At 32.3% G+C, this 72,089-nt stretch overlaps 3 protein-coding genes across 7 annotated transcripts; 1 reads left to right on the top strand and 2 right to left on the bottom strand.

Annotated features, from left to right (window-relative positions):
- Positions 1–2,004: 2,004 nt before the first annotated feature.
- LOC100256665 (pentatricopeptide repeat-containing protein At3g09040, mitochondrial) lies at positions 2,005–6,990 on the bottom strand. Of its 4 annotated transcripts, XM_059740480.1 has the most exons (4): positions 4,226–6,990; positions 4,065–4,139; positions 3,825–3,950; positions 2,005–2,452 (listed from the first exon to the last, which is right to left on the bottom strand). In XM_059740480.1, the coding sequence occupies exon 1, from the start codon at positions 6,772–6,774 to the stop codon at positions 4,378–4,380; it is 2,397 nt and encodes a 798-aa protein (XP_059596463.1). In that variant the 5' UTR covers positions 6,775–6,990; the 3' UTR covers positions 2,005–2,452; positions 3,825–3,950; positions 4,065–4,139; positions 4,226–4,377. The 4 variants fall into 4 exon arrangements, with proteins under 4 accessions (XP_059596463.1, XP_059596462.1, XP_010655895.1 ...); XM_059740479.1 differs by having other exon boundaries at positions 2,984–4,139; XM_010657593.3 differs by lacking the exon at positions 3,825–3,950.
- Positions 6,991–33,160: 26,170 nt separating this feature from the next.
- Positions 33,161–62,471, bottom strand: LOC100258316 (dihydroorotate dehydrogenase (quinone), mitochondrial). The gene is made up of 11 exons (XM_002267707.5): positions 61,832–62,471; positions 59,694–59,776; positions 57,630–57,953; positions 57,147–57,402; positions 47,616–47,696; positions 47,420–47,527; positions 47,287–47,316; positions 46,889–47,026; positions 38,842–38,879; positions 38,623–38,722; positions 33,161–33,523 (listed from the first exon to the last, which is right to left on the bottom strand). The coding sequence occupies exons 1-11, from the start codon at positions 61,979–61,981 to the stop codon at positions 33,449–33,451; spliced, it is 1,383 nt and encodes a 460-aa protein (XP_002267743.1). The 5' UTR covers positions 61,982–62,471; the 3' UTR covers positions 33,161–33,448.
- LOC104880586 (uncharacterized) lies at positions 40,460–43,463 on the top strand. 2 transcript variants are annotated; one of them, XM_059740477.1, is made up of 4 exons: positions 40,464–41,593; positions 41,691–42,500; positions 42,596–42,714; positions 42,824–43,463. In XM_059740477.1, the coding sequence occupies exons 2-4, from the start codon at positions 41,972–41,974 to the stop codon at positions 43,307–43,309; spliced, it is 1,134 nt and encodes a 377-aa protein (XP_059596460.1). In that variant the 5' UTR covers positions 40,464–41,593; positions 41,691–41,971; the 3' UTR covers positions 43,310–43,463. The 2 variants fall into 2 exon arrangements, with proteins under 2 accessions (XP_010655898.1, XP_059596460.1); XM_010657596.3 differs by lacking the exons at positions 42,596–42,714; positions 42,824–43,463 and having other exon boundaries at positions 40,460–41,593; positions 41,691–41,976.
- Positions 62,472–72,089: the final 9,618 nt, after the last annotated feature.

The following is a 72,089-nucleotide window of genomic DNA, read 5'->3' as shown; positions in this document are numbered from 1 at the left end:
TATATATATATATGAGACAATGATAAATTTTTAAATAATTTATCATTTTAAAATTTTTAAACAATTTTTTAAATAATTAATTTCAATTTTTTAAAAATTTTTAAATAATTTTCTATTTTATTAAAATAATTTTTAAAAACTATATATATATTTTTAAGGCAAGTTTCTAAGAGCCAATTAAAATATTGTTCATCAAAACAGTTTTGTGCTCTTATAAAACATGATAAATTTTTTCATTAAAAATAGTTTGTTTTGAAATTTGTTCAAAAATAAGTTGATTTTTAAAAATAATTTTATCAATTTTAAGGATATTTTAAAGTACCCTACCCTAAGAAATGACCGAAAATATGTCTTATACTTTGAAAACTTTTATATTATACATATGCGGATAAAGAAGGAGAATAAATTAAGAAAACTAATTTTTAATATTTGAATTATCAAATATAATTTTATTCCTAAAACTAATTAAAAACTATTTTTAATTATTATTTTCAAAAACTATTTTTTAAAATATTGTCTAATAAACCCCAAGATTTTCTGTATTTTACATGTTGAATGTTATTTTCTACTTTTGAAACACAAATGGAAATTGTAGCCAAAGAATACCTTAATGACATGAGGTGTCACTACTAAAAAAACAGTTCACTTATGTTTATGTAATTTATTTTCTAATTATTTTAAAAATAATTTATCTTCTCTCATGTTTCCACCTTTTAATTTCTCCAATATAATAATAGGAAATTGGAATAAAATTATTTAAGAAATAAAAAAATAATTATATAAACTACCGAATTTTTAGCCTAGACTAATCTTATAATGAATCATCACTAGTCATGTAAATATACAAAAAATGATGAACAAAAATAGTATATATTCCAAAAATTTCATTGTCAAATTCCCAAAATTTATTTATTTATTTATTCTTTTTTCTTTTGTTTTTTTTTTTGTTTTTGTTTTTTTTTTATCTTTTGCTTTTGCCTCTATTTTAAGATTGGATGCAAATTGGAAAAAAAAAAAAAAGGGAAAAAGAATGTATCTTATTGCTAAAAACTTGCAAAATTTTCATTTAACCTTTCTAATATTGAATTGAAATTTCTGATAAAACCTCATTCAGCAGCAATTTCCTTCTTCTTTTTTCTTTCCTTTTTCATTTTCTTTTTTATACAGAGAAAAAAAAAAACATAAACCCACCAAAACCCTAAATAGAGGTTTGGGAAAGTCATGGATATATGTAACATCTTATTTAATTTATGTAAATATATTTTAAAGTCGATACATGATTTATAATATTTTATTTGACTAGTATAGATATGTTTTAAAGTTATGAGAGCGGAATAAGTCCAAATTAAACAATATTTGTACAAGTCATTACAACTAATGCCCACAGAGTTGTACATTATGTAATTCCAAATGACAACTAAGCTGGTTGTGGGTGATGAAAAACCATAAGTTCATCCTTTCATTAACAACTCAAATAATTCTTCGTTAGAAAATAAATATAACAACCCAAATTTTTACTCTTGAAAATAATTTTTTGTTTTTTTAAAACAAAAAACAGTTTTCTAAAACAAGAAACATGTTTAACAACCTTTTTTATTGAAAACAATTTTTTTGAGAATTTGTTAAGAAAATATGTTGTTTTTAGAACAAATATTAGGTGTTTTCGGTTGTTTTCAATAGAGTGTTTTAAAAAATAATTAAAAATATAATGAATACTTTAAAAACTTTTGCATCATATATAAGAGTATAGTATTTGAATCAAGAATAGGTTGAGAAAACTGTTTTTCATATTTGAGATCCCAAACAAAATTTTATTCTTAAAAACAATTGAGAACTATTTTTCAGAATCGCTCAGAAAAAACTATTTTTTTGAAAACGTTCTAAAAACAAACCTTCATTTTTCCCCTTAAAACACACCTCTAAACAAGAGAAAAGCTGGTGAAAGCATTTGAAAAATCATTGCATAATAGAAATGGGAATAGAAATGGAAATATGATGGGAATAGAGGTAAATCACAATACCATATCAAAGAGAGAAATCAAACTCCTGGCAAAAGTGAAATATAATTTCCATGAAAATGAACTTTTAATTCTTATTCTTATTCTAAAAAACAATCCAAATATAACAATACATCGGAAATGAAATTGATTTTTCATTCTCATTCTCTATTCCAACAATCTGAACATGCCTTACCAGCTGAAGTCAGCCAACAAAAGGGCTCTCAAACTTGAGAAAATCACCTTCCAGATGTGTCCTAGTCTCATACGGCTGCAGATCCCACTTGAAACATGGGCGGTAAGGATCCTGTTATTGATTACATTCTTCATTTCTTCCTCTTATTTCCCCTCTAAACAAAACTTCACCAAAAGGGAGCTTAGGACGGCCTTTGGCTTCAACATCTTTTTTGAGAAGAATCTCTCTTTGGAGAGCCCAGTATGATGGAAGTCGGGACCTGTAGGAATGAGATTTTTAATGTTCATAAAGGTAGGAGGTCATGCAACTCATGGGATGAATTTTTTTTGGAGCAATGAAATATTCTCATTGCATCCAAATTAATCAATTTGAGGTGAACTCAGAATTGTTTGATTTGTGTAATCATCAATTATTGACATTGGTAAACAAGCCAGAGCAATTGGATTATAATTCACTTCAATCATAAGTACAGTCATATATAATCACACTTCGTGTTACAACAAAACATACATATTTGAAATCAATACTGTAACTAAGCAATCATTATAAAGCAATAAACAAATGACTGCAACCACATTCCATAATATAAGTAGAAGAGGAAATACATGTCATGCAGTGCAGTAATAATATAAGGATATCATCACAGATTAGTGGTTGAAAGAATGCAACTCTAGACATGACTTTTTGCAGAGAAAGGCTAAAGAACAAAGGTAAAGATGCCATACTACTAGTTGCTCAAATATGAATTACTACTCTTGTTGGTAGCTGATATGGTAAGAATTATACTAACCAAACCAGTGAAGGGATAGCAGACAACAGATCAAATTTATAGCTGGAATCTACAACATTTGTAACCATGACCTACTCATCTTGTTTTGCCTTAAATGATAGAAGTCATGTTAGAAATGGCAACAGCACATAGTTCAAATGAATATTTACACTAACAAGAGAAGTAAATAAATCGAGTTCAAGAGGCATTCTAATAAGCACCAATTCCACTTTTTTTCTTTTTTTCTTTTTTTTCTTTTTTCAAATTTTCCATAAAGAAGACTAGTTTCTCAGTGTACAAAATTCCAAATGCATTTGAGACTCCCCTTAGTACCACAACCAACCTCATGTATTACATTTCAAGAATGCCTTCAAAGAATACAAACAGCCAATGCAATGATCCTACTAAATCAAGTCAGGGCAGTTGGCTAAATCTCCATTTGCCCATACACATCATAGACACCATAGAAGGGTTTGCTCGGCTATGAGGCAGATAAGACAATCGCTTAAGGCTTAGTTTTCAAAAGATGCCTACTTAAAATTTTTCCATCTCAATTTTTTTAACCATCAGAAAAACTGTCATGATCAATAAACCTGCTGAGTTTTATTATGCCAGAACTAATATTATACACAAATATGATCAAGCTCAAGAGAAAACAATGACAAAAAACAGATCATGAGAAGAAATGTGCCCGGTTTGGAAGATGCAGCACCGTCATGACTATAAGATTCACAAGCCATACTTTGAAGGATAGCATAATAGGAGATGAAAGAGGCTGGTATATCCAGCCTATCCATTGGAAATAGAAAAGGAAGCATCTTTCATCACATTCAACAAGTGCGAAATTGTTATGAACAAACACCTTTATTCTTCTGCTGTACCAAAACAGTACTCAGGTTTTTTCAACACCCATTTCCAAGAGCTGGTACCCAAAAGGGCTCAAATACCAAAGGAGTTTATAGGAAAAGGAAATACATGCAGTTGTTATCTGCCATGTGATAAAAGAGGATCACACAGAAACAATATAAGAAAAAAGAGAAGGTGAAAAGAATAGAGATATGACGGCACCACAAACATAAAAATTATTGTATGAAGTGCATACTTTGGTTTCTTGTGTTTCCCCAGGGAAATGCAATTATTGCTTTTGGAAGGCTAGTCCTTGGAGAACCAGGATGTGCTGTAGGTAAGAAAAAAAAAGAGCGGGTGAAAAGAAGAGAAAATGATGGTGCTGTAAACATAAAGATCATCGCACAAAGAGCATACCTTGTTTCCATGTGTTAGGGACAGAACTTTCCTCCAGAAAAAGCAATCTTGATTTTGAAAAATTACTGGTCAAGAACCAGAATCAAATTCATTCAAACAGCCCAGTGAAACTTAGTTTAGAGTTTTCTCATCCAAAGAGTATGGATATTTTATTATATCTCAATCCAACTACAACCTGGATCTTTCCATAATCCTCTTTCTATCATCCCCTTCCTCACCTTTGCAGCATCACTCCAACTACCCTCTTCAGAATAAACCTTTGACAGTAAAACATATGCTGCATCATTCTCAGGAACCAACTGAAGTAGTTTCTTAGCAGCCCATTCTCCCAATTCTTTATTTCCATGTATCCTACAGCCATTCAACAAGGATCTCCAAATAGCTGGCCAGGGAGGAAAAGGCATTGTTTCAATTATATGTTTAGCATCTTCAAGAAATCCATTTCGTGAAAACAAGTCAACTAAGCAGCCGTAATTATCTGGAGAAGGGTCCATCCCATAATCCAAGTTCATCGATTTGAAGAAAATATCACCTTGTTCAACAAGACCAAGATGACTACAAGCAGATATAACTGAAACAAAAGTGGCTTGGCTAGGCTCTAGGGTAGCCAACTTCATCTTTTCAAACGTTTCCACAGCTTCCCTTACAAGACCATGATGTGCATATGCCATGACCATAGTATTAAAAAGAATAACATCACGAAATCTGGATGTTTGATCAAAAACTCTCCTTGCATTTTCAATGTCCCCACATTTTGCATACGCATCTATTACTGCACTCGCTACAAATACATGTGCCTCATATCCCATTTTGACAACAAGGGAATGGACAGATTTAGTTTGGCGATAAGCTGCAATACCAGCACAACAATTAAAAATGCTGCCAAAGATAAACTCGTCAGGCTTCCCACCAGCTTCCTTCAGACGGTTAAGAAGACCAATAGCTTCTGAGCTATAACCTTTATGCACCAATGCAGAAATCATGGCCCCCCAAGATACCAAATCTAATCTCTCAACCCCATTAAAAAACTCAAAAGAATCATCTAGCAGTCCAAATCCAACATAACACTTAAGTAATGAACTACAGACATATCCTTGAGATGCAAAACCAGACTTAACTATAGTGCCATGCATTTGTCTACCTAATTTTTGGTTTTCAGTTCTGAAACAAGCTTCCAAGGCGCTTGAGAAGGTACACTCGTCTGCTTCAAGTCCCAGGCCGTTTAAGTTACAGAAAAGGTTCAGGGCTTCTGCATTATGACAATTTAAATTATAACCAGAAATCATTTCATTGCAAGTATGTATGCTTTTGAAAGGTGCACTGTCAAACACTAAACATGCCATCCTCATTGCCCCACATCTAGAGAACATATTGATGAGTGAGCTGGTGACACTTGCTTCATCAGAGATTCCAAACCGAAAAGCAAGACAATGAAACTGAAGCCCAGAAACAAGATCAAGAGCCTCTCCACAAAATCTAAACAAGATTGAGAAAGTCACACAGTTGGGCTTTAAGCCTGTTAACATTAATTTATGGAAGAATCTTCCTATTTCTCTTGCATCATCACCTTGTGATAAGCCTGCAAACACAGTATTCCAAGATATAATATCTTTATCTTGCAACCTATCAAAAACCTTCAAAGCATACAACCCTCCACCATTTTTAAAGTACATGTCCATAAGAGAATTCATTACTGCAGTACTAAATCCCACCTCACTCTGAATGATCAATCCATGAATCTGTCTTCCAAAATTCAAATTACCCACAACCAAGCACCCTTTGAGAGCATTAATGAAGGTGAAAGCATCCATACTTATTCCTTTATATTGCATCACAGACACAATCTTGAGACTTTCAAAGCCATAACTACATTGTGCATAGCCTCCAATCATAGCATTCCAACAACCAACAACAAGATTGTCCATACACTCAAACACCCGCTCAGCATCTTCAATATCCCCCAACTTAGCATACATGTTCAAAATGGAACTACCCACAAATGGATTCTTCTCCATTCCAACTTTCAGAGCAAAACAATGTACGCACAAACCCAATTCTTTACCCCCCAAAGCAGCACACGCCTTCGTAACACAGCCAAGAGCAAACTCATTAGGGACCAACCCAGTTCTTATCATCTCCAAATACACTCCCAGACCCATCTCAAACTCACCATTTTGTACAGCACCAGAGACCACCAAAGTCCAAGAAACAAGGTTTTTCATAGGCATTTCACCAAACACCTTAAGCCCACCAGCCAAGAACCCACATTTGGTGTACATCCTGATGAGATTATTTTGTGAGAAAATGTCATTGCAGAATCCCAACTTGATGATCTGGGCGTGTATTTGACTTCCGAGAAGAATACATTTTGAATTTGCAGAGTGAGTAAGTGCAGTGGAGAGGGCAGTTGGGTCATTTCTAAATGAGAGAGAAGAGGAACAATTGCAGGATTTGGATGTATAGACATGGTGTTGATTTCTTAGCATTTTATTAGTAAATAGAGAAAGATGATTGAGCTTTGAAACAAAAGGAACCGTTGAGCCTCTCATCTCATCGAAAGTTGGATCGTGTCAACTCTTACATTCTCATGTGTTTTAAGAAAATAATTTCAGAGTAGAAGGATTTTAAAATATGTTTAGAAAGCCTTTTACTTGTGTGCTTGGAGGAAAATAAAATCATGTTGGAAGGCTATTCTTAAAAACTTATTTAGGACAGCCAATTCTAGTTTTGATATATATTAGACTTGTTTCATAGCTTTCAATTAAGCTGCAGACTAAAAATACTTTTTTAACCTAAAAATAATTTTCTAACTTAAAAAATATGTTTGATAAATTGTTGATGTAAAATGGTTTTTTTTTTTTATAATTTTGTTTTGAAAAAACAAATTTTTAAGTGTTTGAGTTATTTTTTAATTTTTAGTCTTAATTAATTTGAAGTTTATTTGTCTAATGAAAAGAAAATCAAAATAAATGTTGTTTAATGACTTTCTAATGTTAATTGGATCTCTTTTGAATTTGATGATTTTCTAGTACTAATTTAATAAATTTTATTTATTTTGTGTCACTTAAATATAGAATTTATTTGACTAATAAAAAAATTAGATAAGTTAGGAAGTTTAGAAAAACACTTGTAATTCAAAAGAATATCATATTTGAAATTTTCGTTATTAGGTGTAAAGGGTAAATAAATATCATGTTCTACTTTATTTACCTTTCATAGTTTTTACCTTTTTATTTTTTCACATTTTTTCTTTTATTTTTCAAGATAGATGAAAAAAATTCTAAATATTTTCTAAAAATTATTTTGTATTTCATTTTGTTTTTAAAAACTATGTTCAAATAACAAGTTTTTAGTGTTTTTAAAAATAATTTTCTTCCAAAAAAAAAAAGAAGTTTTTAAATCACATAGTGAAACAAGCTTTTAGTGTTTTTTTTCTCTCTTTCTATGGTCATGCTTGCCTTGGTTTTTGAGAAGTTAAAAATTCTTGGGAAACTTAGGTTTCAGGCTATCAATATCAAAATAATAGTATATTCAAACCCCAGGTTTGCCAATTTCAAGTTTACGATGCTAACCCCAAAAATATTTTGGGTCTCATGCACTTTGGGCTGAGTTGTTTTTTAATTCCCAAAATGCCCCCCTCATTCGGTCAGGTCAGCTTCCACATGTTTAAAAAAAATAAATGACTAAAAATAAAAAACAACTTAATAGCAGGAACCTTCCTTCTTCGTTTATTTTTGTGTGTAAACCCTCAGTTCACTTTTCCTTCTTATCTTCTTTATTTCCCCCTTTCCTTTATACATATCTAACTAGTATAAACCCTAACGGAAAACCATAGTTATTTTCTTCATTTTTCCTTCTAGTGTGTGGTCTACAATAGAGACGCAACAACTTGGTGTGTGATCTGGCAAAAGTTGTGCATCCTTGGGTGCCTTTACCTACCACCACCGCCACCCACCACCATCTCCTCACATCCCATCCTTTTCACCTCTCTCACTCGACTTCCTCTTTCTTTACGCCTCTATCATTCTCATCCCAGGTACTCTCTCTCACTCTTTGTTTCTATATGTATATGATTTGAACAATAGTAATCTAGGGCTTCAATCTACAATTTTTCTTTTAAATTTTTTATTGCTTGAGAATGATTCCGTAATTCATTGTAATTCTAGGGTTTTCTTATTGATTCTTGCTTTTTTCTTTCTTTTTTTCTTTTTTTCCATGGCAACATGCTTCAACTTGATTGGGCTTATCTGAAATTTTTAGCTTTCGTGTGTTCAATTGCTGAGAAATTTGTTGAAATTGAAAGGAAATATAAAGTTTTGACATTTTCAAGGATTGAGTTGGGTGAAAGTGAATGACTGAGTTTATCTCTACCGAATAGTTGTCCATACATCACTAAACTAATATTTTGATCAGAATCATTTAGCTAATTGTTATTATGTTAATTAAATGAGGGATTAAGCTATTTTTCAACAGATGTTAAGCTTGTAGGAAAATTTTACAAAAAAGAAAACATATATTTTTTCTTTTCTTTTTTTTCTTTTTTGTCTTATGTGATGTTTTGTCTTGCAGGAGGAAATTTTAGGGATATGATTTTCTACAAGTGAATGAGAATCAATGGAAAATACACTTTTCACTTATCTAATCAATCAAATATAACTGAAGGTTTTAGATTTTATTTTATTTTCTATTCTTTTCCTTGGTATCTTAGCAAATAAATAGAGAATTAGGAAGATAATTTTGATAGATTTGTTTTTCCCATGACTAAGGTGTGGTTTGATGCACTTCCAATTTTTCATTTTTAAAAATATAGAATAATAGCAACTTTATATAAAATTTAGGAACTCTAATACATAAAAAAAAAAAAAATATTTATTTTATATTTTAGGTTCCTTAAACTCATTATTTGTTTTAATGTTTCTTAATCTAAATTATTGTTCCTGAATTTTAAATAAGAAAGGTATACAAGTTGATTTTTTTTTTTTTTTTATGGAATTAAGATTTGAAATAGATCAATGTTGCAGTTACCAAAAAAATGAGCATTACATGTCCAACTGCGGTCCTTATTTTATGCATGCATTCCCCTAAAGGAGAAATTTCTTTCACTTATACCTTTCAAGTTAGCAAATAGATTGTCATTGCTTAAGCAAGGAACAAATGGAGTTGTCTTCTCCAATCACTGGGGTTTTTTTCTATTGTGGATTGAGTTCCTTTTCCCAAATTCTTATTCTTGATAATGGTAATGAAGTTTATAACTGTAGAAAATAAGTAGAGTTATTCAGTGCTCTTCTTTACCAACGTGTCTTGCTAGGTCCTTTAGTTGCATTTTTTTTAATGCACATTTGTTCTTAAAACTAAAAACAAAAGAAAAATATTATGGTACAGTTAAGTTTTTGGAAACCAAAAATGTTGAAGGCTAGTAAAATAAAATAGAAATCACAAAATCAAAATATAGAACACCATCAGCTAGGCCTTTACTTTTTATGGACTCTATTTTAAAGCCTGAAATGTAGCCTTGGGGATTTATAGATCAATGGGTCATTTATCTAGTTTTAGAACTTCACATTTGAACACAATTGTATTCTTTCTATTAATATATGAAACAGTTCTACTAAGTGAAGAATGTGGCTTTAGTAATTCCATAGCAATTATAATATTACTTTATACGCTTGTCTAGAAACTAATATTGGCAGTTTTGTACCATAAAAGAAGCTTGCAAACAAAGTTGCCAAGTTAACCCTAGAATTTCATTCATTTTTAAAAAAAAAAATTTAGGGATTTCATTATATGTTTTCATTTTTTAAAATTGGGAATTATTGCAGAATTACTAGATTATGAAAAAAAAAAAATTTGTGCTTGACTACATTATAATTGAGGTGAAAAATGATGAATTGATTAAGGCAATAAGTGAAAAGAACAAAAAATGATTTCACAAGATGGGAATTTAATATACTGTTATAATTTTTGTTCTTAATTATTTTGCTTAACTATCCATTCTTGTTGAAACTAACTTTCTTAAGATATGGCCACCCTTAGGTACTTACTTTTTCAACCTTAGGTACTACCTTACTAAACCTTGGGTACTACCTTAGTGAAACTTAAGTACTACCTTAATGCACCTTGGGCACTACCTTAGTGAACCTTGGGTACTACTTTAGTAAACTTTAAGTACTACCTTAATGCTCCTTAGGTACTACCTTAATGCTCCTTAGGTACTACCTTAATACTCATTAGGTACTACCATAGTGAACATTGGGTACTACCTTTGTGAACCTTAGGTACTTCATTCACTTCCATCTTAGTTTAAAGATGAATTGATAAATGTCGAACTTCTCTACTCAGTACACGATTTCCTTAATTAAGCATGAGATTATTATGCTCTAATAGGTTATTCGAGAGGTTCTTCTTAGGTACTACCTTAATGCACTTTAGGTATTACCTTAATGCATCTTAGGTACTACCTTAGTGCATCTTAGGTACTACCTTACTGCATCTTAGGTACTACCTTACTGCACCTTAGATACTACCTTAATGTACCTAAGGTACTACCTTAGTGAACCTTAGGTACTACCTTAATGCACCTTAGGTACTACCTTAAAGCACCTTAGGTACTACCTTTGTGAACCTTAGGTATTACCTTAATGAAGCTTAGGGTAGTTTGTTCGTGAACCTTGGGTACTAAGTTTATCGATCCTAGGTAGCTTCTTCCTCAACCATAGCACAATTTGTTTAGAAAAGCATGGATTGGGATTTAGGAATACGTAACTTTGACAAATTATTTTCTATTTTTGTTTTAATTAAGTGTATATAATATTCATGTAATCCCTAAGATTAATCAGAAATTTTTATATCCTTTTTTTTATATTCTTTTCAACATATATTAGAGCATCTTATAAAATATGTGTGAACCTTACCTAATTATTGTTGTTTGTGCAAAGAAAAAGAATAATCAGATGATAACCAAAAAATCCAATATCATTGGTTTTTTTATTTATGAAGTTTAGTCTCCCCTCTATTTGAGGTGGCTTAGTTTCTTCCCTTGCAAATAAGGTAGGTCAAATGTTTAAGAGATGTGAGTTTTCTCCTTTTACACTTATTTGCTTTAGGGTTGGTTTTATTCATTGTGCCTAGCATATAGTTTTCTTTTATTTTAGCTTTCATGAAACTTATGTGCTTTATATGACTTAGATCATACACTCCTTGTTAGCCACTTTATCTAACATATATCCTCTTAATTTTCCCATACATATCAATGTTTGTAATGATGACCCTCATTTTGTTTCTCACTATGCAGCCTATAGATCAAAGGCAACATCTTTCTATGTGCTTTGACAAACTTATGACAGACATAAATCAAAGCTTGGACTCAAAAAATAGGGACGGTTTACTAGAATCTAACCAGATTCAAGAATGAATTCTGCAACAAATAAATTGTGACATCTTTCACACAACAACAACAATTTTATGCTAGCAAGAGGAATTCATGTGTTTGTCCCTCTAATCTTTGAGCAAAAAACAAAACCAAAAAAGAGATGGAGGAAAAGAATAGGAAACCAACTTCCTATGTTGTGAAAAGTGTTGCAAATTCCTTGATTACTTTGTACAGGAAGTGATTTACATGTAGCTTTCTCAGGTGGTATCATAAATCATACTGGGAACTGGAAGAAAAAGATAGAAAATACAGAGTGGCTATCAGGCTTGTATGGGTTCACCGAGGTGGGATTAGAAGATTGTATTTTTTTTTTTCAATTCTTTTTTAGGAGAAAAAGAAAAAAAAAATTATGATTAGTTATTTTTTAAACAAAGATAAGTGGTGGAAACTTAATTTTCTGAATTAGATAATATAAGTGTATTTTTCTTCCACAAAGTTCATGCTCTTATTGGATTATTATATGGTACATTCTCTCTCTGATCTCTTTAAACCTAGAAAGAACACTTAAAACTTTACAACTATTATACTACCTGGATAGAAACCAAAAGGTCTTCTTCCTTTTTAGGTTTCAAACTTTATTGCCTTATAGTGGCAAACTATAAGGTTCAAGGCTCAATTCAATTACTATAATAGCAAATCTGATCAAGTTAGATTCTCTCTGCTTATTGTAAACCGTTTGTACAAGACATTTTTTCAATGAGTTATATGGACTATAAGAAGCCTATTGCCAAATGGTAACCATGAGCTCCAATATCCTATCCTCACTTTAGACTAGCATTTACTTAGAATATTTAGTTTGGAGAATAGACAATGGGTAATGTTTTTGTTTAAGCATGTCATCATTATCTGCTTTCTTGTTTCTACATTCTAACATTTACATAATGCCAAAATTTGGGTCCTAAGCATCTTGTGGTAAGAGTGTCCCTCAAATATCTATGTTAATCGAACAAGAACTAATTGACACAATGGAAATTATAAACAATGGAGACAACCCTTGAAGTGACATTTGACTCTCTTAGGGGAACATCCTGATTCATGTGTCTTGAGGTGCCTCTTGATGTTCTTTTTCAGCTGCTTAGTGCCACATATCTCACAAATAATGTGTTGGTCGCAAGATTGGTGATGAGCCTTGAGGCATTGTTCATTACTAAAGTGCTTAAAACAAGCTAGTTCTAAACAAACTGCCTCCACTGAGTCCAATTTAGCTACAACGGGAAGAGCATTCATAAGAGGTCGCAAACAGAAATTGGAAAAATTCTAAGGAGTAGATATGTTTCCAAATTTTAAAGAAAAATGCAACTAGATTATGTTAATTTACATTATCCACTAAGAAGATATGTAAGAAGGATTTTTAATACATAAATAAAAAGAAATTGATAAATAAAAGAAACTTGTCATGAGAATCCTCATGCTCTGACAACTTTGAAGCAAATGTGAACACTTCTTTCATAAATTAAGTAACTAAGATTCACAAATGAAGTTTTGAAAGTTTACATAGGTAGTACCTAAGTTTCACTAAGGTAGTACCTAAGGTTAAGTAAGCTAGTACCTAAGGTTTCTAAAATACTAAGATAATGTCCAATAAGGTAAAAACATCTCTTTTAATGTCCATTATGGGGGTCTTAATTGGCCTAATGGAGTCCAATACAGTAGGGCCCCCTACTTGTGAAAGGGAATCCAATCACAGTTGTTCAATATGTTAATTAGAATTTGAAAAGGGCACATCAGTTTCCAAAACCTGGGCCTAAATGGTTTGTCCAGACTAAAACTAGACCATCTTAGTCGAATCCTATCTTAATTGCTCACCATATAGTTGGTAAAAGATACACGTTTCCATGCTGATCAAGCCTTGAAAAAAAATATTTCCTTCAATTTTATTCAAGAAATAAGGTACTAGGAATTTTTAGTAATACATGCAACAAGTATTCTTCAAAATGAAACTTGTCTTTATTGTTGTGAAACATACAACTAAACAAGATATATATATATATATATATATATATATATATATAAAATCTCCTTAGAATAAAAGCTTTCTCCATACATACACTCCCTATACAGGACAAACATGTACATGCTCAACTCACTTCACTCTTATAAAAATTCAGTACTGCTTCTTTTCAATATAGAAAAATGTGATTCAAGAAAATACCTACTCAAAGCTTCAAAAATATAAAGTCATAGAGAAGAAAAAAAAAAACCAAATTCTTGACAAAATTATTGACTTTTACCCGTCCAAAAATTCTACCATTCCTTGTCTTCCAAATTTTCCAAATTATCCAAATCAAAGCGAGGCTCACCAATTACCAAAGAATTCTACCTCTAGGGAGTCTCCCAAACTCCTTAAAAGAGATAGTCATCCTATTTTTCAAAATTCTGAGAAGCCTACCCTATCACAGCTATGCAAACAACTTCTACCAAAGCCCTAAAGAAAATAGGCAGTGAAGAAAGTTATAACCAATTGATTCACCATGCCACAAGCACATAAAACACAATTTGAACATAAAACTTTATAAGGCCTGCTCACCTATAGCTTCTTGTTGGTGTTTCTTATTTGCCATTGACCATACAAAAGGCTTTTGCTTTAGATGGGGATGTAGGTTTCCAAATGAAACTAGTTGGAAAAAAAAAGTGAGTTCAAGGTTTCAAAAAAGAGCTAAGAAAAATGAACCATTAGAAAACAAGCTTGAAGAGGCCAAAAACTAAACCTTAAGAGAGGTGATCCTAGCAGCCCATGATATTGATCACATAATCTCAAATGTGCCATACATCATATATCATTGAATTTTACAAAACAAGACTATAAATAATTAGTAAAATGCAAGAGGATGTAAGTCTTTAAAGCAAACAGGAGCAACAATTATAACATGCTAAGAGAATAACAAAAAAAATAGATGAACTTTGATAACTTAATGTGTACTTTTTCGTAAGATTTAGAAGTCACAAGTTTGACTCTTGGACATATAGTAAGAGTACTAGCATCATGAAGCACATATTTTCTCATTGTTAATCTAAAACAAAAGCAACCACATCAAAAATTCAACAGAAGTTAAAAAGTTCTCAATATATATACCTAAGATTTATTGTGATCGTAATATATATCTCTAAATATATATGCACACACATCTATTTCCTTGTATGGAAGACATACATCTATCAATTCATAGATAACATATCCAAAGGCAGACTCTTTTTATTAGCCAAATCTATGATCTTAAAATTCAAGATCTAGAAGAATCTAGTGAAACAACGTAATGATAAAGTGAAGGAAATGGTTTGCATAGAGCAAGGAAGGTTTTCTCATCTACTGAAACAATAGGATTATGTCTTGTGAGGCTTAAGCTTCCTATTCATAATTATTTAAATAAATAGACTCACAAGTAACAATCATAAGAGTCGAATGTGTTTTCTTTGCTAATCATTTCACAAATGCAAAAGCTAAACATCTTATTCAAAACCACATGCATCAGGTTATTGTTATATTTATGGAAATGACTAATGAGTAGTAAAAGCACCCATCTCCAAGTGCTCAAGGTGTTTTCACCATTACTAGGTAAAGTAGAAGAGAAACTAGCTCAACATGTGAGAACATAGAAAGACCCAACAAAAAATAAAAATGAAAAACACAAGTTGAAGATCAGCCAATAAACATAACTTTTTTTAGAGCTACTAAATTTTGACCATTTGATTATAAAAAAAAAAAAGATATGAATTATATACCAGCTATGTGGGCAACTTAGAAATCTTTGATATAATGAAAATGGTATAGATAGACTCCATGTGAACAAGAAATTGCAGAATTATTGTGACAATAATGAAAATTCCTTCTAACTCCAACCTCCACCCTCATTCTGATTGCCAAGCAAATGTGGGAAAATAAAAGCAAATAAAAAACTCCGAATCTTAGAACTTTATTTTCCCGTAGAAATATTTAGAATGAAAAGTTTCCACTCAACTTGACCAAATTCAAGTATATATTCATAACAATTGTAAAATTGGAAATTTATTTTCCTTAAATTTTGATAGGAGTCGCAATAAAAAGAAGAATTTTAACAAAAATATACAGAAAAAATTGTAAAATTGAAAATTTATTTTCCTTAAATTTCGATAGAAACAACAAAATATAAATAAGGATTTCTTAACAAAAATATATAAAAAATACATAAAAAGACGACATTCTCTAAAACATACATACATATATGTGCTAAAATAGACATGAACAAAGAAAACCTAACCTTAATCAAACACCAAAATCTCGTGATTGACATCCAAATCCTAATACCAAAACCCTAATTTTGAACCTCAATATTGTGATTTCCACAATAATGGAAGAAAAATAAACATACAAACCCCTCCCCCCCACCCAAGAAAAAAAAACTTAAAAGAAAACAACACAAATAGCTTGAAGAATTGAAGAAAACCAAAAACCCAAATGGGAACCCCAGATTTGGAAATGAACATTGTTGATAGTGGTAAAAGACAAAAGACAACAAAATCATACATGTGGACAAACAAAGAAAAATAAAAAACAAAAAAGACAAATTCAGATGTCCTTCAATGAGAATGATTAAATTGAAAATGTTGGCGGTGCTACTACTCCATCACAATTCCGAGATAGAGAGGACGGGGGAAGATGGAAATGAAAGAGCTTGGAAAGTGCAGTGCAACTGAAACACATGTAAAGAAATCGATAATGATGGGTATCCTATGCCCTCCGATCTATGTCGTCCACTTCTGACAAGAAGAGGTTAGGGTTAGGCTTCACCATATTCTTGGGATTTCGGGAATATTGGGTAAAATAAGAGGTTCGTTTTTTTTTTTTTTTACGAGATTTGGGTTTTTCATATTCAAATCAACTCGAGATTAGGGTTTCTGGATTTTTGGGTTTCAAGAAGGAGAGAAGCGGATAGAGGATGAAGTTTTCTATTCAATCTTAGTATCGACCAGGGTAGAGAGAAAAATGTAGGCTATTTTTTAGTTTTTAGTTTTTTTTTTTTAATCTGATGTGGAAGATGAGCTGGAGGAAAGGAGAAGGCAATTTGGGTATAAAACAACAACTAGCCTCAAAGTGCATGAAGCTCAAATTATTTTTGGGATTAGAATAGTTGTATTGAAAAATCAAAAGTTGGGTTTCCAATTTCCTATATTTTTCATATTACCAACCCATAACACAAGTTTCCCAAAATTCTTTCATTTAAAAGTGTGTTAATAATTCTATTAAAAGATTTTTTTATCTTAAAACAAATAAAAACGAAAAATAAAAAAATAATAAAAATTAATATGAATTTTATAATGATGTTTGTCATTATTCTTTGTTCTTAGTTCCTGAAAAAGTGAAATTGAAAGAATAAGTAAAAGTTCTTTTCATTAGTTATATATATATTTTAAAAAATAAAAAGTAAAAAATTGAATGTAGTATATTTATTCTTTTCCCTTTATGACCCAGCAATAGTGTAGAAAATTTTCAAATATAATATTAATATTTATTTGAATTACACGTTGTTTAATTTCCTTAATTTTATAAAGGAATTAACTTCAAATTTGTGGAGAATATATTAAGAAGTTTAATAAATTTAAAAATAATTTCAAAATAAAAAGTAGATATAATTACAATAAAAAATAATATATTAAAACTAGTACTTCATGAGTCGTGTCTTTATTGTTTCATCTATACACATAATTATATTTTCTAAATTTTCTCATTAGGTAAATAGATTCTAAACTAAGACATAATTAATGATGTAAATTATTTAATTAATCTTTGAATTTTAAGAATAATTTGAAGTTCGAAAAATCAATCAAATTAATTGTAAGTCAAATTAAAAAATTCTAGAATATTATGTCCGTAATTGAAAACTAAATGTGTGTTGTAGACCTCAAAAATTTTAGTGAATTAAATTATCACTAAATTGGTCTTTAAAATTGTAACTTCTCAATTCAACAAAATTTGGATTTGACAAGTGGGGAGTCATACACACATTTGACATGACATATATTTAAAAGGTGACACGAGGCAAAATTGAGAAGAACACAAAATTTGATCTTACAAATAAAATTGAATTTTCCAATTGAAGTCTATATATATATTCTCTTATTGACGATTTTCCTTAATGGATAAGGCAAATTACTAAAAATCAAGGAACAAAATTCTTTGAATTAAGCAAATCAAATCTCAAGGATTTCAAATTTAATTCCCAATTTCACCTATAAATAATGGTGACTTCCTTCAATAAGAAGGATTCAAGATCAACAAAACAGTTCCACGCAAGAAAAGAGGTTTCATAAATAAAAAAGGACTTCACAAAATCTCCTTACAAGTCCAAGAAATTGTAGAAGAACTTTACACGTGTTTTTCGCCTTTCAACAAAGTAACTTGAGAATAAGCCACGTTAAGCCCTTGATTGATTTTCAAAACAAATAAAGTATCTTCATCATCTACACACGCGATCTTTGTTGTTCAACGAGTTCATTCGAAAACAAGCCACTTGTGACCTTTGATTGACCTTTGAAATTAACAAAATGTTTTCATCATTTTTCAAATTGTGATCAAGGTGGAAGAATTATAGGAAAATATTCTTTTGTAAAAGAATATTATCATAAATCTTCAGCAAAGATAGCAAGCGAGCACACTTGTTTGTTGAAAACAGCGGAAACATGCAATAATTACTAGCTAGTCATTACCTTGGCTTCTTTGGGGGCAAAAGGTCAAAGTTTTATGGTAGGGAAAAACAATTTTCCATAATAAAGGACTCTAAGAATAAGTTCCCCTCCTCTATTGTCGATGCCAACTCCAGCACTGACTCACACTTTAGGTCACCAATTAGAATGTAGAAAGAGAACAACTCCTTCAACCATTCTGACTCTTTTACTTCTTCCTTCACAATGACTATGCTAGTAATGACAATGTACATTACATCCATAGAAGAACAATTCGTTGAGATGACCCATGCCATTGCCAAACTCACCAAGACTATCAAGGAGAAAGATCTGTAAATAGCATCCCTCATGAGCAAGATTGAGGCATAGACACAAAATACAATTAAATCAAGCTAAGGACTTACTCTCCGAAGATTATGTCTCTAGGCGATGCACCAAATGCATTTAAGTTAGTGCAAATCGAGGGGTAAAACCTTGAATCTATCTTGGTAGCGTCACTATCTATCTAATAACTCCAAGACATGATAACTAATACCATCAAAGTGCAATATGGTAGACCTCATGAAGTACACTCATGTACTCTAAGCCTTACACCAAGAGGATTGATAATCTATATATACCTATGGATTATCAACCTCCAAAGTTCAAGTCATTCAATGGAAACGGAAATCTGAAGCAACATGCGGCCCATTTCGTCAAAACTTGCAACGATATAGGTATAGAGGGTAACTTATTGGTCAAACAATTTATTCAATCCCTCTAAAGGAATGCCTTTGATTGGTACACTAATCTTGCACCCTAGTGTATTGACAGTTGAGATCAAATGAAACACAAATTCCTTAACTACTTTTATAGTACCCGAAAAACTGTAAGCATGATGGAGCTTACTAATACCAAACAATGGAAAGACGAGCCAGTTGTTGACTACATCAATCATTGGTGTTCCTTAAGCCTTGATTGCAAAGATAGATTATTTGAGGTGTCTATTATGGGGATGTGCATACAAGGCATGTATTGGGGTCTTTTGTACATTCTCCAAGGGATACAACCTCGCACCTTTGAAGAGTTGGCTACACGAGCAAATGACATAGTGTTTGTTATAAAAACAAATATAAGTGAAAACATGTCTATTAAAAAGCTTGAAAATGATATTATTGGAGGTCAAAAACTTCACCAATGACTTTTATCCTTTGTGCAACTCCTAATGCATCCAATTCATGTACAATGTAAGAAATATGGTTGAATGCCTAAATCAATATCAATACATAAAAAAGATTACAAGGGGATGACTTTGTGACATCATGTCTTACTTTTAAGGGCTCAATCCCAGCAAAATCCTACTAAGCCCAAAAACAAACTAGGTGTTGTAGAAAGAATCTACTCCACAGTCACATCACCTTTCTTAACTATCTCACAAAGCAAGTGGTACTTCCTCTTTATGTGTTTTTTCTTCAAGTTTGGCTCTTTAGGTTGTGCCACTATCCCATGGTTATTAAAATAATAATAATAATATTAGACAATATAACCAAGGAACTATCCTTAACCCAAATGACTTCCTTTATTGCTTCAAAAGTAACAAAAACCACTTAGAGAATTCACATACCCAAAGGTAAACCTACGAGAGTCCTTATCAAATTGAAAGTCTAATTCCCGGTACCTAACGAGTATCAACTCATCGCAAAGACTCACAAACATATAATCCTTCATTCTCCAAAGATACTTGACTATATGTTTGACATCCACCCAAAACTCTAATCCTAGATTAAACTAATATCTACTCTCCATCCTACAAGAAAGCAAATATCTAGTCTAGCACATAGCATCACATATATAAGGCTACCCATTGTAAAAGTAGAGGATGCTAACTTAATATGATTTCTCTCCTTAAATCTTCAAAGACATTGATGCTGAGAAAGACAATTCCAAACCTAAAGGATAACAAACCCTTTTTAGAGTTCTGTATCTTGCACTTAATTAAATGTTTATCAGTGTATGTCACATAGGGCAATTTTCCTATTCTTGTAGTTCCAAAGAATCTTAAACCCAAGAATATATTGTATCACTTCTAAATTTTCATCTAGAATTGAGTAGACAAATAGATCTTAACTTATGACAATATGCTTATGTCATTCAAAATGAGTATATCGTCATATGTTTACAAGATCTAAGAGCACTACCATGCTTCCCAATGCCTTCTTGTACATCCAAGGTCCTTTGCTATGAAAATGTCTTGTTTTTGTATCTCATTCATGAGATGCACCGCAATAAAAAGGAGTACTTTGATGGATTTGAGTGTGGCTATTGTTGAAAAGGTTTTCTATAGTTGAAACAAAGTTTCAAACTAGAAACTTTAGCTACAAACTAGCCACATAACCTTCATCTAGTTTTTTAACAAGGCAATCTTGATAATCAAATTATTTAAAAAATATTGTACTTTTTTTCTTTACTAGGTTTTCTCCAACTAGGTGATTTTTTTTCTTAATAAGGTTTTAATGAAGCATATTTTTGTGATCATCTTATTATGAAATAAGAAACTTGTTACGAAAATCTATTAAAATGGTTGATCATTTGATTTTTGATACATCTCAAATGCTATTGTAAACCTTCTTTAAACTTTCTATAAAAGGGAAACCTACTAATGGAATAAATATGTTATTCCCGCCATTTCTTCCTATTTTACAATAAAAAATAATTTTATAAAATAAGCATTAGAAAACATGGCTAAATGGGTCCATTTTTATATTAAAAAAAATATTGCAAAAGAAAAAAAAATTTGTGAAACAAGGCTAATTTGATTAAGCAAAACAATCAAGAAGGGAAGTGAATTGGGTTATAATTTTTTTTTCAAAAAACCTTTAATTAAACAAGTAATATTTTAATAAATGTAAAGGGATAGAGTTAAAGAGATGCAAACTTGGTTTTGTAATGGTTTGACAAATTCCACCTATATTCGCTTCTCCTCAACATCTTTCCTAGTGAGGGTTCCACTATATCAAGGCTTCAATCCAAACCTTGAAGTTTACACTTAGATTCAATGGCTCCAATGGGCACGTGCCCAATTCCTTCAAGTTCAATACCAACTTGTAGTTCCACACCAACCTTACTTAAAAACAAGAGTTTAAGAACACTTAACCTAGCACAATAAATGTTTGAATATAAGAGAAGATAGAATGAACATAAGGATGCACTAAGAATGAATTTACAAATGAGAGTTTAATGCACCAAAGAGAAAAGAGAATTTTGAATGATCGAAATAAGTAGTTAGAGAGTTTAATACAGATGCTCTCATAGCAATAAAAGAAATGAAGCTCTCCATTTATAGGTTTGCAACCTTGAACACCAAAAAATGCACGAACTAGTCTTTCCCAATTGAGTTTTGGTTTGATTGGTTGACTGGCCATAATGACAATTAATGCATAGTAGGTGACTGTTTGTCCTTTTTAAGGTTCAATTGGACCTCGACCAAGAAAGGGATTACCTCAATTGGGAAAGATTTTACCTTGACTAGGAATACAAGCTCTTTAGAATAGAGAGAAAATTTTTTGCACCCTTGATCAGTCCTCAATAGAGAAAGGATAACTTGTTGAACCGATTCCCAATCAATTGAGCTGGTTCAGTCCACCCTTGATTGATTGGACCTAAAAAGGCTCAAAACCTATCTTTTTTAAATCAAAAACCTTCTAACAGTTGGGCAACACCTTTAAGTACCTCTGTTGGTCATTAAGGATCAACTTACCTAAGGTTTTTGAAAATATACTCAAGTTTATATAAAATATGATCTTTAAAGCTTAGTTTCAAGAAAACCGAGTATGGAAAAAATGCAAGAAAATGTAAAAAACCTAGGGTGCACCTAAGTATTCATTTTACATTGAGTTCTTAAACTTGAATCATTTTCATGCACTTTTGACTTTGCTTTCCTTGATTACTTTTTAAGTAACACGTGTCTTTTCTTGTGATTTTCTCAATTAATACCTGACATTTGTCTTAATTTAAAATTATTAGCACACTTAACCATGATTTGTTATCATTAGAACATACATAGGAGAACCCTTAAGCTAACAGTCTTTTCCTTTTTTATGATGACAACTTAGTTATCTAGGAGGAAATGAAATCTCCCCCTCAAACCATGCATACATAAATCAAGTATCTTAAGCTCAAATGATGTATATAACAAGTATAATATAGAATGATCAAAGATTCATATAGGATAGAAATAAGAGCATGATCATACTATGATATCAAGAAAAAGATAATGACAATTCACTATCAAAAGATCATATCAACGAATAACACGTAATCCAAGAATGATAATCAAAACATCCATCGTATAAAAATTCAAAGCAAGCGATGATCATCCATAACAAAATAAGAATATCTCATGCTATCCAAATGATAAGTAGCAAGTCAAGTAACTAAACCATCTAAAATTAAATCAATACGACCAAAACAAGTAGAATATTCAAGATGTATATGACACATATGACTTATGAAGTGTATATTCCTATAAACCTCCTAGATATGCAAAATGTCTCCCATTTTGGCAACATAAAAAAGGAACTAGAGGGCACCACAACCAACCATCAAGGCTATCGAGGAGGTAAAAGAAACACCAATCGAAGAAAAGCCTCAATACTGATAAGACCACCCTAATCTAATCATACTATGTTGCTACCTAATCCTCAAGTTGATTTATACAAGTCCCAGGATGCTCGAGTTGAGAAATGAACCCTACCTATTATTGATCCATACAATCTTCGATTAAGTAGAATAAAAAATCACTACTTTATACGCATGCCCAATGAATTGATCTAGGCTTACAAGTCCATCCAAGGATCATAAGTTGCAAGAGGGGCATGAGGATGTTGGATTTCAATATAAGCATACTCAATATAGGTAGGCCCAATTTACAATGCCTCACTGTAGACAAGCTCAGTACATATCTACTTAGTAAATACCCCCTCAACAAACTAATCTACCTTAGCTTGAGTGGTCTATGAAGAGGATGTTTTGTCTACAATGAAGCCTTAAGACTTAGTGTCAGCACCCTGATCACCCTACTTGTCACCACCACCCCCGATTGTTTATATCTCATCATCATCCTCAACTCTCGAAGGTGGAGTGGTGCCAATCTTACGAACCCAAGAGCCATCAACAAGCTTCTTAAACTTCATCCTATTTTTAAAAATTATCCTCAAAAATTGATTTTTGAAAAAATGTTTGCTCAACAAACCAAAAGGTCCTATTTGTGTAGATTATTTTCTATTTTAATTTTCAAAGAAAACAAAAACTAGAAAAAAATGTTTGGATGTTATAAAATATGAGATTTTATCTGATTATGAGAACTTGTGGGGGATCATCTATATTGATGCATATCGCTTTGTGACTTCCTATAAAAGGGGAGACTTCTAATGTAAATTGATTCAGTTGTCTTCCATTCTACTTTTTTTTTTTTTAAGGATTTTTGTTTATTCTCTCTTCTTCTTCTTTTTTCATTCTTTTATTTTATAACACATTATCAATTTAACACTTTTGAGTATGTAGAAAAAGCGAAGAATGTTCAAGATAGAGAAATAGAAGAAACCATCTATAAAATTTCTTATAGGTATATAGCCTTATTTTCTTCAAATGAAATATGAAAAGTAGTATGCATTGTATTCTATTATTATAATTTTTTATTTATTTTATCTCAATCTAAAAACTTGTAATTGTAGATATTTTAATTATTTAATAACTAGAAGTTATATAGAAAAATTTTCATAACTAGAAATTATGAAAAATATGTACAATCCTCATAACCAGAAGTTATAGGGTAAATTACAAGATTATAAATACATAGCCAAAAGTTATGCATATGATCTTCAATTACTTTTTAATTATATTATATAACTAGAAGTTATATAAAACAATATTATATGACCAGAAGCTATGTAATGAATAGTTTATAACTTGAAGCTATGTACAAATCTATGCAATGAATAATTCATAACCTGGAGCTATGTACAGATTCAAAATTACAAATACATAATCAAAAGTTATGTATATAACTCCTAATTATTTTTTTTAATTATACGGTATAACTGGAAGTTATATAAAATAATACTATATAGCCAGAAACTATAAAATGAATAGTTCATAAAAAAATAGTTCATAGACTGAAGCTATGTACAAATTTGCATATTTTCTTGTTTTAATTATTCATAGCCTGAAGTTATGAAGAAAAAGGTAATAAATTAATAATCGTTAAAACTCGTATAGCCAAAGGCTATATGAAAAGAAAATAATTCATTATTAACTTATATTATATAGCCAGAAGTTATATAAATATTATTATTCTTAACCTGAAATTATGAAAATGAGAAAATTAATATTCTTTTTACTAATCAAAGGTTATGCCAAAGTTGTTAATATGTACTTTCTTATAGCTAGATGTTATAGAGAACAAAATTATTAATTAACAATTTTGTACAACTTTATAAAATTCATATAACCAAATGTTATAATGAAATATACTATAATCTAAAGCTATGATAACAACTATATAGATAATATTTACATATTATCAAACGATTAATATTTTGTATATCAAGCTAGACAAATAGGTGAGTGCTTGATAATTTTTTTTATGAACTATTATTTGAAGTCATATTGTCATTAGTAAAAATTTTTACACATAAATGTGGAATTTTGGATTGCATGAAAGTATAATATTTATTCTTATGTTAGAGGTGATATTTTGAAATAATTTTTTTATTCTAGTTGTTTAATACACAATAATCTTTTGATATAATAGTTGAGACTAATCTTAATCTTTATTTTCTAATATCTAATGTAAAAATATGCTTGTTTTATATAAAAAGTTGAGATTTTTGGATAATATATGTACTTATATCTTGAAAATTCTAGATAGCATCTTTTATTTGGATTTACTTGTTGAGAATATAATAATGAAATTATGTCTTAAAAATTTTGATTATTTGTTTTGGATACATGTGAAATATATGACTTGGTCATATGATTAATAATTTGATTTTTCATGTCAATTTTCTTTAAGACATGTTTTTATGATTGAAAAATTTTGAGTTGTATAAAATAATATATATTATTGTATGTTGTCACATATGGTATTTCTATTAATGCAATAATTTCATTATTTAAGATTAATTTTGAATTTACAATAGGTTGAACTATTGTTTTTAATGTATTTTGTTATATCTTTGGCTTCCTAAGAAACGTTGCAATTGTTTCTTATCCTTAATCTCATCAGGAAACTTATCAGCAAACTCTATTGACCTTTGAATTGGGATAATGGTTCCTTGGTAGATATGATGACCAAGGAATCTAATCTTGGTTCCTAAAGTATACCTAACCAACTTCTCTTGGTTATCATCTCTTTGCTTAAGAATCCCACCATAACCTATGTCTAAAGCATCAGTCTCAACAATCTTAAAGACTTCTGGATTAGCTAAGGCTAAACATGGTAGGGTCTTGACTCTAGACTTGACAGTTTTGACAATCTTGATGTGTTCCTCATTCCAGGGTACTGGATTCTTCTTAAGTCTTTGTCTTAAAGGGGCACAAAGTTGGCTTAGATCCTGAATAAAGTCTGACACATAATATATATATATATATATATAAAAGGATTTGTAGTGTTTGAATTAAAGTTTTGAGACATGGTTTAAATCATGATATATTCTCTTCAAATTTTGATCTATGAATTAATTTTTGCGCATTGATTTAGATCATAATAATATTTGAATAAAATTATTGATATATCACTACAATTAGTTTGATTATTGAAATACTTCCTAATTATTTCATGTATAAATTGCTCCACACTCATAAAATCAAATGTGTAAGATATTTAACAAATGTATAACTTTAAATTATCTTTTCTATATTTTTTGTGATGTTATATATGTTCTTGTTGCTTTTACAAAACTTTTTGAGGTAAGTCATCATTGACAACTAGTATTTTTATGTTGATTTTAACTCTACTTCTATAATAATATTTCTTCAACTCTATAAGTGTGAGGTCTTTATGATATGTTTTATGACTTGTTGTTTTGATGAAAATCCGTTCTCATTAATTGTACAACATTGATGACAAACAATGTTAATACTATATCAGGTGATAGAAACCTAATTAAAGGCTCTAGAATAGTTTATATTATGTCACTAGTAGTATTTGATTTTATGTGAATGACATTTTATACTATACTAGCTCTAAAAAAATCTTGTAAGGCCAACTTGGTCCCCCGGGGTAAATGATGATGCATTAATTCATTGTAAAGTCATATGAACATATAGTACAAAAACCAAAAGTTTTTATCTAGTGACTAGTCTACTTATACACTTGAAATGTAGAATGACATGTTGTGCAAATTATCATTTTAATGAGACAATTTTACTGTTGTTAGGAGTAAAAGAGTCGATTCCAGAAGAATGATATGAAATTATTTGGAATGCATTGACTTTGACTCTTCTTGATTCTCATACGAATCAATGTGAACTAAAAGTTCAAAAGATTATTCATTTGCAAGGACTTGCAAATCAACTACCAAATGCTTTCATTAAAGCAAAAAAAGTGACAAAATCATTTTCATTGATCGAGAATATTTTAGTACGAATTGATGTCCCTGAAAGACGATTAAATAATGAGTTGACATCCCTTAAGGACAATTAAATAATGAGTCTAAGGCACGTTTGAAGCGTGGTAGACCCTGAAGAGGCAAACACATTCCCTAGACGAGGAAAACACAAGGAAAGATATATGAAAGGTGGCACTCTTGAAGAAGTTGCATATAAAATGGGTTATTAAAATGATTAATCAATCTCAAGCAGCCCCTGAAGAGGCACAGTTTAAACAAGTAGCTCTAGGAGAGGCATATATTTTCCAATTAGTTCTTGAAAATGTACAAGTACTTGATAATGATGAGATCTCAATTATCTACTTATATATGGAGAAAAATGGGATTGAAATACTCTTATCATTGGCAATATATTTTCTTTCCAAGTGACTATTGACATCATAAGAAATGATGAGGATCCCAAACCAAAAACTATGGATGAATGCCAATATAGAAAAAATTGGCCAAAATGGAAAGAACATAACTCGACAAAATTAAACTCATTAGAAAAATAAGAAGTATTTGAACTTGTAGTCCAAACACCTGAAGTTGTCAAGCTTGTTGAATATTAATGAGAAAAAGGAAATCACGAGACATAAAGCATATATGACTCATAGCTCAAGGTTTTCTCCAAAGTCCTGATATTGATTATGAGGAAACATATTCTCCTATGATGGACGCAACCATATTTAGATATCTAATTTGTTTAGCAATCTTATAAGGACTAGATTTGCATCTCATGGATGTCATTACTACATATTTATATGGATCTTTAGATAATGACATATATATGAAAATCCTTGAAGGATTTCAAATCCCTAAAGCAACTAATTCAAAATACTATAAGATATACTCAATTAAGATACAAAGATCCTCGTATCGATTAAGCAACCCAAAGGCATGTGGTACAATCACTTCAATGAATATTTGAAACGAGAAATATGTATGTATTAACTTATTTGTCTTTGCATATTCATTATGTTGAACATTTGCAATTATTATAGTATATGTGGAACATTTGAATTTTGTTGGAACTTCTAAAGAGCTTACAATAATAGTTGACTATTTGAAATGAAAGATCCTGAAAAATAAATTTTTTTTCTATATTATTATTTTAAAATAATTTAGAAAAATATTCTAATATAATTATTATTAATCAAATAAAGGATTCTAATAATATCCACTTATAATAATCCATAGTTTAATAAATAAACAAAATATTTATACCCAAATTTTAAAATAATGTTTGATTTTAAATAGATAAGAGATAATGCTTTATTCATATTAATATTTTTATATTATAAATCTCATATTATTTTATATGGTGTGCTCCATGATCCATTTGATCTTTTGCGATTTTATTCCTATTTCATTTTTTAGAAAACAATTTTCACTTTTATTTATAAAAATAAAATAAAATTGTAAAGACCAAATTAGTGTCACTTTTTCCATTTCTTGAGCTTAGTTTTTTGAAAAAAAAATATTGTGAAATCGGTATAATTGATGTTCAAAAGATTTGATCATATGATAATCTAGTAAATCTATTCACAAAAATATTTTCATCTACTAGATTGAAAAAGTTAAGATATAACATGGAATTTGGTGATTAAGAGATCTACTATTGAAGTTTAAAAAAAAAAAAAAAAGCATCATTATGCCTACATAAAGGGGAGCATATTGATATGAATACATTATACTCTTTTTTCTTTCCTCCAAATTGTGTATGCCCTAACATGTTTTACTAGCAAAGTTTTTTTAAGGAACACAACTATAATAATTAGATCATTTAAAAAATATTATACTCTTTTGCCCTTACTAGAGTTTTTTCTACTAGGTTTTTCCTAACAAGGTTTTAATGAAATATCAAAGGAGAAATGTTTTAAAATAAGAAATTTGTGCCCAATGAATTGATCTAGGCTGACAAGTCCATCCAAGGAGTGTGAATAGAAAAAGGGACCTGAGGATGTGGGATTTTGATATAAGCAGACACAATATAGGTAAACTTGATGTATAGTGCCTCAGTATAGACAAGCTCAATACACATCGACTTAAAGTGCGTTTGGCAGTGATTTTAAAAAGTGTTTTTAATCTTTTTTAACACTTAAAAAATTTTATCTTTCAAGCATAAAAAAAAAACTAAAAATACTTTTTAAAATCACTACCAAATGCACTCTTAGTAAATACCCCCTCAAAACTTAGTGTCAGCACTCTAATCACCTTGCTTGTCATCACCACCCTCGATCGCTTATATCTCATCCTCCTCAACTCTTGGAGGTGGAGTGGTGCCAATCTTACAAACCCAAGAACCATCAACAAGCTTCTTGAACTTCATCCTATTTCTAAAAATAATCCTCAAAAATTAATTGTTGAAAAAATGTTATTCAACAAACTGTAAAAAATTATAGGAGGTGTAGATTATTTTCTACTTTAATTTTCAAAGAAAACAAAAACTGGAAAAATATGTTTGGACGATATTTTTTTCATTTTTATTTTTCAAAAAACTGAGCTCAAGAAATGGAAAAAGTGAAACACTAATTTGGTTTTTAAAAAATTTTCTTAATAAAAGTGAAAATTGTTTTCTAAAGAATCAAAAATGAAATAGAAATAAAATCATACCCCGCACCCCATATAAAATAATACAAGATTAAAAAAAATAAAACATTATCTCTTATATATTAAAATCAAATGTTATTTTAAAATTTGGGTATAAATATTTTGTTTATTTATTAAACTATGGATTATTATAAGTGGATATTATTAGAATCATTTATTTGATTAACAATAATTATATTAGAATATTTTTCTAAACTATTTTAAAATACAAATATAGTAAAAATAAAAAAGAATAATACACAAATACTATATAATTATATCACCTAATAAAATATCATAGTATATCATCCTAAAAAAATAGCAATATTATTCCTTTTTAATAATACATCTCAAATATTGACATGTGTGTTGTATAGAATTTTTTTATTATGTACTTTTTTTTATGAAAACTTGAAGCCAAACAAGATTTGACAAATTTTATTTTTTAAAAACAGATCAGTTTTTCTTGAATAAAAAATGTAGTAAATAAAAACTGTTTTTAATAAATAAATAAAAAATGAAAAAACAGAAAAGAAACGAAACTAAATGTTAACTAAGTGTTTTTTTTTTTTTTTTGGCTCTTCTTATGGTTATGCTTGACTTCATTTTTGAGAAATTAAAAAATTTCGTTTAAACTTATTAGTATGTGTAAATTTTATTAGAAGTGTTTACAATTTAAAGAAAAAAGAAAATAATAAAATTTAATATAAAGATCAAAATAATGTTACTTCTTATAAGAAAATTTAAATTTATATAAAGGGCTATTTCATGTTAAACTTTTACTATAAAAAAAAATTTAAATACCATTCAAATAGATCCAAACTCAATAAGATAATTTTAATAAAAATATTTTTTTAACTTTAAATACAATACTTAGTAAAAAAAAATAGAGAGGAAAAAAGCACCTCCTATCAAATTTAAAATAAACATACTTAACCACTATTAATTTGAAATTTTGTCATATCTCTAGTACTCTTATCATTTATTAAATTTCATTCAAACTTAAAGTAAAAAAAAGTATTTGATGAAATTTGAAATTAATAGAGATCAAATATATTTAACCCAAACATCAGAAGATGTAATTAAAATCAACCCAAAAGAATCTTGTAAGTGTGATTATTTAATTATTTTAAAAATAAAAATAATTTTTTTTCATAGAAAACCAAAATTTTTAGTTTCAACCTCTACTCAATGAAGGTTATGGCTGCTAATGTTCTTACTTCTTAGAAGATTTAGAATTCATATGAAGTGCAAAACAACTTCATTACCTTGATTGGAAGATTAAAGAAAAAAAAAAAAGATAAAATTGACCTTCTTTAGCAGGCTAATGATCATCAACAAGTAAGCCCCAATATTCTTTTTATGTAGAAATGCTCTTGGATACATTACATAATCTCCATTGCTAATCCTTTTATGTAGGATGGAAATATGGGAACTTATTTCTTAAAATTCTTTTTGGCAGTTTGATATTATGCCATGAAAACATTTTTGAGAATAGTTTCTAAAATCAATTTCTAGGAACATTCTTCAAAATTGTTGGCAATTATTAATAATAAAAACAAAATTGTAGGACCTTTTTAAAACTATCCTTGAAAATTAGGGATGTAATTTGAACTCAATCTTATTTGGAACATATTTAGGCAACCCTTTTCACAATTTGGATTAAGAGAAACACTAACCCAAATTTAATTTTGTTGAACTTGGATTGAACTTATATTAGAAATTGGGTTGGATTGAGGTTCAAGTTGAACTTTACAATCCTATTGAAAACAATTTTCTAACTTAAAATATATATATATATATATATATATATATATATATATATATATATATATATACACATTTAATAATAATATATCTATGTTATAAAGAAAAAAAACTTTTTTTCATTCTAAAGACATAACAAATAAATACTTTGTCTATAAATACTTTATCTCGGTGTTATTGATACCCTCATATATCTTACAAATTGTGCATGACCAAATATAATATTTTTTATCAACTTAGAAGATACAATTCTATAATAACTTGAAGACAATGGAATGGAGTCAAATATATATAATATCTTCATGGAATAAACGACATGATTATTTTATTTGAAATAAGCAAAATCTCAATTGTTTGGATATGTGAATATTGATTGTAAAGCTTGATCTCAAACAAGATATATAACAAATCATAGAGATTTATCAAACAAATAATGGTAGTTACCTTTTCAAATTATTTAAAAATACTCCGCAATTCATGAAGCAAGTCATGAATATGGCTAAGGTTAGTGATCCAATATATTCAATGGATCATATGGGCTACCCTCCAGTACAAATAATTTGACCAAACTATATAAAGATAATGTTGTTTGTGTGGCACAAATCAAAGGAGGCAACAAAATTAAGTTTATCCCCATTCTTTTATGCTCATGAGCTCCAAGAAAACGGTAAAACTAGTATTCAAAAGATCTGATCATATGATAATCTAGCAAATCTATTCACAAAAGCATTTCCATTTACTAGATCTAAAAAGTTAAGATATAACATGGAATTCGATGATTAAGAGATCTAAGTGTAAAAAAAAATAGCATCATTATGCCTACATGAAGGGGAGCATATTGATATGGATACATTATACTCTTTTTTCTTTCGTCCAGATTATGTATGTCTTACCATGTTTTACTAGCAAAGTTTTTTAAGAAACATAATTATAAAATTAGATCATTTAAAAAATATTACAATCTTTTGCCTTTACTAGAGTTTTTTCTACTAGTTTTTTCCTAAGGTTTTAATGAAATATCAAAGGAGGAATGTTATGAAATAAGAAATTTGTTATGACATATCTCCTCCTGCTTTTCTATTAAAAAAAGGACAACTAGCAATGGAATGAAATATGATTCACACCCTTTTAATTTATTTCTTCCCCCCTTTCTTCTTCCCATACAACAATTTCATTTTTTTTTTTTTAGACAATTTGTTGGCAATGCTTATTTGGAATACAAATTGTCTTTTTAGAATAATCTAATTAAAAAGTGAAAACAGATGCATAAAAGTACACATTATCTTTATGAAAAATAAATAAAAATACATATTTTCCATATTTAAATTTACAAAGAATTCTATTTTTGGGACAATTAAAATTGTTCTGAAAACAATTAAAAATCATTTTTAAAATCAATTGTCAAAAACTATTTTTAAAAACCCATTTTAAAAAATACTACCAAACTGCCTTTTAAAAACTATCTTAAAAAATATTACTAATAAATCTTATTTTTTGTTTTATAGGACATGACAACATGAAAAATAAGTAAAAACCGTTCCTAAAGGTACCTACCGTCTTTGTTTCTCTTTGTTTCTCATTGTTTCTCAAGTTTCAGAGTTTGTTAGCGATTTTAGAAAATATTTCTAACATTTTTAACATTTAAAAAATTTTATCTTTCAAGTATTAGAAAGATCATAAACGCTTCCAAGAATCGATCTGAATCAAAAGGACGAGAACACCTTAAATATATATATATATATATAAAAGTCACCTTAATTTGGGAACAAATCTTCAAAAAACCGTTCAGTCGAAATGTGTCGATGCTTTGAAGTCAGAACCTGTTTTCTGTACTAAAAAGCAGAAAACTACTTACAAAACCAATTTCCAAGCAAACTCCAAGCTTTCCTCATTTCCTCCTTCCTTCAAACATGGTTTCTATGATCAATTCAACAAAACACAGTTCACTACTAGAATTTCATGGCAAAAATTCCCAAAATGCCAGTCAAATTCAGAACTTCAAAATTTTCTGCTCTTATTCATTCCAAAAAATGGCTGAAGGAAGAGATGGAAGAAGTAAAAGGAAAAAAAGAAACCGTATATGATGGGAAAATCACCCAACAAATCAAATAAATACACCCCCAAATCTTTTTGGGAGCCCTGGAACCAAAATCATCTACAATCAGCACCAACTGCCTCATGGATGGACTTGAAACCATCCCTTTCCAAGTATTCGGCCAGTTCAGCCTACAAAACAAATGAAGACCATAACGTGTTAAGAACACTAGGCAGAAAAAAGAATCACCTAACACTGAGGAATGCATTTGAAATATTGTCTTAAAAGTTTAATCACCTATGCTCATCATGGGTGTTAGAACATGATATACTTGTGAGTCGAAATCATAATAGCTTAAACTTTCAAGTAAATTAGTAACTCAACATGGTATCAGGCATCTGGTTAATTGGAAGTCTCAGGATCAAGTCCTCCACAATTTATTTCTTTGTTTAATCATCTCTAAATTACAAATTTGTGATTTGTTTGTTGTCAGTGCCTCCCACATGCAGGTAAAGGCCTAAGGTGAATGTGAACCAAATCCTATTAACTTAGGCTTTTAACTAAATTGGCAGATTTTGAAATTAACTGATGAATTTCACAAAGAAAGCTGCGTCTAAGCTTCTGTTCAAATCAATTCTTCGTAAGGTATCTGAAATTCAGAACAAATTTTAAAATGTTGTCTGTATACTAACTGCCTCAGGATAGATAAGGTCTAAAACTTAATATTTCTAATTATTTAGTTTCCTTGATTGAAATATTAATATTTTAGCTCATTATAGTTTGGCTTTCCTGGCTAGTAGAAGAACCTTAGCTGACCTCACTCTTGTGTTAGGTATCATCCAACTGATGTCTATATGACAGTGGTAAAGAGTTTCCAATTCCCAACTCAACAAAGCTAAGTTTCTGGATGTAAAAGAATATCCCGAGAATCCCACCTTGGACAGAGAAGATTCCATTGCCACTGGTTATTTTCTCATCACCAGACTCAGCTTTTTTTTTTCTTTTTTTTTTCTTCTGATCAATAAGCAGAAAATTGTATTGCAAAGAAGCGCTAAAATAGCGACCCACCGAATTACAGTATAGAGAAACTCACCCCCTTACAAAAGGACCCAAACAACAAGGAAAAAAACAAAAAACCTTTTCCCTCATCGCAAACACACCCAATCTATAAAAACCTCCTCCTCCGAGAAAGGCTTCTCCAGCCCCTCCACATCCATCTCTTCTAGCCTCTCAAAATTCAAACCATCTATACCGGGCTTCCAATCACCAGGATCTGCCAACGGACCTTGGAATGCTCTACTCACCTCCTCTTTGATTTCACTTTCCTCAGTGAACCACCTCCCATTCACTTTTACTCTAGTTAGATGACTCCTTCTATGAGCACTAGTCATCTAATGAAAAAACCTTGTGTTTCTATCCCCCTCCTTCAGCCAAATTTCCCTAGACTTATGCCTCCACGACACTTCTTCTAAAAGAACCCACTTTTTATACATCTCTCTTACCTCCTTCCTAGCTTCTTCTTCTTCCAAAGACAAAGAGCGAACACTCTCTTCCTTATCCCAAAAATCCATTAAATGCCATGCCTTATGCTTCTTAGAATCAATCTGACCAAAAACCTATTGATTCCAACTTCTCAGAATCAGTTTTAATGCCTTCAATTTTTCTGACAAAATGAAGTTGGCCGACCCACTAACTTGAATCCCCTCCCACCACTTTCTCAACACCTCTTCAAAGCCCTCCTCCTTCAGCCACATATTCTCAAATCTAAAAGGTGTGGGCCCTCTCCTCATTCCTCCCCCATCAAGAAGAATCGGAGAGTGATCAAAAACCAGCCTAGCTAGAACAACTTGAATGGCCCCCTGAAAATGAACTTCCCAATCTTCAGAAATGAGGAACCGATCAATTCTCGACTTTAACCAATTATTAAGACCTTCACTCCACGTGAACAGCCCCCCTTGAAGAGACAAGTCCCTTAGTTCTAAATCCTCAACCACCTCTGAGAATCTCCTCATTGTCGGGGACAAACGGCCTCCTCTACTACGCTCAAAAGGGAATCTTATCATGTTGAAGTCTCCTGCTACACACCACGGCTCATTCCACAAACCTCTAATGGCCCCTAGCTCACTCAAAAAATCTTCTCTCTCCACCTTCACAGTGGGCCCATACACTCCTGAAAAAATCCAGCAAAAACCATCCTCACAATTCTTAAAGCGACAAGAGAATGAATATTTACCCACCTCCATCTTCTACAGCACCCTATTATCCCAGAACACCACAACCGCCCCGCCGCACCCCTTGAATTCAAAGCCCCCCACTCCAAACATCTTCCTACCCCGAGACTTCTCACAACTCCACTAGTCATCTCCTGAGTTTTTGTTTCCTAGAGACACACTAAGTCCACCTTCTAGGTTTTAATCACATCCTTTATCAATTTTCTCGTCTCTATCATTTAGCCCCCTTACATTCCACGAAAGGATTCGAAGCCTCATCTAACACATTGTTGATGACCCCAATCCCCTCCTGACCCACTGTAATTTACCGACCATTCAAGTTTCTTCAGCTTGCGGTCAAATCTCGATGGTCTCTGTCCTTTCCTCTTTTTTCCGCTTACCCTCTCAAAACGGTCTCTTCTTTCCCTCATTCTATTAAGAAGTGTTTAAAATCTCACTTTCAAAACCCTTAGTGGGCATTCCCAAACAAAGACAAAACTTCGCCAAACAATTGTACCTCCACAACTCCACATCCTCTCCCTCTTTTTCAACCCTGTCATCTCTCCCCTCTTTTAATGGGAAAGATCCGCCAACAACCTTCTCACCGAGCCTTTCTTCCGCCAAACACACATTCAGAGGACTTACCGTCAACTCCCCTTCGGTTTCCTTCAAAAAGGCATCAACACCTCAGCTCTCCTCTACCTCAATCAAAGCCCCCTCCACCCCAGAGAAAGAAGAAGAAGAAGAGACTCGTCCCCCCCAAACGCAAACAAAAGAAGGCTCAAACAGGGAATACCTGGAAACTTCCTCCAAAAGGCATGCGTCCGCTAGGGAAAACCTTCCTGACGCCCCTTTCTCTACTTCAGAACAATCCCGCCGGCCAGAAGCTCTTCTGCAAACCACCCTTCTAATCGCAGTCGACAAAACAAAGCCCTAGCCTCTTTTAAAGGTTCATCCAAAAAGGCCCTCTGAGGATTCGAAGCCCAAATAGCTCCAACACTAGTCTGCCCCTCTTTCCAAACCGACTTGGGCCTGCTGTCCACACAGCTCAGCCCATCCCATAGAATGTTTGAAGGGTCGTCACAAGAAGCCCGCTCCACACCTATGCTGGGTTGCCCCTCCTCCCAACATGCCTTGGGCCCGCTTGTCTCCCTTTCTTTCAAAGCCCAACCCATTCTAGAACTAGAAATGATTGCAGGGCCTTCATACTCCAGGCCTAAGTTTCCTTGGGCTTGAACAACCTCACAAACGAGCTTGCAACCAACAAGCCTAGCAGACCCCTCCTTCTCACTTAAGCCCACCCCTCCACTCCCCTTTTCTCCAGCCTCACCACTGCAGAGATCCATGGCAGCACCTCCCAGCACAACTGGATTGCATAACAATAAGAATTCACCACTAAATGCATTGTTCCCGGAAAAAATTTCCCCCCATTCTTCACCAAAATTCTGGCCCATTGAAGCTGAGAACAACTTTTTGTTTCATCCACCTCAACAAAACCTCCACAGCAGTCATCAATTCTTTTAAACATCTCTCCACTCCAACAGTGAAGCAGAAGTCCCACCACCCTCACCCAAAATTCTTTTGCTTGGCTTCCTACCTGCAAGCACCCCGCCTCCTCACTCCATCTCTCTAAGTGCAGCACTTTATCCTTAAAGCATCACGTCCCCCTCTTTAACACTCTCTCTGCCTCCTCTTCATCTTCAAACACCAGAAAAAAGAAAGGTCCTCCCAGCTTCAACACTTTCACACTTTTTTTAAGATTCCAGCTGCGCTCCCCCCATTTTCTAAACGAAACCATCTCCGTCTCCACCACCGACCCAGCTTATTAGGTGAGCCAATTCACAAGATGAAACTTATATTATACCAGAGCTGTAAGACAAAGTTCAGAACAAACTACTAGTGGCCCCAAAGGAATTTGATTTAGAATTTCACCCTATGGATCCTAAGATTGGTTCAAGGAGAATCAGAAGAACGAAAATTTCCAAGTTCATAATGGATCTGTCCGTATTTCCATGTCAAAAGTTAACCCAATTAGTTCACCCCTGCAAAGCCACACATCCTCAACAGATAGATTTTGATAACCTACATCCTTAACTCATAGATAATGCACAAAGCTGAAAGTCATCTGCACATAAAAAATAATCAATTATAGAATGACATTTAGGATTACTCACCTTGATCTTATTCATAAGTTAGAAATATGATGCAGATGACTGTAATTGAATTAAATTTCTGGCTTTGCCAACACCAACTACATATGATGCTCGGATTCTCCAACTTCACCTTATGTACCCATGTCGACATAATTTGCCATAGGTGTGGGCATGGGATCCTAGTCAGATACTTCTAATTTGCTTAAGTTATGGCTGTTTGATTTTGATGTGTATTATTTTTTTTAACTTTCCTAGTGGATTATTACATTGAAAAAAGAGAGAGTTTAAGAATATTAATGGATAAGAAGAAAGATAAAAGATAAAAGAAAAAATAAAGGAAATTCCTCGCAAAGATATCTTACTTTTAATTGGGTTTTCCTTATTCCATTTATAACATCCTGTCCCCATGTCCATATCTAAATTCTGGATCCATTTTATCTGATTCCATGTATCCTAAATTTGGGAGTTCAAAGAATTTGACTCCAAGATATGCACCTGCCCTCAAGTCCAAGCAACATAGCCAACCACTAATAGGGATGGGAGTTGTGAAACTGAAATCAACCCTACAAGATCTAATGAGTACACCCAAGTCCAAACAACATAGCCAACTGCTAATAGGGGTAGGAGTTGTGAAACTGAAATCAACCCTACAAGATCTGATGAGTAGAAACCAGCTTTTTATGTTATTCTTATCATGCATGGCAATGAAGGAAAGTCATGGCTGAGAGAGCTGTCTTTCATTCAAGTGATTTTGTGTGGCCATATATGATGGAATGAATCCCATATAAAGATTTTTCACCAGGGAACATAACCAAAAAGTTTCTTCACACAAACCCCGCAAAGGCAACATGTATACACATATAATAATTAAGTTCTCATAGATTTCCTTGAAACCCCAAAAATTTAGAAAAGCATCAGAGTAAATACCTTTATTTGAGGAATAAGGGCAGGACCCTCATAAGCAAACTGTGTATAAAGCTGAACAAGAGTTGCTCCTGCTCGTATTTTTTTATATGCATCTTCACCACTGAACCAAACATATCAAACAAAGTTCAAAAAAAAAAAAGACTTCAGAAAAGGTGAATATATATATATACACATATGACCCACAGCTGTCATGATGACAAGGTTGTGCCGATATTTTACCTGCTAATGCCCCCACAGCCTATTAAAGGTATTCTTCCCTGGTAAAAATAATTAAAATTTTGCATCAGGGATTTATGCATGACAATTTAAATTCACTGGAAAAGGAAAGGAACACAAAGATCGAACAATGAGCAATTCTTCAAGCTGATCCAAAGGAAAATGATAAACTAACATCATCACTACAAATACGAACACAACAGCATCTACGTTTAAGGTGACCCTTTGTCACCTTATTTGTCCTGGCATTGAAGACACTCAGTTGTATTTTAAAAAGAGTAGAGGAAGGCAGTTTCATTTCAAGCTTTAAGGTGGGAGGGAGGGGTGGTAAGGGGATAGAGGTACCCCACCTCTTGTTTGCAGACAACACTCTATTTTTTGTGATACCTGTGAGGAGCAATTGAAGTACTTGAGCTGGTCATTCATATGGTTTGAAGCAGCATGATGTAAGACAACCCTAGGATGGTTGCCTACACTCAAATAGGTCGGCTAGAGTTTTTATTTTTACAGTGTAAGGTGAGGAACAAGGAATAAAGTTTATGATAGAGAAAGAAAAAAACAAAAAAACAAAATAGAGAAAAAGACGAAATGACAAAGATGAGATGGAAACCTTGAGTCTTACCAAGGCCTTCTAGGAGTCTCATCTAGAAGAAAATCAATGGAATCTCACCATTGAGGATTACAACACTTGCAATAAAACAACATAATATTATTAACATTAATCAATTCATTCATTTGATTTACATTGATTAGCCTTATTTATAAAATTATCTAAAAAATTCAAAGTCTACTAGGATTCTAATAACTCATTATGATTCTAATTCTAATTGTCTTATAACCTAGTTAGCTAATCCTAATTTAACTCCAACAGATATTAACATAGTTCTGAAAGGCGCGCCTAGGCTCGGGGCGGCGCGACGCCACCCTCCGGCGCCTCGCCTGAAGAGAGGCGACGCCCCTTCACGAAGGCGCCGCTTAGGCGCGCAAGGCGCTCACCTCCAGCAAGGCGCGAGGCGGTCGCCCGAGTCGCCTCCGACGGCCTGACCAGGTACGCGCTCCTCCTTCTCCTTCTCCTTCTGCTTCTTCTTCTTTTTTTTTTTTTTTTTTTTTTTTTTTTTGATCAGAAACGAATTCTTCTTCTTCTTCTTCTTCTTCTTCTTCTTCCTCCTCCAGTCGGGTTGCAGAGACGGGGCAGCAGCCCTAGTTTTTATTTTTATTTTCTGGGCCCAAAACGACGCCGTTTTGGACACTATGCACTTAAGTGAACAGGGACCAAAACGACGTCGTTTTGGACCCTGTTCTTTAAAAAAAAAAAACTCCTTCCATCCAACCCCCTTTTCTGGTCTTTCTCAACTCGAGACCACTGCCATTTTTTGCCCTAGCCTCTTCCGTGCTGGAGAAGTGAAGAAGAAGAAGAAAAAGAAGAAGAAAAATAGGGGAAAAATAGGACAAAATAAAGGGGAAATAGTCACGTACCTTCCGGACCTCGGTATTTTTCTTTTTTCTTCACTTTTCTGTATTTTTTTCCATTCTTACCTCATAACTCTCATTGGTAATTTTTTTTTTTAAATATAAATATTATATTTTGAGTTTTTGACATGAAAATTTTACAAAATAAAAATAAATAAATAAAAAGCACTCATGCATATTTGTTGTTAATGTGATATTTGATAATGTGATATGCATTTTTTTTTCAATTTTTTTTCTTAATTTAATTATAATTATTTTATTGTGGAGTATAGATAATTTGTTTGCAAGATGGATAATGAGAGTGAAACTCAAGTGGACTCTAGTGCAAGTGGAAGAAGAGATCCGGGGTGGAAATATGGTCGTTTGGTTAATGAAAAAAATTTGAACACCATCATATGCATTTTTTGTGATAAAGTAACCAAAGGAGGCATCTATAGACACAAACAACATCTTGTTGGTGGATATAGAAATGCTAAAAAGTGTAGAAAATGTCCGGAACATGTTAGAGAAGAAATGGAAGAGTATATGAGTTCCAAGAAAAATCAAAAAGAGCAAATGAATATGGGGTGCGAATATGTTAATGAAGATTTGTTTGGTTTGGAAGATGAAGATATTGGTGAGGAGATTAATAGTAGAACGAATGTCACCAACATTTCTAGTGGAGGTAGTAACCGAGGAGGAAGTGGTGGTAGGACGTTTTCTTCAAAAAAACCAAGACAAAAAGGTCCTATGGATCATTTTTTCACTCCTAATGCAGAGATGGTTGTTCAAAATCAAAGGAGTGGAAAGATGAATCAAACTACCATCAATGATGCCTACAAAAAGGAAGCAAGAGAAAGAGCTTGCACGCTTATCACAAGATGGATGTATGAGGCTGCTATTCCATTTAATGCAGTCACATATCCAAGTTTCCAACCAATGATTGAGGCTATTGGCCAATATGGTGTGGGTATGAAGGGACCAACTTTTCATGAGGTAAGAGTTACTAACCTTAAGAAAGAATTGGCTCTCACAAAAGATTTGATGAAAGATCATATGGTGGAATGGGGGAAAAATGGATGTTCAATTATGTCGGATGGATGGACCGATAGGAAAGAGAGAACTTTGGTGAACTTTTTGGTTAATTGTTCAAAGGGAACCATGTTCATGCAATCCATTGATGCTTCTTCAATGATTAAGACGGGAGAAAAGATGTTTGAGTTACTTGACAAATGGGTAGAGCAAGTTGGTGAAGAGAATGTTATTCAAGTTATAACAGATAATCACTCAAGTTATGTGATGGCAGGTAATAAATACTATTTCTTGAATTTTTATTTACTTTTAAAATTTGAATTATTTATCTTGAGAACTTATGTAAATTTATTATCTACAATTTCATATAGGGAGGTTGTTAGAATTAAAGCGTCCACATTTGTATTGGACACCATGTGCTGCACATTGCCTTGACTTGATGTTGGAAGATATTGGAAAGCTACCAAACATCAAGAGGACATTGGAGAGGGCTATATCACTAAATGGGTATATTTATAATCGCTCAGGGCTACTCAACATGATGAGGCGGTTTACTGGATAAAGGGAATTGCTTAGGCCTGCTAAGACTCGGTTTGCAACTGCTTTCATCACATTATCGCGATTGCATGAACAAAAAAACAATTTGAGGAAGATGTTTACAAGCTCAGATTGGTCAGATAGTAAATGGGCAAAAGAGCAGAAGAGGAAAACTATAGCCAACATAGTTCTAATGCCTTCATTTTGGAACACTATTGTGTTTTGCTTAAAGGTTTCGAGTCCCCTAGTTCGTGTGCTTCGTTTGGTTGATGGTGAAAAAAAAGCTCCTATGGGATACATCTATGAGGCCATGAATAGAGCTAAGGATGCAATTGTGAGAAGTTTTAATGGAAATGAAGAGAAGTACAAAGAAATCTTCAACATCATTGATAAGAGGTGGGAGATTCAACTTCATCGGCCTTTGCATGCAGCAGGGTACTTTTTGAACCCAGAATTCTTCTATGATAAGCCAGAAATAGAGCATGATGCCGAGATTATGAGTGATTTGTATAAATGCATCTTAAGGCTAACAAGAGACCCTGCTAAGCAAGAAAAAGTTGTGGCCGAAGTGAGTTTGTTCACAAATGCCCAAGGACTATTCGGGAATGAGTTAGCTGTTAGGACAAGAAAGACTAGAGCACCAGGTTAGTTATTTAGTTTTGTTTATTTAAATGATTAGATTGTATTTTTGCTAAAATAGGTGAATTGTTTCACTAAATTGTTAATATCTATACTACAGCTGAATGGTGGGCTGCATATGGAGCTTCAGCTCCAAATTTGCAAAAGTTTGCAATGAAAGTCCTCAACTTAACATGCAGTGCATCAGGTTGTGAACGGAATTGGAGCATCTTTGAAAATGTGAGTGACCAAATCCAAAATAATTACAAGTAATAGTCTAATAGAGTCTTGAATGTAACTTAAAAATTAAAATTTTAAAATATATTTATGAGCTTATGAATTTTTGCAGATTCATAGCAAGAGGAGAAATAGGTTAGATCATCAACGCTTGAATGATTTGGTGTACATCAAGTATAATCGAGCCTTGAAGAGAAGATACAATGAACGTAACACCATTGACCCAATTTCCTTGAAAGATATAGATGATAGCAATGAATGGTTGATAGGGAGAATGGAAGATGAGGATTCTCATGGAGGTGCACAAGATGATTTTGTATTTGATGATGACAATTTGACATGGGGTGATGTTGCTAGAGCTGCTGGAGCTGAGGAGGCCAGGTTTGATACTAGAGCTAGAGCTAGAGCAAGCTCAAGCATAATACCACCAACAAGGGGGATAGCTTCAAGTTCTAGAACTTTGCCTTCTTATTCACTAATAGATGAAGATGAAGATGGAGACATGGTTGATTCAGCAGATGAAGAAGATGGGGAAGGCTACAAATGTGGTGATGGAAATGATGATGATGATGATTTTGTTGATTTAGAGGAGGAGTGATGATTGCTTGTTGTGGACAAATTTGTGATTTAAGTGTTTTTTAATGATGTTTTTGAATTGTGGACAAATTTCATGTTTTGGACCTTTAGGTTTGGAAACTTTGGATTTGGATATGTATTAGGCAATTAGCAATATGGATTTGGATTTGTTTTTATGCTTGGAGTTCTTTATTTTTATGTTTTTTGTTTATTAAATTGAAGTTTTGGATGATATTTGATAATTTATGTGTTTAGGACAAATAAATGATTGTTAAATTTGATTATATTATATAAAAATATATATGTAAATTAGGGTGCGCCTCACTTCACTAAAGCCCGCGCCTTAGATGCGCCTTGCGCCTCAGGCTCCAGGACTACTTTGCGCCTTGGTACGCCTTGAGCCTTTTAAAACTATGGATATTAATAGTAATTTAATTCTAACTAATACTAATACTAATCCTAATTTAATTTCAAGTAATATTAATCCTACTTTAATTGCAACTAATACAAATTCTCTTTCTTGATGTATATCTTAGAGATCCATCCTCATCACAACATCTGGTTGAAGATTATTTTGGAGAAGAGCGTGTTAATTCTTGTAGGGAAAGTGCCTACTATAAAGGGATTGGCAGCTTTTTTGGGATGTAGGGTGGGGAAACTCCCAACAACCTAACTTAGACTTCTACTGAGGGCCTCTTTTAAGTTAGTGGCAACTTAGGATGTGGTAGAAAAAAGGTTCCACAAAAGGCTCACTATCAGGATGCGTCAATACCTTTCCAAGGTAGGAGGCTTAAATTGATCAAAAGTAATTTCCCAAGCTTACTAAATTTACTTTGTCTTTTTCCTCCTTCCAAAAAAGTCGATTTTGAGGCTTGAAAGATCCAAAGAGACTTATTTTGGAAGGGGGGAGCCCTTGCGAAAAAGCCCCACTTGGTGAAGGTCAATTGTCTACATGGAAAAGAAGAAAGGAGGGTTCGGTATTGGGGACTTATCCATGCTCAATAAATTGTTGCTAGGTAAATGGAAGTGGAGGTTTGCTACTGAAAGGGAGTACTTGTGGAGGCAGGTTATAGGACAGTATAGGGAAGAAGTGGCGCTTGGTGTTGCAGTGTTGTGTGGGAAGACTACATGGTAGGCTTGTTGAAGGCTATTAGTAGTAGGTGATGGAAAAAAAAAAGTCAAGTTTTGAAAGGATTTTTGGTGCGGGGACTTTGCCTTGAATGATGCATTCCCCACTTCGTATGCCTTGACCAATTCAAAGGACACTTGGGCGGCAGAGGTACAAGAGGACTTTGAGGGGGATGATCATTAGGGTCCTTGTTTCTAAAGAGAGTTCCATGATTTGGAGTTAGAGGTGGTTGGAGATTTCTTAAGGATCCAAAAGCATCCAGTGATGCAAAACAGTGAGGAAAGGTTGATTTGAAATAACTCAAAAGGAAGGAAAATTTTGTGAAAATTTTCTACACTTTTCTTAAGCCAGAGGAAGAAGGTGATTTCCTTATGGAAGTGGTCTGGAATTCTAGGGTTCCTATGAAAATGGCATTCTTTGCATGGGAGGCTGTGTGAAGGAGTATTTTGACCTTAGATAGGTTGAAAAGGAGAGAATGGTCTTTGGCAAATCGTTGATCTCCACAAATGGAAGAAGAAACAACTAATCACACCCTCCTTCATTGCGTCAAAGGTCTTGTGGAACCTGCTATTTTTGCCTTTTGAAGTGGAATGGGTATTACCAAGGAAGGTTTGTGGGGAAAAACCCAGAGGGAAGTGTGGAGGCAGCCCCACTGTGCTTATTTTGGTCCTTATGGGAAGATGGGAATAGCACGTCTTTTAAAAATCAGGGACAGTTCAATCAAGCCCTCAAAATGTTGTTTTCATATGCTCCTCTATTGTTCACTGAGAAGTCCATGGATGCAAGCTCCATTTCTATTCTAGATCTAGTTGACTAGTTAGGATCCATATAAAGGAGGGAAGATTTTTTGTTTCTTTCTTCTTTTTTCGCCGTTTTGATGTCCTTGTATACCTCATGTCCCCTGTATTTTGTTGTGCCTTTATTTTATCAGTGTTGTTGATATAATTTTGTTTTCCTGTCAAAAAAGGATTACAAATACAAACAAGACTAATAGAGCCATCCTCTATAGAAACAAAAAACTCAAAAAGGAGAAGTGAATTAACCTGCTCATATATGTACAAAGAACCTCTAAAAGGGCATTAAAATCAACTCATAAGCGTAAACAATACAAGAACTCACAGTATCAGTCCAAGAAAAAAAAGCAACATTTTGGGTACTTAATGTGCGAATGAATGTTGCTGATAAACAAGCCTATGGGTACTTGATGTTAAAATGACTGATGCTATAAACAAGCCACTTTTCAAAGCTGTGTATACTCAATGATAAATGCGCCGACCTTGGTGAAAAATCCATGCATTCAGATGACTAATGTCAATAGGCTATCCGCCATGTGGCAATAACTGACACGCGGCAATAAAGAAAATGAGAAGCGACATAGAAATATGAGCTTGCAGTTCAATTAGCAAAGCTATTAAAGTGGGGCCTATCAGACACCATGCATGGAATAAGTGTGCCCACTAGGTACAAGGTATACAATGTGGCCAACAACCTCTTTATCCTTACACCACTGCTTGATGCCTGCCCAGATCTACTGCAATGACTGAGAAGTCCTAAAATCTTCTAGACATGATAGCAAGTTTTCTTGGTTGTGGTTCTGTGACAGACAACCTCAATCCATTGAGATTGGCTTCAGGTTGTTGGCGTGATAGCAAAAGCAAGGACTGACTGGACTGGCTAAGTGTCCCATCTCATAGCCAAGGTAGGCCACCTTATTGCTTCAGTCTTTTAAGGGGAGTCCAGGAGCAACTTGGATATAACTCAAAAGTAGAACCAAGGCCACATGTCCAAACTCAAACTCAGTTCTGTTATTTTTCATTTTTTATGTACTTTTTGTGATAATTAAAAAAAAAGAGTAAATTTCACTCACTTACTTGAGGTTTAAGCGAAATATACTTAACAACCATAAGTTTAAAATTTCATCAAATACCTCTGTTATTTTAAATAAAAGGGATGGTGAGTGAAAATAACAATGAAAAGGGGAGGGGAGATATTTGATCAGATTTCAAACTCATGGTGGCTAGGTGTATTTAGCCCCAACTTCAGGGGATTTGAATGAAATAAACCCTTGAAAAAAATTAAAATTAAAATCAAATTCTGATAATAGTATTGCATGTAGTCATTATTATAAGGTACATTATATGTTACTAAAACAACACAAAAACATCAATATCTAAAAAAAAAAGGGGAAAGAAAAAAATTCAAGGCATATCTATTCAAGTCCTGAAATGACACAACTCATCAAAATTCTAAATCATGAAGCAGCCTTTTGAAAGGAATAAAAATTATAGAGAATGAACAAAGAAAACAAATTATGACAATTCATTTACTGACAGATAATGCTTGTGAGAATTTTGGGAAAACCTTTTATAATGCAGGCATCCAATCCTAACCAAAAAAAAAGTAGCCTATGTTTATTACAGGACAATTGATGAATAGGAGAAGTGCTGTAGCTGAAAAGAATAGCCAACATACCCGCGTCAAAACATACATCTCCTTCAACATATTGGTTGAGAGATTAAAGAGAGGCTTTCCACTTAAGCCACCTGATTCCTCAGCCACAGGGTTTTGCCTGACAGAATCTGGTCTTGAAATGGTGGTATTGGATATGATCTAGACAAAAAAAAAATGTAAAAACACAAATAAATTGCATTTTAATAATACTTCTGTGGAACAACTGGAATCTGTACAAGCTGATAAAATCTTTGCTGGACAAAAATGGACCAAGGTTACTTCTCACACTGGTAAAAATGCCATGAACAGATTTAGAATATAGAGTGTACATCTAACAAGATATCAAGAATCCTAAGCACCAAATGGTTCTAATCAAAGCTACAGAGCGTAAATAGTCTAGGTTTGTGGAAAAAAAATACCAATCCATCCAAGCGAAGAGCAAGAGAAACCTACAAACACAGCAAAGAAAGTATAACTACTTTGTATGCGGAAGTGAATGTGTGTATGTATGTGTGAGTGTGTGTGTGTGACGAAGCACAAGGTTATGCATACCGCCGCAATATCTTCAAGGTCCTCTTTAGACAAGTCTGGAGCAATTTTCACAAGCAATGGAGGTGGGCCCTCCTCACCCCATTGCATTTCATCACGAGCACCTTGAACCTTGATGGAAACAAAAGATCTAAATTCAATATCAGAATATGATCAAATGGATAAACAGAACATTAATTTTCTGCCTGCGGCAAAATACCTTCTTAACCAGGTCCTTCAATTGTTTTCTTCCCTGAAGCTTCCGCAATCCAGGGGTATTGGGTGATGAAACATTGATAACCTACGAAAAAGTACCACATAAAATTGTAAGATTAGTAGAAAAAGAATTACTATACATCAGGCATAATTTGTACTAAAAATATTAAGATCATGCAAATGGTAGGAGAAATTGTTCAGAGAAATAACATATAAAAGAGATGCAAGAATATGGACAATCCACTTCATGATTAGTGGCTCTAGCAACTAGACAGCACTCAACCTCCATCACAGACAAATAAATGGAAATTTCTCAAAAGAGATGGGAAATCTTCCAAAATCCTGAAAAAGTTGGATCTATTAATAGTAGTTAAAGAATCTCCCTCCAACTGTAATCTATTCCAACACAAAATGACAAACTTCTCTGATGCCTTTAAGATGGACTAAGATCCGAAGTCATAAAAATCATAAACAACCAGCATACAAAAAAACCCACAATATAGCCTCATGGTCTGATGTAGGACAACCCTAGGATTGTTGCTTGCAATCAAATAGTTGGGCTATGGTTCTTACTTTTTAGGGTTTAAGGAAAGGAACGAGGGATAAATTTTATAGTAAAGAAAAATAAAAATAAAAAATATAGAAAAAGACAATACGAAGAAGAAGAGATAGAAACCTTTAAGTCTCACTAAAGCCTTCTAAAATCAATGGCGTCTCACTATTGAGAATTAAAACACCTAAAAAAAACAGTAATAATATTAATAATAATAATATTTAATCACCAATCAATTACTTTGGTTTACATCAACTAGCCTTATTTATAAGTTTCTCTAAGAAATTCAAAGTCTATTAGGATTCTAATAACCTATTATGACCATAATTCTAATTCTCCGATAAATTAATTAGCTACTCTTAATTTTACTCAAATAAACACTAATTTTAATTTAATTCCAACTAAAACTAATGTCCATCCTCATCAACCCCCCCAAATTGAAAAAAAATTTGACCTTAAGTCTTAGTGATTTTCCATGATCAAAATTGAAATCCTAAGCAATATCTTCCAACCTTTTTCCCACCCTTTTTTTCTTCATCAACTCTACACCACGTTAAGATAAGATCTCTAGAACTTCTTCAATTTCATGCAAGACAACTACCAAATTTTGAAAGACTTTCCAATGTTGTGAAACAAATTGATAGTTCACAAAATAATTGTGTATTATCAACAAGCTTATGGTAAGTTGTATGTCACGAATAGGAGGAAGTTGATTTGATAATTCTACAATCCACAAGTCATCAAGGATATTACGTACTTCTATTGGATATTCCTTATCTCGCTTTTTAAATTCATCCACTTTTCGAGCCATTAGAGCAAAAATAATTTTTGTTGCCATGCTCTCCTTTTCAAATTGACGCATAGTAAGCACCTTTTCTGGTTATGCCCCCTCCAGCTTCTTAATTAGGAAGACTTCTTTCATTAGATAAAGGATCTTACACACATTGTGTATGAGTACATATATTTTTGTAGCCATCATTTGAACCCTTCTATCAAAAAGTCAAGGTCTTCCAAGCAAAATATAACTTACTTTTATTGGTAAAACCTCACACCATACTAACTCTTCAAAGTCATTACCAAAAGAGAATGTGACCAAGCAATGAAGACTTGTCGAAATAAAGGTGTCGTTAACCCATGCTACTCAACATGGATTTGGATGTTTCTCTATTTTAAGGTTTAACTTCTCAACAAGCTCTTGCAAAGCCATGTTCAAACTACTACTTCCATAAATGATCATGGTAAATAACCTCCCTTGACAAGAGATATGTGTATGGAAAATGTCGGTCCCTTGTTAATCTTCTTCTCTTTTCACCTTTTAGACAGCTAACAAAGGTCATACTAAAAGACAATGGTTTTCCGTTATACCATCATAGTAATCACATTCTTCACTAAATTCATCTTATTGCAGATCTCTTCTTCCTTTGGATAACTCTCTAATTCAAAATTTGGTTCTTCAACACAAAAGTGCAAACCTTTGCTTGGGCATACAAAAACATAATGACCATGTCCACTACACTTAAAGCATAAAGGAGTTATGCCTACCTATTTATCTCCAATCCTAATTGAAGTTTTACCCTAATTAGCATTTCTATTAGGCACATTCGAAGCTTGTTGATAGTTGTCCTCGCCATCCACATGGTTAGAAGTTTGGAATTTTCTTGTGCTTAATGGTTTGCTTGTTGTCTGGTTGGAGAAAATGCTCCTAATTTGTGAGCTTGGACGTTTAGAACCTCGAGAGCCCTTCTTCTATTTTAAGGTCTAGTTGATATATATATATATATATGGAGAAAATGCTCCTAATTTGTGAGCTTGGACCTTTAGAACCTCGAGAGCCCTTCTTCTATTTTAAGGTCTAGTTGATATATATATATATATATTGTTGAGTTGTAAATAGAATAGGAGAATTATTTTCCTATTATGTTAGTTTCCTATTTCTATAAATAGATAGTTTTATGATTTAGGAATAAGTTAGTTTCCTGTTATGTCTCTTGTTTCCTATTTCTTCTCTTGTAATCTCCTATATAAACTATGTATAGTCAATCTAATAGACAGAACTTATTATTTTTCATCTCATATTTCGTATCATGATATCAAAGCTATAGGTTTTTAAGACTTGGGCATCATTCTGGCCTTCATCGCCATTTTTCTGGCCCTCATAGCTGGATTTTTTTTTTTATTCACGTGTTCTTTACAAACCTACTGGAACTTGTTCAATAGTGAAGAAATGGAGAAGCTGAGAAGCTTGTTGGGATCTCATGACAAACCTACTAGAACTTGTTCTTTGGCTCTTTCAAGTACACCTTCACTCTCTTTTTGCATAAATGTCTCACACAGGGTTTATGATGACTCTTGGATAATAGACTCTGGTGCCACAGATCATATGACCTTCAAATCTCAACTTTTCCATACCTATACCCCAAGCCCAAATAACAAGAAAATTGCAGTGGTCAATGGCTCTTGAGCTACCGTTGCAGGTTTCGGAGACATACATCACACCTACTCTTATTCTTAAAAATGTCCTCCATGTACCAAAATTGTCGGCCAACCTTGTTTCCATTCAAAAGCTTACCCATGATCTTAAATGTTATGCTATTTTTTTCCCATCTTATTGTGTTTTTCAAGAACAAGGCTCGAGAAGGAGGATTGGACTTGCAAAGGAAAGGAGCGGTCTTTACCACCTTGAATCATCTTAGAAAACTAGTAATAATTTGGCATTGTCTTTTCTCAGTTCCTCAAATAAAGATACCATTTGGTTGTATCACCTACGTCTAGGTCATCTATCTTTTAGGGCTTTAAATGTCATGTTTCCTCATTTGTTCCAAGGATTAAATATTTCTGAGTTTCATTGCGAAACTTGTGAATTGGCAAAACATACTCGTGTATCTTTTCCTATTAGCAATAAAAGAAGTTCTCATCCTTTTCATTTGATTCAAAATGACATATGGGGTCCTTCGACTATACCTAATGTTTTTGGGGCTCATTGGTTTGTATCCTTAATTGATGACTGCACTCGGGTTACATGGATCTTTCTTCTTAAATAAAAATCTGATGTTAGCATTATTATACCTAATTTCCACTCAATGGTAAAAAACCAATTTGGGGTTAAAATAAAAGGCTTTAGAACAGACAATGCTAGAGATTACTTCAACCAGATTTTGTCACCCTATTTTTAATCACAGGGCATTCTCCATGACTCATCATGTGTTAACACACCCCAACAAAATGGAGTAACCAAGAGGAAAAATAGGCATTTACTCAACACAACCCGAGCCTTACTCTTTTAAGGGAATGTTCCTAAGTCCTATTGGGGGGAAGCTGTTCTTACTGCCACATACATGATAAATAGAATTCCCTCACAAGTGTTAGACAACAAAAGCCCTATAGAGATACTTAAGAGTTTCTATCCACACTTCAAAACCTCAAATGGGCTCACTCCTAAGGTATTTGGGTGCACTGCATTTGTTCATGTTCACAACCAACATAGAGACAAGCTAGACCCTCGAGCCATAAAATGTGTCTTCCTTGGTTACTCATCCACTCAAAAAGGATACAAGTGTTACAATCCCTTAGCCAGAAAATTTTACATCTCTGCAGATGTCACCTTCACAAAAAATAAACCTTTTTTCCTCAAGTCCTCTCTTCAGGGGGAGATTTCAATTATGGAAGATAGTCCTTGTGAGTCCTTTGAACCTCTTGATCTTCCTCGTGTCTCAACCCATGGTGATGAAGAACCTGAGTCATCTGAGTCAATCTCACCTGAGTCACCCAATTTTACCATTGAACCCGTGTCATCCCCCGTTCCGGCCAGTGTCACTTGCAATTTTCCACAATTTCCTAAGGTGTATTCAAGGGAAAAAGTCATTCCAGAACAAAAGCATGTCCAAGAATCGAACTCAGACCTTGGGAATGAAATCACAGTAAGATCAGACCCACCTTTACATACACAACCTGGTGAAACTTCCACTGACTCAACAGACAACCTAGACCTAAACCTTCCCATTGTTGTCAGAAAAGGCACTAGAAAATGCACTAACCGACCACTCTATCCACTATCACACTATGTGTCTCTTAAGCACCTACCACCAGCCCACAAGAATTTTATTGTGACTCTAAACACCACTATCATCCCTAACAATGTTTCTGAGGCATTGACAAAAAGGGAATGGAAGGATACTATGAGAGAGGAGATGAGTGCATTAGAAAATAATAAAACATGGGAGATTGTTGAAAGACCGAAAGGGAAAAACATTGTTGATTGCAAGTGGATTTTCACACTGAAATATAAGGTTGATGGATCTCTTGAGAGACATAAAGCAAGATTGGTAGCCAAAGGGTACACTCAAACTTATGGAGTTGATTATCAAGAGACTTTTGCTCCAATTGCAAAAATGAATATTGTAAGAATCCTGTTGTCACTGGCTGCCCACTACAATTGGCAACTCCTACAGTATGATGTTAAGAATGCATTTCTTCATGGTGATTTAGATGAAGAGATTTACATGAACATCCCACCGGGATTTGAGGGAAACACAGGTAACAAGGTGTGCAAGCTGAAAAAGGCCCTTTATGGGCCAAAACAATCTCCTAAGGCTTGGTTTGGGAGATTTGCAAAAGTCATGAAAGAGTCTAGGTACAAACAAAGCCAAGGTGACCACACTCTCTTCTTTAAACACTCGGTTGCAGAGAGGGTAACTGCTTTTCTAGTCTATGTTGACAACATCATAGTGACTGGAAATGATGAGAGAAAAAAGCATGAAGTGAAGCAGAGATTAGCAACAGAGTTTGAGATAAAGGAACTAGGGAAATTGAAGTACTTCCTCGGTATTGAGGTGGCATATTCCACACAAGGGATCTTCATCTCTCAACAAAAGTATATGATTGATTTATTGGTAGAAACAAAGAAGATTAGGTGTAAACCAGTCTCTACCCCAATGGATCCAAACCACAAGTTGGGAGAAGCTAAAGAAGAACCAGTGGTGGATAAAAGAATGTACCAAAGGTTGGTTGATAGGCTCATATACCTTGCTCACACTCGGCCAGACATTGGCTACTCGGTGAGCGTGATCAATCAATTCATGCATGATCCAAGAGAACCTCATCTTCAAGTTGTTTACAGGGTGCTGCATTACTTGAAAGGCAACCCCGGGAAAGGAATTTTGTTCAAGAAGAACAATACTCTTGCTCTAGAAGCATACACCGACGCTGACTATGCAAGTTCCCTAGTGGATCGAAGATCAACTACAGGGTATTGTACTTTTCTTGGAGGTAATCTGCTAACATGGAGAAGTAAAAAAGCCTTAATGTGGTAGCAAGGTCGTCTGCAAAATCAGAATTTAGGGTCATTGCTCAAGGGTTGTGTGAACTACTTTGGCTAAAGATTATTCTAGATGATTTGAGAATCAAGTGGGATGGTCCTATGAAGCTCTATTGTGACAACAAGTCAGCTATCAATATTGCTCATAACCCTATACAACACAATAGGACAAAACATATTGAGATTGATAGGCATTTCATCAAAGAAAAATTGGAGGAAGGAGTAATGTGTATGTCCTATGTTCCATCAGAACATCAATTAGCTAATATCCTAACAAAAGGGCTAAACAATTCAATGTTTCACGATCTTGTATTCAAGCTGGGAATGGAAGACATCTATTCCTCGGCTTGAGGGGGAGTGTTGAGCTGTAAATAGAATAGGAGAATTATTTTCCTATTATGTTAGTTTCCTATTTCTGTAAATAGATAGTTTTATTAGTTTTCTATTTCTGCAAATAGATAGTTTTATGATTTAGGAATAAGTTAGTTTCCTATTATGTCTCTTGTTTCCTATTTCTTCTCTTGTAATCTCCTATATAAACTGTGTATAGTCAATCTAATAGACAGAACTTATTATTTTTCATCCCATATTTCGTGTCATATATCTTAGCATCATCCACAATATAAGTGTGTACAACTATCATCTCGAACTAAATCTCCATTCAAAATCCAATTTTACAATAGACTACAAGTTGAGCATCACTTTTCCGCACTTGCTTCTGAATGCTTCCCTACATTCTTCAATTGACTTAGTACCTTGTTTAAGGGGAAAAAATTTTGTGTGCATGAATTGTTCATAGTCAGTGGGAAAAAAGTGCTCCATCTTCAACTTCATCTCATCCCATGTGTCTATAGGTGGTTGTCTAGTTCTATAAAGCTGATTCTTAATATTATGCCACCACAAATGCGTTGCTCCTTTCAACTTTGTCTTCACAAAATGAACTTTTCTACTTTCAAACATAGCATAGCAATCAAAGTAATCTTTCATTGACACAATCCAATCAAGAAAAGCTATTGGACTTAATTTTCCATAAAATTCAGAATTTTTTAAGGCATACATTTTTTGTCACATCATTATCTTGCTCAAAGATTTTGCCCATTGTTTGATTTTCGTTCATAAAATTGCCTTGTTCGTCACATAATCTACAAGGTGATTGTCCAAATTGATGGATGGAAGTCTCATCTTCAATCGGGCGATTTTCTCAAGTCTTTTCTAATAACTTCATGATCTCATCAAGTTTGCTATTTAGTTGTATTAAAATACCATCTTGATGGGATTGTTGTGTGGAAAAAATTTCCTATAAGCATGTTGTAAAAGCATCTTGATTGTTAGAAGTATTTTTTGAACTCATGCTTGCATAAGTTGCTCCGCTCCTCAATTGCATACACCTTCAGGCCAAGAACTTTTGCCCTAATATCAAAACTGATGTAGGACAACCCTAGGATGGTTGCCTACAATCAAAGAAGTGGGCTAAGGTTCTTATTTTTTAGGGTTTAAAGAGAGGAACAAAGGATAACGTTTGTAGTAGAGAAAAATAAAAATAAAAAACATAGAGAAAAAAAAATACGAAGAAGAAGAAATAGAAACTTTAGAGTCTCACTAACGCTTTCTAAGAGTTTCACCTAGAACAAAATCAATGGAGCCTCACCATTGAGAATTGCAACACTTGCGAAAAAACTAATATTATTTAATTACCAATCAACTACTTGGTTTACATCAATTAGCCTTTAACCTATTATGACTCTAATCCTAATTCTCCTATAACTTAATTAGCTACGCCTAATTTTACTCCAATAAATGCTAATCTTAATTTAATTCCAAACTAATGTCCATCTTTATCATGGTCTCTTAAGATTCTATGTCAATTTAGCACAGGATTTCCTTAGGAGTGGCGGTCAAAACATAACTTTGTCAACCTCAAACAGATAATGGAAACCACCACTCCACTTGCTTTAAGCACACACTCCTTTCCTCTTAATCTTAAAAAGGCACCAAATGGATTCAAGTTCCCTCCAAGTGCCCAAAAAGATCACACACCTAGACACACCGGTATCCTAATTCTGGCAACATAGTTCCAACACATAGACAAAATCAATATGAGACAATCACTAGATACTTAAACCCCCCCTCCCCGCTATCACCGATCAACCACCAAGAAAAAAGGAAAACAAAAATTCACAGGAGACCTTGCATGAAACACCCAACTAAAGGGTTCAAAAGTACCTATATTAGATTTCTTTTAAATATAGGAAACATGAAATAGTATTAAGGTACAGAAGAAAGCCCAAAAAGAAGATATTCTTCAAAGAAAGATAAATAGAAGAATCCAGCATTCATACATAGAACACAACAGAAAAGCACAACCTCAAACCTACGAACCTCAAGGAGTGTTGAAGTCCCTGAAACTTCTTTAGATAAAGTGACTTCTCTATTGCAAGATTCCCAGCTTATCTAGGCCACCAACAACAAGGGGAAAATGCAACCTTACCCAAATCAAGGATCAGATCCATCTAAAGAATGTATGTCCAAGAATCTCCACATCATACTAACACCTACAAATCACCATAAATGGATCCGTTTTCCCCATCCAAGGGGTATCATAAAAACCTTTAACTAAGGCTGATTTTACTTTAACAGCAAACCTACTCCCAATCAACTAAAAGAAGGCCCAAAAAAGATCACCCTTATGATCTATCCAATTAACAAGAATTTCCCAATCAACATACATCAAAATTAACCCCAAGACAAGCTGAAGGGGGCAATAAATTACACCCAACATCCCCTTCTTTGATTGGCTCAGAAACAACCTTTCAATCCATGATAATCATACTGATGGTGAAGCTAGCAAACTCTTTAGCAACAGACCTAATTAGTTCTCAAAAAATCAATTTTGCCCCACAGCCCATTGCTCTGTCTCTGCTTTCTTTAGATATCCCATGGATTTGTCCTAGACATCCTTACCAATAGGAATATTCTCTGATAATATACATACAGGTATATATCTATGTAAGAACATTCTCCACCAAAGCTCAAATGAAATAGAAAGATAAAAACAAGAGATACTTTGCACTCTCCCCATTTTATTACTGAGTACATTAATCAGGGCAGAAGATACTTTGTAAGCTCCCTGAATGAAGCATGTCTTCCAACCAGATGTTGATAGAAGCATGCATGCCTTAAAACCTTCCTCTCTTTCCCACAACCTGATCTCCCAAAAAACCCCAATTTTATTGTGGACTATTTGTCCTCCTTGATCTTGTGGTCTAGGGACAAAAGAGACATATGTCAATTAAAAGTGAGTTATCTACATTGGAACCTAGCACCAGTAAGTTAGTCATGAATGATAAAACCAACTCCAATATCATTCAGAAAAAATTTAAAAAAAAAAAAAATCAGAGTGACTTTTGAGTAGGATCAGATTAACAGTAGCATGTCATCTTGTTTTTATGTTTTAAGACCTTTAAATACAGAAAAGTGTTATATACACTGCAACTTTAGCAATCAAGATACATGTGCAAACAAGGGAGTGCATCCATCAAGTTGCAAGCGAGCAGAACAAACAAATTTTCCATGTCCAAAATCAAAGAACTGAAGTCCACTATCTTTGTTGCCTGCAGGAAATCCTAAGACTAACATTAAAGTGTACTGAAGAAAGAAAAAATTTCTACCAAGTAATCAGCATACTGGGATAATGAATGAACCCCTTGTACATAATCTGCAGCAGCATCTTCACTTGTCTTATTCTTTCCAAGGTTGACCCCAAGAATGCCAGGACCAGCTTTTCCTCCATGTTTGACTTCATCCTTGGAGGAAGATGAAGTGCTTGAAGTTTCAGCCAACTTCCTCTTACCATGCTGAATACCCAATCGTTTTGCAACAGCAAAAATTCCTTCACTGTTGAAGCCACAGCGGTTTATGATAGCACTGACCACAAAAACAAGCAGTTTGACAGCCCATAAATCAGAGAAGGAAACTTTGAGAGGTAGGAAGCAATCATAAACAGAAACTTGATAAGTTGGAGCACCTTCAACAATGTCCCTATGTTAATAGCAACTTGATTCAACAAGACAGTGCATCATTTCATCTTTTTTAGTTTGTAAGACAAACTAAGTTGTAATTTAAATCAAAAATATGATAGCATACATTCTTACCCTTCATGACGCAGTCTGAATATACGAGGCTTTGGATTACCCTCCTGTGGAACAGGGGTAACAGAACCAACCTCTACAAAGCCAAAACCTAACCCAAGTAACCCTTCCACAGCCTCAGCATTTTTATCAAAACCTGCAGCAAGGCCTACAGGGTTGGAGAACTTTCTTCCCCAAACTTCCAGTCCCAATATTGATGGATCAGGCCTTTTCTCTCTAGGAACCAAACCACGAGCAGCAGCTGAGACAGCTAGCCTGTGAGCAACTTCTGCATCCAGAAGGGCAAAGAAAGGATTCACAAGTTTTGTTGCCGAGAAAAGCCAGCCACTGCAACAAAGTTTATTACCAAAGGTTACACATCAATTTCAAAATTCAAATCACAAATAGATTCATTTCATGAAATAACCTAATTTAGAATTTTACTTCTCAGATTAAGAAGGCTTAAATTGAAATACAGACAAAAGTTCTTTTAAGGTGTCAACTTTAAGTTTAAAACAGATATATACATAGTTTTTAAAAACTTAAGAAACAATGATACATACATTTTATATAGAAATCAATACATATTTCAATCCATATCTTATTTTAAATGTATCTTATAATACATATACAATACACGATACGTGATATTACAATACAACGATAAATACATCTTTAACTATTTTCTATAATTTTAAAAAAAATCAAATTAAATTTTTTTGTTAAAAGAATTTATTATATTAATTGTTTAAAATATACCAAAGGATTAAAAATTGATCATTAAAAGGAGAAATAAGTAAACTGTCAAATGCTATATTAGAACAAGTTTACTTTTACAATGAATATTAGAAATTTTCATTTCAATAGTTTGAATGTTGACAATGAAAATGATGGTGATTAGTGAATAAAATTTTTTACTTAGTATATTAGCTTTATTAAATTTCTTTTTTTGGTGAAAAAAGAATGATGACAAACCTGAAAAGTTGGAACTTTGAAGATGACACATAAAGATATGTGTGTGCATATATATATATATATATATACAACACAATAAGTGCATATGTCTAGTTAGAATTTGGAACTAAAAATCATAGCTAAAAATTTTGAAGTTTATTTGTGTGGATTATGTGATGAATCTATATATTAAAGTCATATTTTCTTAATTTGAACTTATCAAAACTTAACATTCAATGTTTTCATATGATATGATATAGTTTAATTCTTTAGATCCTACAATCTTCCATAAAATTGGTTATATTAACAGTGGCGAAGCCAACAAATGGCTTGAGGGGAGCAAATGTAGCTATTAATTTTAGGAGCAAAAAAATGAACAAAAAGTATTTGTAGTCTAGTGTTAACAAAAAGGATTCTTTACCAATTCATGAGAAAGGGTTCAAATCCCTCTATATTAATTTTGTTTTTTAAATTTTCCCTCTAGGGTGGAAAATGATCTCCCACAATGTAAATGGAGCCTGGCTCTCTTCTTGGTCAGCCTACTGATTTCATAGTGAGCCAAGAGGCACATCCAAGTAAATGAGCATCCTACATTTGTAGGGAGCTCCAGTATCCTCTGGATCGAATGGTAATACTTCCATGTCATCATTTGAATTAGATACATGGAATATTTTTTGTCTTAAGGATGAATCACTTATAAGGATAAGGACTTCAACATTTCGGTGTTTTAGCATAAATTGGCAATTTCAATTTTGCCTATCAAGGTTGATATGCAAATAGATTCCTTTCTTTTTTTTCTTTTTTGTTTTAATAAAAAATTCTTATAAAATGTTTTAGAAGTTTTTTCTAAAATATTCCTCTTCAATCAACATATACTCCAGGTTTCAAGGAAGGTACTATGACAGGCATTCAGTACAAACTATATTGGTTTAAAATTACTAATTATGTGCTGTATTAATATTTTCCATAACATCATGGCTAACATTGCATGCATGTATCTGTCTCTGTGCCTGCATCCTATTGGAATTCCACCATCATAGTAGAGGAATAAAACAAAAGATCAATGAGAAGCAGACAAAAGAATCTTCAGTGATTCTGATCAAAGTGTATCATTTGGAGATCCAATGTAAATACCAGAAAGTTGCTTCATCCACGGTACTCACATAAGCTCCTCCTGCTATGAGTAGGCCAATAGCAGCTCCTGTGAATAACCTCCCCTGCAGTTCAAGAAACAGCATTTACAATCAAACCAGATTCCAGCACATGTAGTATTACTGGTGTTTTAAACATCGCCCCAAACTAAACAAAAAAAAAAGGAGAATGAAAGAAGCAAGCAAACTATAAAATTTAAGCCCACATTCCTCCAATATAATGTGCACTGAAGATCATTTCAAGGCAAGAAAATTAGGACATTTAATGTAGAATTCATTCATGGTTGACATGTCAAACGGAATGCTAAAAAGTAGTACATTTTCCTCGTCTTATTCAAGATTGGTTGTTGCTTTAGCTAAAATATTTAGGTGCAATACTTAATAAAGCATGGAATGATGCTCTACTAGGTGTTGTCTCAGTTGGATGCATTGTACTACAACATAACTTAAAAAAAATCCATACAAGGATCAAAAGAAAGCACCACATCCACATTAAATAGAGATCAAAATCTTCTTAAGTTTCAATTTTTTGATAAGTTAAATCTTCTTAAGTTTCAATTTCACTCCCAAAAGACCCTTTTGCAGTTTTGTGCCTGAAAACTTGTTTCTAAGTGATTCCTTACTTGGCTCAAGAAGTTAAATAAGTCTACTAACATTATCTTAGACACTGCAACTCACTTAAGGAACTTAAACCACCAAATCTACATTAATTAATAGGGATGGAGAAGGGCAGGTTTCTCCAGGGGCATCCTTACTCTGGCCGGTCAGCTGAAAGAAACTAGTGACAAAACTTAACGGTCCTCTTCCAATTCCATATTATAGAGGACCTCATACAACAGATGGGGATCTACAGAATTTCAAAATATATTAAACTATTTAAAGAATATATAACATGGATACAAGTCATTTTTTTCTTTAACAGGCCACATGGCTACAAGCAATAGGACCTGCCACTATTGAGATTCCAATTGAATTCCACAAAGTTCAAACAATAAATAACAAATTCAGAAAGAATAACGCTATATTTGGCTCCAAAACAGTATTAAGGAAAGAAAAAAAGTCTTTAAGGAAAATGATATTCTCATATTTGGTTTTACTATAGAAAATACAAAAGAAAATCAAATGTAATTTAGAAAAGTTAAAAACTTATGAATTTTGACATTATTTAATCTTTATATATAGAAGAGTTAAAATATATGAAACAAGTTTGAAGTAGCATATAAAAATAATTTATTTAATTTACATCTCTTTTATATTTTCCTTCACTTTTTCTTTCTGTGTACTTTTCCTCTCTAGTTTCTTTCTCTTGCATTTTTCCTCAAATTTTCTGAAACCAAACATAGCCTAAAATAACAATAAATAAAATCGTTGGAGACTACATAAATATAGATCCTACCCAAACTGTCAATGAAAATTATAAGAGAACCAATACCAATAAATATATAGAGCAATCTTATCATGTTACAGGGATTTTAGAACGTGCTTATCCAAAAAATATAACACATGCACTTAATTTTGCAAATGTTTACTCATAATCCCATCATGTCTTCAAGAAATAACTTGGTGAAACCCATTCATAATTTGTAAATTCTACATACACTGATAAGTGACTTGCAAACCAAATATCCAGGATAAAAACAAAACCAAAAAACAACAAAAGAATATAATAGAGCAAAAAGAAACCCAATAGCAAACATATATATAGGGGTTAAAGACAGTTTTGCAATGTGTGAACCATATGTACATTATCAATACCATTCCCATTTTTCAACACATAAGCAGTACTTATCAATGCAATATATGATCTACATAGCAATGGAATTTACAAACTGCTTCTCCGCTTGAACACGATAAATTCCCTTAACTTTGAAATATTTAACTTGCAATGCTGAGTTGTTGGAAAAAGCAAATTCCTCTAACCCATCCTAAAATAAAGAATTTTTCATAAATGTTTAATAGGCAAATTTGAGATAGCAAAAAAGGAACGCAAAACAAGTACACTTGATGTGTACAAACACCACACGACAACAAAAGAAAACAATAGGATTAGATGAAATCCAAAAAGGAAAAAAAAAACACTCCCAACGTGTGTGTGTATAGAGAGAGAGAGAGAGAGAGTACTTTCTTGGAAGAATGGGGGATCTTCTTGGGCGGAGGAGCGGTAGGAGTTTGGGCAGCAGAAGACCAGTGCCGGGTGGCTCCAAAACCGCCCGATTTCACCTTATTATACAGATAATCTCTCCATATTTTGCTCGAAACCCTAACCGCCATCAAAGCTCCCTCCCTTTTTCCTTCTGTTAACCCAATAGAAACCTTCCCAAAAACTCACCAAATTCTCCAAAAAGTTTCAATTTTTATTAAATATCAAGCAAAAAAAGAAGAGAGAGATAGGAGATAGGTTCTCCGATGACTCGGGAGACAGAAAGAGAGGTGAGGAGAGGTTTTAGGCTTTTTAGGAAAAGCAGAGATTCTCCAGACCCAAGAGAAAGGGAGAGAGGGAGCGAGAGTGAGTGGGAGGTGTAGGCGAGCCGTCTCTGCAGCCCTCATTTCTCGCGCCTTTATATGAGATGCCGGGTTGGATGCATCTCTCTAACGCTTGTTTCTCGGGCCTCCGCATGTGTTTTTAGGTTTGTGTCGGGTGGGATCGAATGGGATTATAGTGCCCTACCCAAACGAGACCATTTTGAATTTCACGAAACACTCAACTTCATCTATGAACTTCCCCATGTACTCATCTTAAAAATGAGTAATAGACTTTTATTTGGTAAAGCTCATAAGAGGCTTCTCATACCTTATATAAGCACATCTCAAGTAAGAGAAATTCTCTCCCCCCTATTATATAATATTGGGAGTAATATATTTCTCTTTGCTCTTTTTTGTGTTGTGTTTAATCTCATATGAATTACTAATTCTACGATCTTAAACTCGAGGTTATTATATAAAATAAATTTTTACATATTTATATTAATATTGATTTTTTTTCATTTAAATTATGTTATATGTTGTCAAAAGATATAAGCAAATTATTTGGTTTTAATTATAATCAAAAGTTACACTAATGTTATCAATTTAGAACTCATGTAAAATTTATTTTATATTGAAAAATGCATTAATATTATTTATTAATTTTTGTTTGTTGTATGTAACCGATTCTAATAATATTATTTTTTTTATATAGCTAAAGTTATTTGATAATGTCAAATCACACAAAACTTGAATTTATGGCACTTGACATATGAGGAAAGAACTATTTATCTTGTATCTTTGATGTTAAAATCCATCTTGATGCAATGAATCTTGGAACTACAGTCAAGGAAGAAAATCCAATATCTTTGCAGGATCGCGCAAAAGTGTTGATTTTCCTTTGTCATCATCTCCATGAAGGTTAAAAATATGATTATCTGACAGAAAATGATTTTTTTTACTCTATAGAGTGATTTGAAGGAAAGATATGGACCACTAGAAAACTATGATTCTCCCAAAAGTTTAATATGATTTGATGCACTTTGAGGTTGCAAGATTTTAAAATTGTTGGTGAATATAACTTTGCATTGTTCAAAATCGATTGTAAATTAAAGTTGCGTGGAGACAAAAAAAATCACAAAAGAAGACATGTTAAAAAAATCTTTTATTATGTTTCATGCCTCAAATGTACTCCTATAGCAAAAGTATCGAGAGCGTAGATTTACAAAATATCTCAAATTAATATCATGTTTTCTTGTTATTAAACAAAATAATGAGTTTTTGATGAGAAATCACTAGTCTTGTCCAACTAGGTCTAAAGCATTCCTTAAAGTGAATGCAATATCATCCCAAACTCGTGGATGTAGATGAGGACGAGGACATGGTTGTGATTATGGAAGGAATTGTGGATACCATGGTGCTCATGATAGTAATTCCTCAAACTCCCAGAGAAAAAAAAAAGTCTCATTACACCACCAGAAATGGAGCAATACTGAGGTAAAAACAAAAAATTGAGAAGTATACATAGGATAAATCTCCCAAAAACCATGAGAATAATTACTACAGATGTGGTACGAAAGGGCATTAGGCACATACCTGTTATACGCTCAAATATTTGATTGACTTTTGACCAAGCATCAATGAAAGCAAAAAGAAAAGAAATAGAGATGAACTTCATCAATAGTGATGGATTGGATTGAACCTACAATGACATTGATTTATTTGGAGGTCCTAGTGAAAAAACCGACCATTTAATAAATAATGAAAATACTAGCATTGACTAATGTTACTTTATATATCAATTAATATATTATTATGTCTTATATTTACATCTTGTCATTACATTTATATTGTTACTTATATTATGCCTTGTTTTTTCAAATATTAGTTATTTTTAAAATCCATGTGTTATTAAGTTTGAAGATGGATGAGGATGATGTATGTCTCATAAACTGTACAACCACGCACACAATTCTTTGAGATAAAAGATGCTTCATTGAACTGACAATAACAAAAGCTAATGTAAGTACCATATCTAATACTATAGACTTGGTTGAAGGCTCCGAAAGAGCAAACATAATGCTACCAAATGAAACCAGATTCTTTATAAGTGATGCTTTATATTCTAGCAAATCTAGAAGAAACTTGCTTAGTTTTAAAGATATCCGTACAAATGGATATCATATTAAAAATATGAATGAAGGTAATGTAAAATATCTTTACATTACTTCTGTTATTTCTAGCCAAAAGCTTATAGTGGAAAAACTCTCAGATTTTTTCCTTTGGGTTGTATCATACAACTATAAAGTTTATTGAGTCATATGTTGTCGTGAACTAGAAGTACAATGACTTAAAAAAATTTATCCTTTGGCATGATAAGCTAGGTCACCCATGGCCTTCAATGATGTTTCGAATAATAGAACACTCACATGGACATCCACTACAGAACCAGAAGATTCTTTTGTCCAATGAATACTCATGCGATGCTTGCTCACAAGGTAAATTGATGGTTAAACCATCTTTTACTAAAGTCATATGCAAGTCATCAATCTTTTTAAAAAGAATACATGGGAACATATGTGGGCCTAACTATCCACCATATGGACCATTTCATTATTTTATGATCTTAATAGATGCCTCTACTAGGTGGTCACATGTTTGTCTCCTTTCTACACGTGATGTTGCCCTTGCTAGGCTCCTTACACAAATGATCAAATTATGAACATTATTTTTAGATTATCTAATCAAGATAATACGTCTTGATAATGTTGGCGAATTTACTTCTCAAACATTCATTAACTATTGTATATCAGTTGGAATAAATATTGAGCATCTTATTGCTCATACTCATACTCAAAATGGTTTAGTAGAATCCCTTATCAAATGCCTCTAGTTAGTAGCTTGACCATTACTAATAAAAACCAAATTACCTACTTCTACTTGGGAACCTAATCCGCATTCAACCTACAACTTACCATAAATACTCTCTTATACAACTTGTACTTTGAAAACAACCAAATATATCTCACTTACGAATCTTTATTTGTGAAATATATGTACCAATTGCACCTACACAATGCACTAAAATGGGTTTTCAATGAAGACTTGGGATTTATGTAGGTTTTGATTCTTCGTCTATCATAAGATATCTTGAAACCTTGACAAAAGATGTTTTTACAACTCGCTTTATAGATTGTCATTTTAATGAGAGTGTTTTCCCGTCATTAGAAAAGCTAATTCTAGAAGAACATTGAGAAATTACTTGGAATGCATCTACTATGTCTCATCTTGATCCTCGTACAAATCAATGTGAACTAGAAGTTTAAAGGATCATTTATTTGCAAAATCTTGTAGACCAATTACCAGATGCATTCATTGATACAAAAAAAAAAATTAATAAAGTCACATATCCTAGCTACAAATACTCTAACACAGGTTGATGTCCTTGTAAGATAGTTAACAAATAGATTTAAGATATGCCTGAAGCGTGGTAGACCTATTAACTCAAAGGATGTAACTCCCCAAAAAAGGAGAACACAAGGAAAACTTGGCACTCTAGAAAGGACAATCACAATGATTAATCAATCTAAAATTGATAAATTTATAGCCCTCAAAGAGGCACAAATAAAGCAGAAAGTCCCTGAAGAGGCACATATTGAACAAGAAATCCCTAAAGAGATATGAATTGAATAATGAGCCCCTAAAAAGGCATAAGTACTTGAAAATTATGAGATCTTAATAAGTTATGTACACATGAGAGAAAAATGGGATTTAAATAATATTGTTATTAACAATATTTTCGCTTTCCAAGTAACCTTTGATATCATAAGAAATGATGAAAATCCCAAACTATGAAATGTGGAAGAATGTTGACATAGAATTATTGGCCAAAATGGAAAAAAGCTATGCAGACAAAGTTAAACTCATTAATAAAAAAGAAGTTTTTGGACTTGTCATCTAAATTCCTAAAAATGTAAAGTTCGTTGCCTACAAATGGATATTTGTACGAAAACGTAATGAGAACAATGAGATTATAAGATATAAGACGCAATTAGTAGCATAAGGTTTCACATAGAGACCTAGTATTGACTACGATGAAACATACTCTCCTATCATGGACGTAATCACATTTCATTTTTTAATTAGCTTGGTAGTCTCAAAAGAGTTGGATATGCATATTATGGATGTTATTACAACATATTTATATGGATCATGGATAGTGAAATATACATGAAAATCCCTTCAAGATTTAAATTGTCTGAAGAAATAGTACAAATCCTTGTAGCATACACTTAATCAAATTACAACAATCCTTATATGGATTAAAATAATGTAGACGCATGTGGTACAATCACTTTAACCAATACTTGTTAAAAGAAGGGTATATGAGTAACTCTATACGTCCATGCATTTTTATTAAGAAATCAAAAATTGAATTTGCAATTATTATAGTGTATGTTGATAACTTAAATCTTGTTAGGACTCCTAAATAGCTCATAAGAACAACAAATTATTTGAAAAAAGAATTTGAGATGAAAGATCTTAAAAAAAACAAAGGGCCTGTTTGGTTGTTGTTTTTGAAAACTATTCTTAAAAATGGTTTTTGAGAATAGTTTTTGGTGTTTTTAGAAAAAAAAAAAAAAAATTGTGTTTGGGAACTGAATTATGGAAAATAGGTTTTGTTCTAAAAAAAATATTTGGTTGAGTTAATAATGGGTTTTTTTTTATAATTAATAAAGTGTTTTCTTCAATTAACTTGATATTATAAATATATAAATAATTTTCAATGCATAATTCATTTAAATTAAAAAAATCATTCTATTTTGAAAATTTTACACTAATTATAATTTTCTTAAACAAAGGATAACTTGTAACCATGTGTAACTATATTAATTTCAATAATATTTGTATTTGTACATATGGTAAACTTCATAATCATTTTGAAAACATTTATTTTAATCATAAATGCATCGTACTAATACATGTTTTTATTAAAAAAAATCATCCAAATTATATGTATACTAACACAATCAATATTGACACAAATAAATACTATAAGTATTATAATACCAATATCATATTTTAATATAATATATTCAAGTTGCAGAGTTTATAAGTGATAATTTTTTAGTTAATATATACATTCACTTAGTAATAATTAAAATAAGAAGAAGAAATATGAAAAATAATAAAATAAAAACACACAATGATGTTATACCCACAATGACTTTGAGGATTTGTTGTAGGCATTGGGTATCGTAAGCCGGTAACTAGTTGTTGTGGATCATACTCGTCAACCCATATAAAGTAGTGGGGATATTCCTACAATACATAAATTGTTAATAAAATAAAATAAAATAAAATATGATGTATATATTTCACTAACATCTACATGTTTTCATGTGATAATTAAATATACTTACATGATATAATGGACTACGATAAAACCAACAACCATTATTTTTCTATGTTTTCAACATGAAAATACACATCCGTCCATGCCATAATAACACATGAGTCTTTTGTTCATCCTACTTTTACAATTATAAATCAAATTTATAAGCAATATTTAATCATTAGAAATTATAACATACATCACATAACACTAATGAGAACTAATTAAGTTAACAAATATATATAAATTCTAACAAATAATTCAAGTATTGATAAATATTTAGAATTAAAAACAGTACAAGTCATGGATTGACATTGATATAATTTGCCCACATCACTTGAGCAATTTGATTCCTACAAACTGTCATACATGTTGCACTCTCATTTGATAAATCAATTGAATGACTTGTGCTCTCTTTTTCACATGGGATTGAAAGGTTTTCTACATCATATTCTCCAAACAGTTGATCATTTCGAGTTGATAGACGAATCCAATAATGAAGGGTATAACATGCAACAACAATTGATGGTTGTCTACATGGCTTACAACAAAGCATCATCCTTAATATTGGAAATTGTGTCTTCAAAACACCAAAACATCTTTCAAGGATATTACAAAGGAATGAATGTCTATAATTAAAAGGTTCTTTATACTTGATAGGTTGATTACATTTGTCTCAATATTCTTGTGAGTGATATCGCTCACCTCAATGTGGTGGCAAAAATCCAGACATACAAGGGTAACCAAAATCAACTAAATAATATTTTTCTTCACTTGGCCAAGGAAAATTGACTTTTGGTCTAGTTAATATATCAAAAAAGACACCTACATCATTTGTTGTTCCTTCCCAACTAGCATAAACATATGTGAACATCATGTCAAAATCACATGTACGCATAACATTTTGAGTTATAATTGCTTTTCAACCCCTAAAACTAGATTGTATATCAGCTAGGCCCCATGCACTAACATGGGTGCTATCAATTGCACCGATGCAATCCTACAACAATAAACATTTATTATTATTAAAGAATTAAAACAATGATCATGAAAACCATTTATGTATATGAAATTCATATTTACAAATCTTTTTTTGTAAAATCTCACCTTAAACCATGTAAAATATTTAGGATTACTAGCAACATATGAAGACACATCATTAGCCATATTGCTAGGACGTATGGGAATTTTACCTAATTGAGATAATGCACATCTAACTTCTTTAAAGTGTCAAGTGATAGTCTCTGTGGAGTTTTGAAAACGGTCTACTACAACCCTTATTCTTACATTATGTCCTACTATTAGTACGAACATAACAACTGCCACTTCAATTATGACTAATCGTGTATCCTGTAAGTTTTCATGTCTCTTAAGATGATCACAAAGGTTCAAAAATGTTTCTTTATCCATATGAAATAGTTCACAGCATGTTTGAGGATGACCATCTATCATATCTCATATCTCTTACAAATTGTGCACCACTTCACATTAATATCCTATGAGGTGTCTTGCATAAAAATATTTCCTCATACTCATTCATTATATGAGCAATAAAATTTTTATTTAAATCATCGTCCTCTTCAAAAAATGAAGTTGACTTATATCGTGAACTACTGCTTGTGTTGTTATCATCCATTGGTTACTACACAAAACAAATTTACTCATAATATAAAATATCACAACATGAACATTAAGGTAGATATAATATAAGTTTTATAACCATAAATAATATCCATACAATGAAAAGCTAAAGAACACGGTAAAAGATTCTAACCAGAAGTGAAATAGTACATATTATGATGTCATCATAATAGTCATTCATCCAAACACTAACATTTAAAGCCTATCAAGCCAGGTATTTTTCCTCTCATCGGGCGTATTCGTAAAAATCTTTCTCCACTTCGGTGTTGTGAATTTCTCAACAACTTCTAAATATTTGTCATTATCAAGCAAGTCAATGATCTGTAAGGCTGTCATGTACCTTGTTATGCTAAAATCATTAATACTCACACTAGTAGCTTTACTTCTAGTTCAACTTTTATATCTCTTCATTTTAGCCAATAATGCTTCAGCTCTAGCTTGAGATGTCTTTGTTCTATCCTTTGATGTCTTAGCCCAAGCTTTTAAAGTATCTCCCATTTCATTTAATTTGGACTCTTTCTTACCTCTATGCTCTAATATAAAATCAGTTGTACGCTTTCTAGAATGAGTGGTCACTCCTTTCACCATCTCTAGTCGTAGAGGATCATCAAGGATCTCAATATCTACATCCACATGCACTCCACCATGTTCCAAATTGTCATCCATCTCATCCTCATCATTAGTGTTTGGTGGATCTTGGGTGGAAGAGTAGTGGAGGCATCAGTGGTTGTTGACGTATTAAAGATCAATCCTAGCAAATTGTAGTTTTGGCATCCCTTTAAGTGAAATCTTTTTGCATTTGGGTGTGCCTAATAGAGAAAAAAACCCACTCTTAGTGTATACCAAATATTTAAATTAAAAAATGATTAGTTTAGAAGTTATTTTTACTTGAATATAATTTTGTCAGGTTTCCTCTAAAGCATGCACTGTGTTAGTTTCAATATCTTAACCAAATCCAATATGCTTTAAAAGATTAGAGAACTCACGATGCATTGTGCGTAGTCTATGAAACTTTTGTTTAAGCTACTTCAAATTGAAATTTATTTTCCCTTAACTATTGACCTTAAGTAAGATCCTTCTTCATGTGTTGGTACTAAATGTATCACTATCCATGTTGTCTTTATTAACTTCATTTAGCATGATGTCAATAAAGATTTTCACTATATTACCTCCCCATGTTCCTGCGTCCTCAACATCTATTACCTCATATATTTTCTGTACAATCCCAACACAAATAAGAACCCTATGAGGAGACAACTTTTAGAATCACCAATAGAATTTAAGAGTATATTTGAATGAAAATTAATATTGTTGAAGTATAGTATATAAAAATATGAAAAAAAAAAGTAAATAAAAATAAAAATAGATTTAATATTGATTAGATCATAGATACTTTATTTTATTTTATTTTTTATAAAATTTAAAATAAAATACGAGGAAAAAATGAAAGAAAAGTAAATAAAAATAATAAGAGTTTCATTAATTTAATATTTTATTAATTTTAATATATATATATATATATTATAATAAATCAAACATGACAAAATCATTTTTATTATAATTTTAATTACATCTGATTTATTATAAAAAGAATTTAAAATAATTAATTTTAGTTACATTTGATTTTCTTTTTATATTTTATAATAAATCAAACATGAGAAAATCATTTTTATTAACATTTCTTTTCTTAATTTAATCTTCAATTTTATTGAAAATTATAGTATCTTCTATTAAGATGAGAGAAAAAGCTTTAAAAAGAATTAATTGATTGGATATATAGATGGAGGATATATTTCATATCCATATAAAGTTAGGTCACAAATAGGGTATGTGTTTAATTGTAATGTTATTATTATTCCATGGAGATCTGTCAAACAAACAATGGTGGCCATATCGTTAGATCATTAAAAAATATTTGCATTTAGGAAATATTGTGGCAAAGAAATCTTACTTGCATAAGAATTTATTATTATTGATTTATTATCAAAGATGATTTATTATTAATTAATTTATTGTCAATAATATATGAATACAAATTTATTAATACTATAATAAATTTTTTTCTTTCAAATTTTAGATTCAATTATTTAAAATAAAATCTATTTTTAACCTTTTTTTAAAATACATAAATATGAATTTATTATTAAAGATACGAGATGAAAGAATAATAAATGCTAATATTATCTAAAAATATTAAAGTCATAAATTTAAAATTGAGCTTATATTTTTTAACCCTTTAATATCCATAGGAAATTATTGAAAGATGAATATGAAATATTATTAATTTATTTATCGTCAAATATTTCAAATGAGGGTCATCAAACATTTATACTTAAAAAACCCTTATGATAAATTTTATTCTCCTTTATATTCAACAAGTATTAATATTATGTAATAAATGTGTATTTATTATAAAAAATAATAAATAATTTATTATAAAATATACATGAATATGAATTTATTGTTAATTTATTCATATGAAGTATTAATATTACGAAAAGCAAATGAGAAAATGCAAATAATATAAACAAATATAATAATATTAAATATTAATATTATATAAATAGATGAGAGAATGAGAAGAATTGTTTATTAAAAAATACATGAATATAAAAGATAATAAATACTAATATTATATAAACAAGAATTTGGAGAATTATTTATGATAAAAAATGCATGAATATAACAAGATAGTAAGTTTTAATATTATATAAACAAGTGAGATTCAACTTATATTTTTTAACATTTTAATTTCAAATATATACAAATTTATTTATTTATTATTAAAGATATCTTTAATATGAATTTATTAATTCAAAATTTACTTGTAAACTCTTTTACTTACAATTTTTTGTATTATATTTTATAAAATATTTCAAA

The sequence above is a fragment of the Vitis vinifera genome, chromosome 10, assembly GCF_030704535.1.
Source record: "Vitis vinifera cultivar Pinot Noir 40024 chromosome 10, ASM3070453v1".
NCBI classification, from domain to species: domain Eukaryota; kingdom Viridiplantae; phylum Streptophyta; class Magnoliopsida; order Vitales; family Vitaceae; genus Vitis; species Vitis vinifera.
This window is presented reverse-complemented; position numbering and strand designations above follow the sequence as displayed.

Bases quoted from the DNA above. Each gene is read 5' to 3' on its own strand.
- LOC100256665 (XM_059740478.1), bottom strand. From the start codon at position 6,774: ATGAGAGGCTCAACGGTTCCTTTTGTTTCAAAGCTCAATCATCTTTCT.
- LOC104880586 (XM_010657596.3), top strand. From the start codon at position 40,597: ATGGATAATGAGAGTGAAACTCAAGTGGACTCTAGTGCAAGTGGAAGA. The intron at 41,594-41,690 runs GTAATAAATACT...AATTTCATATAG, and splicing joins CTCAAGTTATGTGATGGCAG to GGAGGTTGTTAGAATTAAAG.
- LOC100258316 (XM_002267707.5), bottom strand. From the start codon at position 61,981: ATGGCGGTTAGGGTTTCGAGCAAAATATGGAGAGATTATCTGTATAAT. The intron at 47,697-57,146 runs GTAGAAATTTTT...ACTTTTTCGTAG, and splicing joins CCCAGTATGCTGATTACTTG to GTTATCAATGTTTCATCACC. The intron at 47,317-47,419 runs GTATGCATAACC...CTGTGTTTGTAG, and splicing joins ACCTTGAAGATATTGCGGCG to GTTTCTCTTGCTCTTCGCTT.